Raw genomic sequence first — 72,089 nt, forward strand, 5'->3', positions numbered from 1 at the left:
GAATGCAAAGACTACTCCTCTGAGGAAAAAAAGCATTTTCTTAGAGAGTATTTCCAAAAGAAACCATATCCTAGCAGAAAAGAAGTTGAATTGTTGTCTTTACTCTTGAGGATTGAAAAAATTATTGTGGCTTTGTTTTTTTGGAACAAGAAGATATGTTTGCTTGAAGGCAAGAGAAGACCACAGACCCTCAATACTTCTAGGTTTTGATATGTCTGAACTTAAAAATGTTAAACACAGACTGAACTTTGAGAATGAACCACAAAAGTCCTAGGCAGTAGTTAGTGCTGATTTTGGTGCCACCTTTGCTCTCTTGTGTTGGTTTCTGCAGTTTTTCTGGATTTTGCAAGGGTTTAGGAATACTTAGTTTAAGAAGTAAATGCTACCCCAGATGCACTGATTGATGTAGTTGTGTCTTTTAGCAGTTATTTCTAAGCTTTCTGTTTTTTTTGTTTTGTTTTGTTTTGTTTTTTCCCAATCATGAGAATGAAGTTTGGTATTTCATATATCCCTTATTCTTAGTATTGTCCATGTTAAATGATAAGAAGAGGAGTCTATAAATATTTGTCTTTTCACTTTAGGAAATTTCTGCTTGTTTGTAAATGGTTAGATTTAAGTAATAGCATCTTTGGGAATGTTAGAGGCAGCAGCTAGGACACAGCAGTGCTGAGAGATCGGAGCACTGTCGTGTTTGTCTTTCTATTAACACATTTTTGATATTAACTTCTGTTAGTATTTAATTACCATATTAAGAATTTGATGTATGTTTTCAGGGTTGTTTTGAAAGCTGTGTATGAAAACACAACTCATTTGCCTATGGCCTCTCAGTACTAAATGTTTGTATTTTTATTATTATTAAAAGATTCCCATTTCAGGAACTGGTATATAACTCATAATAAGTTCTTTTACAAGTGAAGTATTTGTAAGGACTGGAATGCATTCCTTTGTGAACTTCATAGGACATGGAAGGCGCTGGACCTACACATAGCTTGTGCCTGTTTTGGAGAGGAATAGGCAGAGTAACAGCCCTGGGGTCCCACATATAAATGGGCTTCTCATTATAGGCAGATCTTTAATCTCCAGTAAAAGATAAGACAATTGTTAGAATAGACATTGAGAAGACACAGAACTCTATCTTTCTTGAACTACCAATAAGCACATTGGATGAAAGTACCATAGTCACATCTATGGCATTTCTGCCCTTGTGTGTGGAACCCATTGAAATGTAGTACAAGTTTCAATCTTAATGGTTGAATGGGTTAGACAGGGAAGTTTCTCTTCCTAGTTTTTAGTATCTTACTATATGTGTTAGAGTCAAGAACGTGGGATTACATCTGGCCCAGGTATCCATTTGAGGGACTGCTATGGAACCTGTTTACTACAGGTCTGTGGATGCCAAGCCATGTGTTTTCCACAGGCTATAATCAACAGCAGATTTCACAGTGATGCAGATCAGCCAGCTTAACTCTGGAATATGTATATATATATTTTTTTCCATCAGAACAAACTACATCTGATCATGAGGCTGTGCTCATGAAGAAGGAATACACAGAAGAAAGTATACTACTGGTTTTTATTCTGAATAAGGTGGTGATTGTGTCTTTTCCCTATTGGCTGATGTCTGACCTCCATCTTACACATTTGGCCAATTTGAATGGAATTGGGGCACAGGAATATGGAGGAAGGAGAAAGGAATCACTTTTATTAAGTTTATTAATATTAAGTTTCTAGAACAGGAATAGGACCTTTTGAATAAACGTAAGTTTGACTTGAGATAGGGGAGGGATTATAACATTTGCAAATCTTATAAGATGAGGAAGACAACGATATAATTCCTAAGTACCAGTTTTATCGTATTTGTTAGAAAAGACTCATGTTCTATATTTCTCTCGTTTCATTTAAAATACTCTTCAAACACATTATGTTTGGTTTTTCTTTTTCTATCTGGAATAAGAATTAGCAATTTTGCTATTAATGGTTGACTCAACTATCCTGTGTTAGGCTCCTAGTACAAAGAATTAATTGTTACATTTATTTCATTAGCATGGTTCAAAATGAGCCCCTTCTTACTAAGGGTATTCCTTTGACCAGCAGATTAATTTACCTCCATTAGGAATATTGCCCTTTGATGTGTAAAGGAGGAACTTGCTTCCTTCAGGTATAGGATCCACAGATGGGGCTCCAGAAAGCAGTACAGTGTTGCTAGATGGATTTTTCTTTCTTTCTTTCTTTCTTTATTTTTTTAAGACAGGGCTTCTCTGGCCTTGGTTAGTTCTGGAACACACTTTGTAGACCAGGCTGGCCTCCCACTCAGAGATCCACTTCTGACTCCAGAGTCCTGGCATTACAAGCCTGTGCCACCATAGCTCAGCTGCATGGATTTTTTTTTTTAAACTTTAACATTAGCATGTAGTTTCTGTAACATGCATTCAGGCAGTTTGGAATCTGTTTTGACTCTTGGTAAAAACTAGTCAATTTTGAGACCTTGTCTGGCTTTTTTGTTGTTACAATTGTTATCTCTCTTGAGAGTTTCTGCTGTGAATTAAAATTGGTTTTACCACTGCCATAAAATAAAGTTTGTTTTGGAACACAGTCTCAGAAATTTATTTTACATGGTGTCTGAGGTCAATTTTGTATTACAAAGGCAGAGTTGAATAGTGATAGAGATCAGCTGACCGGGAAATTTAATATTTGCTCTCTGGTTTCTGTACAGATTTTTTCCCAGCACCTAGATTAGAGGAAAGCAGAAACATTTCTGAGTTTTTGGAAACTTTCTCCCCTGGATCACTTTCTCATCTTTACTAGCATCATACTTATATTATTCTCCTATCTGTTAAATATTTTACTTACTGAACTTCACCCTTTATTTAGATGTTCCATATAATCTCTCCCAATATCTCTTACCTCACAACAGCTCCATTTGTTCCTGATACATCTGCAAGTAACCTTGTAGATGCTATGAAGAGAGTGGCTAAAGGAGACCTTTATCCCTTTCACCCCAGGCTGGGTATACTTCTTTACAATAGTCCTCTATTTTCTCCTCTTCCCTTCTCTTGATGCTCTGTAGTACCCTGCTGCTACTTCTAGTTCATTTTGTTACAACAAACCTGGCAATGGAACTAGTCATAGTCATCCTAAATAAACTCTATGACCACATTCTCTCACTGAGCCAGTTTTTTTTTTTTTTTTCTCCTTATATCTCAACCTTCCCAGAAAAACCACATGGCTTTATGCTGTTACCAAATTATCTCTTAATTCTCTATTTTCAAATCTCTTGAAGAATGCACACAGCAGTCAGGGGTGGTGTCACATACCTTATTCCCAGTACTCAGGAGACATGGCCAGCCTAGTTTACAAAGTGAGTTCCAGGACAGCCAAGGGCTGTTCCACAAAAATAAATAAATAAATAAATAAATAAATAAACTTTCGTGTGGAGGTTTGGAGGAGGGAGGAAGACAGACAGCAATTGCATGATTGGATGCCGCCCAGCAATTCAAGCCTCTCCCATTGCTCTATGTCCTTTTCATTGGTCCCAGAATTTCCCCCATGACAAAAACTCTCTTCAGCTACAAAAGAGCTACAGTGTCCCTACCGTGCATTTTTATATCCTCTCAGAGTTAGGAAACAAGTTTTCCTGCCTTTAGCTCATTTTCTTATTTAGATGAACAGGGATTTGGAAGCTTATGCCAAAAAAGGCCTTTCCTCCCCAAGTGGCTCCTTGATTATGCTGTTTCATCACAGCAAAAGAAAGTGTAGTTATGATACAACCTAAAAACTAGACCTACAGTTTGCTTAACAGTAAAACATTGGTGAAGGGTTGTGGGGTGGGAAACTTCAGATTCGATAGGCATCACAGATAGGAGAGCAGTGAGGAGATGGATAGTGGTCATGCCAAGTACATTCTAAACACAATTTCCAATGTGATTTCAAAGCAAGAAGGGAATCAAGCCAGCATTTATTGAAGGCCCTTTACTGGCAAGCCTTGAAGTAGAGGGTGTTATTTAATCTTCACCAAGAAAGATAAATGAAGCTTGGAGCAATTAGATGATTTCCACAAGATTATTCAGTTAGTGAAGAACTCAGACTCTATCATTTTAACATACTTTGTAGATATGGACTGTGTCGGAAGGACTCTGATGTGTTGGGACACAGTATTCCATGGTGATAAGCTCAGAGTAAGAGATGGGTTTGAGGTGCCATCTTACTAAGGAAGCCCTGTCTATCCAAAGTATGTAAGAAGGGAGAAGAGGTGAGTGTGTATATTTTGTGTTCACTGAGCCTGGAGTTCAGTATTTCATCTAGACTGGCTGGCTAAAGATCATTTTGTTTCTTCTCCTCTGTGCTGGGGTTATAGATCCAGGAAACTGTAACCAGCTTTTTATGTGGACACCAACAGTCTGAATTCAGCTCTGAATTCAGTCTGAATTCAGTGTGACAAGCAATTTACCTACTGAGCCATCTCCACAGTCCAATTTTATGTGCTTTTAATTATATTTTATAGGCATTTTAGTTCTCTGGAAAGCAAGAATAGAGAGAAAACTGTGGTAAGCAGTGTCACTTGGCAGCATATGGAATCATAATTTCCCATAAAAGTTAAATCTGTTGCTTAACACTGTTGTGAGAAAAGTGTCTGGATAATGCAGGAGGATTGGAAGGACTGTCAAAATCATGGAGAACTCCAAACATCCACTCTTTTGAACAGAAATTGTCCAGTTATGGTTTTTAAAAATGGAGGATATAAATGCCAAATGAGAACAATTTATTGAAAATACAAGGAAATAATTCTCTCTCTAGACTTACACCTCCTGAATGTTTCCTGTGTGCTTGAAATTTCTTCTAAAACGAAGATCTTAACATAGTAACTGCAACTCATGTGTTAGCTGACAACTCATTTTCCACGTTTTTCTTCTTTTTCATGCCTATGAGTACTTTTGAATTGGGATGTAGGTTGAAAAGTGAAAATCTTTTGGAAGTTTTCCTAGTTTTCTTTCCATTAGATTCTTCTATTCCTATTCTTTCATAGGATACCTTATCACAGGGAGGGGAGTGAATAATGATAATCAATGTGTTTCTCCCTTATTCTTGATTTTAGATTGTGCCTCTTAAGATGTTTCCATGTGCAAGAGAGAGAATATGCAGGAGGCAACATGAAACAGAGGCCCTGCTGCCAGAGAGGTGGGGTGAATTAGAGAGCAGTGTCTGATTGAATGGAGAGAGCAACATGAGATTCTAGCAAATATAGTGAAGCACAGTCAGACTCATTTGACAAACTGCACTATAAAGGACGACATCACAGAGGGGAAGAAACTCTGCCAGGTGGGAGGGGGCATCTTTACCTTGTTGATGATGTGTATCACTCCTTTTGTTGCTGCATTGTCATCGTCCACAATGGATTCCCCCCAATTGTAATATTTTGCAAGTGCAAATTCAGTGGTAAAGTGAGTACACTTGATTTTGTATTACCTCTGGGTTGTCTGCCTTTTGAGCATCCTTGTCCATGTAGTTTTGGGCCATTAAATACTCTAACTTGTGACCCATTGTACATCACAAACCAATAGACAATCATATTCTACATGAGAGGTATTCTCTGACTGTCAGTCTATTCCACTCTTGCAGAGGAATTTTCATTCAAAACATGGCTTCTCTGGCAAGAGATCACATCCAAACACCACCTACACTGGAATGCAAACAGCATCTTTAATCCAGGAGACAGAGGCCAGCAGATATGAATTGAAGGCCAAGAGGCAAATAAAGAAAAGCTTAGGTCAATGTGTGGTGATACAATCATTGTTTAATCACAAACAATGAAAGGAATGGTAGTTTATAGAAGAAAGCACCCACTTTTGAAAATGATGTCTAATTGAGTGACAGAAATGTTGATGATTAGAGAAAGATTTGACAGAAGAGGATACGCCCAACTCTCATGAGAAGAGAGGAAAGGGAATTTCCTTAGAGAAAAGAGAAAGAGAGACAGAGAGAAGAGAGAGGAGAGAGAGAGAGAGATGACAGGAGACAGTTTTACTGGGACAGTTATAGGTAGGTTTCAGAGAGAGAACAAGCTAGACTGAGGTGTAGAACAAATGAGGTAGAGAATGAGAAGATTAAGCAGATTGCTGGAGTTAGTCTGAGGTCAAGCAGAGCAATTCAGGGGCTGAGAGAGAAGCCAGATTGAATCAGTCAGCTGGGAGAGGAGTTTGAGCCAGAAGAGTTGAGTTGAACCATCCAGCCCAGACCTCAGAAAGAACAAGAAAGGGGGAGCTTATTAAGCAGTAAGGCTCAGAGGTTGACAGCGTTCCATGTCTAGGTTAGGAGAAGGAGGCAGTGAAACAATTGAATGAAGTTTCTGTTTACAAAGTCTCTTTGAGTTTATTTAAAAAAATGTAGAGGGAATTCACACAAAGCATTATTCAGGGGAGATTCCTATAGATCAGTAATATGCAAATCAATAAGCCAAGGAGACAGCCTGGGACATCTTGGTCCTTCACTACCCTCCTGGAGAATCAATTCTTGCCAATACCTATCTTGGCTTGCCAGATACCTTCAGAACTATGAGGATATCAACTCTTGCTAGAGCTCCCTCATTTGTGGTAGCTTTTACAGAGATCTCTGCAAACTAATAGAGACAGTGACTATCTACTGTTCAAGAGAAACTGAGCTCCATTTTTCTTTTTTTTTTTTTTCTGGTTTCCTTTTTTCCCTTACTGGGACCTTTGTTTGCAATTTCTTTGTGATCTTACAGAGGAGGGACATTTGCTTAAACCTGCACATGAGTTCCATGTACAAACGCTGTGGTATCACGTGTCATCTCTAACATCTTTTTAAAATGGGATATTTTTATTGTATTAGACACAGGAATGAACTTGAGAAACACTTGTGTTTGATGGTTATCTTCTGTAGGCCAGGATCTTAATGGATTTATTTTGGGACTTGCACAACTCATAGCATGCCAGGGTAGATGTTAATGTTTTGAAGAAAATTGAAGGTTTGAAATGCCAATGAATTTACAAAGCACATTATATGAGTACACAAAGTCATGCTGTAAATTAAGAAAATTAATAAGGATAATTACCTCTTGTGAGCAGTGTGGTGTTTCACTGCAATTTTATACACTATGCAGTGGTCTAATTAGGAAATTTATGCTCTCTGTCATCCTCATCCTTTATTTCTTCCTGGGATGACAATGTTCAAATCCTCTGTTCCAGCTATTTGTTAGATTTCCATAGGAACTCTGGAGATTACATGTGTGATTCCACACAAGTGCTCACAGAGATCCACATGCCTCTGTTTTTTCCGGGGCTGAGGTTAAAGTATTTTTTCACAGTGCCCTATTGTACTCCAAATTTGTATTTAAACAATTCAGAAAAGAACATGAGTGTCCCTGGAATTTCCAAAGATTTGTAAGATATCCATGAAAGCACATGTACGCTAGCACATGTCCTGCCGTGTAGGCTCAGCTCACTAGGTTCTTTTGCCAGTGCTCATAGGCAGACGGGGAAGCTGGGATGCTCTGAGCCATTGCTGTGTAAGGAGTCATTGTGACAGTAGTTGCTTGCTAGAACCCTCACATATTTGTACCTTATCAACTCATGGAAAGACTCTAACAACCAACCAATCATAGGCATGAAACCAGACTTACCCCTTGAAGTGACATGGGAGTCCTTGACAGACTATAGGAAACTGGAAAGAGAAAACAGGTTTTCTGGAGCTCTACACTTCTGTGGACATTGCCCTTGCTCTATCACCAAGATACCTGTGTCTGCAGAGTTGGCCCCCACTATAGGCTTGTAGTTTAGCTAACTTACATGACATCCTGTTACTGGTGATGGAACCACTGGGAGGTTTGTGTCACTACACACCAGAATGAAGTGTGTGGAATTGAATATGTTGACCCTTTCCTGGTCATATCAGGAGGAGCTTGCTGCTCTGCATTTGGGATTCCTGCTTCAGGGAGCTAATCCTTTTCTTTTTTTCTTTATTCCTTTTCATATAATATATATTTTAAAGATTCCCTTATTTTATGCATATGAGTGATTATCTTTCAGGCCCACCAGGAGAGGGAGTTAGATTGCACTACAGAGAGCTGGGGACCACCATGTGGTTGCTGGGAATTGAACTCTGGAAGAGCAGCCAGTGCTCTTAACTACTGAGCATTCTCTACAGCCACATACAATATATTTTGTTCATGTTTTCCTGTTTCCTTAACTCCTCCCAGATCCTCCCCCCTTTCTTCCCCACATAACATTTGTTCTTTCTCTCTTAAATACACAGACACACACAAATGAAAATAAAAACAAACAAAAAGGCAGTAAGACAAGAAAAATAAAGAGCAAAGAAAAAAAAATCTCACAAAACCTGAAATACAACCATGGGATTTGTTTTGTGGTGACCATAAACTCCCAGTCATGAGGCCAGCCCTGGAGTATGGTTAATATACACAGTGACACTCCATTGGATAAAAGTGATTTTTTCTTTTGTAATAGCAAGTCTCAATGAGCTCTGTACTCGCCATGGAACAATCCCCAAGGCACATGCACAAGGAAATAGGAAGAAGTACCTTAAATCTCAGGAATATCAGTTCCTGGGCTGGAGCCCTGAACTTCACAGAAGGTAGAAAGCTAGCCAAGCACCATCCCATTCAGCTCTCCTGCTGTGTGCAATGTGAGCATCTAATTTCTGCTCTTGCCATGGTAACTTCCCCTTGATACTAGACTGTTCACTCAAACTCTTTGCCAGAATAAACCCTTAAGTTGTTTTTGTCAGACACTTGGTTAATTTCCTGGGCAGAAAATTAATGAATATATTGGTGTAGCCTAGTTGTTTTTTTGTTGTTGTTGTCATTGTTTTCCTCTCTTTCTATTTCTTCTCTTAAATATGTGTATATATGTGATCATTGTTGTAACTGGGTGACGTTCACACAGGCATCTATTTTCTCTGTATACATACCTGGAAATTTCTATCACAGTAATTCAGAAAGGTACCCCTTCCCAAAGAGCTAGATGACAGTGCTCTTACCCCATCTGCCTTGGCCAGGTGAAGGAAGATTCCCAGCAATGATGTTGCTAACATGTGCAAGGACGACAGGGTCTGCAGATCCACCACTCTGTAAGTGCCTGGGACTCTGTGGTATGTAAATCACCTAGTCATAAGGGTCACAATAAAAAATAAATCCATGCACCAGGGATAAATGCAAGAGGAAAATCAGCTCTGAAGTCAAATTATGACATGCAAATTTCATGTTCTCCCATATACAAACTTCACACTCACTTTTGCAGTGGTGAGACTTAGCTGGAATTAGTCTTTAACCACCTATGCCTCACTTTTCACATCTGTCAAAAGTGTAACAACCATCTCAAAGGTGTTCGGAGCGTTAACTTAGCTGTATTTTTTATTTATTTTTTTTATTGTTCTTTCTTTGTTTATTTTTTTAATTTTTCATCAATTACACTTTATTCATTCTGCATCCCCCCATAAGCCCCTCCATCTTCCCTCCCCATCTCACTCTCCCTCCTCCCTCTGCATGCATGCCACTCCCCAAGTCCACTGATAGGGGTGGTTCTCCTCTCCTTTCTGATCTTAGTCTATCAGTTCACATCAAAAGTGGCTGCATTGTCCTCTACTATGGCCTGGTAAGGCTGCTCCCCCCAGGGGGAGGTGATCAAAGAGCAGGCCAATGAGATTATGTCAGAGGCAGTCCCTCTTCACATTACTATGTAACCCAATTGGACTCTGAACTGCCCTGATCTGTGCAGGATTTCTGGGTTATCTCTATGAATAGTCCTTGGTTGGAGTATGAGTCTCTTGGAAGTTCCCTGTGTTCAAATTTTCTTGTTCTGATGCTCTCCTTGTGGAGACCCTGTCCTCTCCAGCTCTTACTATTTCCCAGTTCTTACCTAAAATTCCATTCACTCTGCCCAACAGTTGCCCATCAGGCTCAGCATCTGCTTTGATAGTCTTTAGGGCAGAGGCTTTCAGAGGCCCTCTGTGGTAGGTTCCTAGGTTGTTTCCTGTTTTCTTCTTCTTCCGATGTCCATCCTCTTTGCCTTTCCGGATGGGGATTGGACATTTTTGTTAGGGTCCTCTCTCTTGCTTAGGTTCTTTAGATGCACAGGTTTTATTGGGTTTGTCCTATGTTGTATGTCTATATGAGTGAGTATATACCATGTGTGTGTCTTTTTGCTTCTGGGACAACTCACTCAGGATGATCCTTTCTAGATCCCACCATTTACCTGCAAATTTCATGATTTCCTTATTTTTCATTGCTGAGTAATATTCCATTGTGTAGATGTACGACAATTTCTGCATCCATTCTTCAGTTGAGGGGCATCTGGGTTGTTTCCAGCTTCTGGCTATTACAAATAAAGCTGCTACAAACATGGTTGAGTAAATGTCCTTTTTGTGTACTTGAGCCCTTTTGGATATATGCCCAGTAGTGGTATGGCTGGATCTTGAGAAAGTGCTATTCCTAGTTGTCTGAGAAAGCGCCAGATTGATTTCCAGAGTGGTTGTACAAGTTTACATTCCCACCAGCAGTGGAGAAGGGTTCCCCTTTCTCCACAACTTCTCCAGCATGTGTTGTCACTTGAGTTTTTTATCTTGGCCATTCTCATGGGTGTAAGGTGAAATCTCAGGGTTGTTTTGATTTGCATTTCCCTAATGGCTAGTGAGGTTGAGCATTTCTTTAAGTGCTTCTCTGCCATTCGGTATTCCTCTACAGAGAATTCTCTGTTTAGCTCTGTTCCCCATTTTTTAAGTGGGTTACTTGGTTTGCTGCTTTTCAGCTTCTTTAGTTCTTTATATATACTGGATATGAGTCCTCTGTCAGATAAAGGGTTGGTGAAGATTCTTTCCCAATCTGTAGGTGGTCGCTTTGTTTTGATGATGGTGTCCTTTGCTTTACAGAAGCTTTTCAGTTTCATGAGGTCCCATTTATTGGTTGTTGCTCTTAGCGCCTGTTCTGTTGGTGTTCTGTTCAGGAAGTTTTCCCCTGTACCAATGAGTTCTAGGGTATTTCCCACTTTTTTTTCAAGCCGATTTAATGTGTCTGGTTTTATGTTGAGGTCTTTGATCCACTTGGACTTCAGTTTTGTGCAGGGTGACAAGTATGGATCTATTTTCATTTTTCTACATGTAGACATCCAGTTAGACCAGCTCCATTTGTTGAAGATGCTATCTTTTTTCCATTGTATGGTTTTGGCATCTTTGTCAAAGATCAGGTGTCCATAAGTGTGTGGGTTTATTTCTGGGTCCTCTGTTTGGTTCCATTGATCCACCATTCTGTTTCAATGCCAGTACCATGCAGTTTTTAAAACTGTTGCTCTATAGTACAACTTAAGATCAGGGATGGAGATACCTCTGGAAGATCTTTTATTGTAGAGTATTGTTTTAGAAATTCTGGGTTTCTTGTTATTCCATATGAAGTTGAGAATTTTTCTTTCCAGGTCTGTAAAGAATTGTGTTGGTAATTTGATGGGCATTGCATTGAATCTGTAGATTGCTTTTGGTAAGATGGCCATTTTTACTATGTTAATCCTACCAAGCCATGAGCATGGGAGATCTTTCCATCTTCTCATATCTTCTTCTAAATTTCTCTTCAGAGATTTGAATTTTTTTTCATACAAGTCTTTGACTTCCTTGTTTAGGGTTACTCCAAGGTACCTTATGTCATTTGTGGCTATTGTGAAGGGTGTTGTTTCCTTAACTTCTTTCTCAGCCCTTTTGTCTTTTGTATACAGGAGGGCTACTGATTTTTTTGAGTTAATTTTGTATCCTGCCACTTTGCTGAAGGTGTTTATCAGCTGTAGGAGTTCCCTGGTAGAGTTTTTGGGGTCACCCACGTATACTATCATATCATCTGCAAATAGTGATAATTTTACTTCTTCCTTTCCAATTTCTATCCCATTGATCTCCTTCAACTGTCTTATTGCTCTAGCAAGGACTTCCAGAACTATGTTTAAGAGATATGGAGAGAGTGTGCAGCCTTGTCTTTTCCCTGATTTCAGTGGGATTGCTTTAAGTTTCTCTCCGTTCAGTTTGATGTTGGCTATAGGCTTGCTGTATATCGCCTTTACTATGTTTAGATATGTGCCTTGTATCCCTGATCTCTCCAATACTTTGAACATGAATGGATGTTGGATTTTGTCGAAGGCTTTTTCAGCATCTAGGGAGATTATCATGTGGTTTTTTTCTTTCAGTTTGTTAATATGGTGGATCACATTGATGGATTTCCATATATTGAACCACCCGTGCATACCTGGGATGAAGCCTACTTGGTCATAGTGGATAATATCTTTGATGTGTTCTTGGATTCGGTTTGCAAGTATTTTATTAAGTATTTTTGCATCAATGTTCATAAGGGAGATTGGCTGGAAATTCTCTTTCTTGGTTGAGTCTTTGTGAGGTTTAGGTACCAAGGTGACTGTGGCTTCATAGAATGAATTTGGTAATATTCCTTCTGTTTCTATTTTGTGGAATAGTTTGAAGAGAATTGGTGTTAGCTCTTCTTTGAAGGTCTGGTAGAATTCTGCGCTGAAGCCATCTGGTCCTGGGCTTTTTTTGGATGGGAGACTTTTGATGACCGCTTCTATTTCTTTGGGGGATATAGGTCTATTTAGTTGATTTACCTGGTCCTGGTTCAGCTTTGGTAAGTCAAATCGATCAAGAAAATTGTCCATTTCATTTAGATTTTCAAATTTTGTGGCATATAGACTTTTGAAGTAAGTCCTAATGAGTGTTTGGATTTCCTCAGTGTCTGTAGTTATATCCCCATTTTCATTTCTGATTTTGTTGATTTGGGTGGTGTCTCTCTGCCTTTTAGTTAGCCTGGCTAAGGGTTTGTCGATCTTGTTGATTTTCTCAAAGAACCAGCTCTTGGTTTCATTGATTCTTTGAATTGTTTTATTTGTTTTCAATTGATTGATTTCAGCCCTGAGTTTGATTATTTCCAGCCATCTACTCCTTCTTGGTGTGTCTGCTTCTTCTTTTTCTAGGGTTTTTAAGTGAGCCATTAGGGTGCTTGAATGAGCTGTCTCGAATTTCTTCTTGCAGGCACTTAGTGCTATGAACTTTCCTCTTAGCACTGCTTTGATTGTGTCCCACAAGTTCGGGTATGTTGTGTCTTCATTTTCCTTGATTTCTAGAAAGACTTTAATTTCTTTCTTTATTTCTTCCCTGACCCAGCTGTCATTTAGTAACAAGTTGTTCAGTTTCCATGTGTGTGTAGGCTTTTTGTTATTTCTGGTATTGTTGAGGTCCAGCTTTATTCCATGGTGATCAGACAAGATACATGGGATTATTTCAATCTTCTTGTATCTGTTGAGGCTTGCTTTGTGACCCACTATGTGGTTTATTTTGGAGAAGGTTCCATGAGGTGCTGAGAAGAAGTTAAATTCTTTTTTGTTTGGGTGTAAAGTTCTGTAAATGTCTGTTAGGTCCATTTGATTCATGACCTCTGTCAGAGACATTGATTCTTTGTTTAATTTCTGTTCGGTTGACCTGTCCTTTGTTGAGAGTGGGGTGTTGATGTCTCCCACTATTAATGTGTGTAAGTCTCCCACTATATGCGCTTTAAATTTTATCAATGTTTCTTTCACAAATGTGGGTGCCCTTGCATTTGAGGCATAGATGTTCAGGATTGTGATGTCTTCCTGGTGGAATTTTCCCTTGATGAGTATGAAGTGTCCTTCCCCATCTCTTTTGATTAATTTTGGTTGAAAGTCTATTTTATCAGATATTAGAATGGCTACTCCTGCTTGCTTCTTGGGTCCATTTGCTTGGAAAGTCATCTTCCAACCCTTTACCCTCAGGTAATGTCTATCTTTGTGTCTTAGGTGTGTTTCTTGTATGCAACAGATTGCTGGGTTTTGTTTACGTATCCATTCTGTTAATCTCTGTCTTTTTATTGGAGCGTTGAGTCCATTGATGTTGAGAGAGATTAATGACCAGTGGCTGTTAGATCTCTTGATCTTGATGTTGGCTGTGGTCATCAGGTTGTGTGCTTGGTTGCTTTTTGTTTTACTGAAGTGAGGTTATTTATTTCCTGTGTTTTCTTGAATGTAGCTAGCTTTCTTGGGTTGTATTTTCCCTTCTAGTGTCTTCTGTAATGGTGGATTTGTTTGTAGGTATTGTTGAAATTTGTTTTTGTCATTGAATATCTTGTTTTCTCCATCTATGAGGACTGAGAGTTTTGCTGGGTATAGTAGGCTGGGCTGACATCTGTGTTCTCTTAGGGTCTGCATGATATCCGTCCAGGCCCTTCTGGCTTTCATAGTCTCTGTTGAAAAGTCAGGTGTGATCCTAATGGGTTTGCCATTATATGTTACTTGGCCTTTTTCCCTTGCAGCTTTTAGTATTTTTTCTTTGTTCTGTATACTTACTGTTTTGATTATTATGTGGCGGGAGGATTTTCTTTTCTGGTCAAATTTGTTGGGTGTTCTGTAGGCCTCATGTATTCTAATTGGCCTCTCCTTTAGCTTGGGGAAATTTTCTTCAATGATTTTGTTGAAAATATTTTCTGGACCTTGGAGAAGGGAGTCTTCTGTTTCCTCTATACCTATTATTCTTAGGTTTTGTCTTTTCATATTGTCTTGCATTTCTTGGATGGTCTGTGTCAGGAATTTTTTGGATTTAACATTTTCTTTGACAGATACATCGATTTCTTCCATTGTATCTTCTACACCTGAGATTCTTTCTTCCATCTCTTGTAGTCTGTTGGTTATGCTTACCTCTGTAGTTCCTGTTTTCTTTCCTAGATTCTTCCTTTCCATTATTTCTTCCATTTGTGTTTTCTTTAATTTTTCCAATTCTATCTTCAGGTCTTGAGTTGTTTTGTTTACTTCCTTCACCTGTCTGATTGTACTTTCCTGTTTTTCTTTTAGTTCCTTCAACTCTGTTTCTATCATTTCATTCAGTGTTTTAAGCATTTCCTTTCTAAAGGCCATGAACTGTTTGGCTGTGGCTTCCTCTATTTCTTTACAGATGGCAATATTCTATTTGAGTTTATCTTCCTCTATGTCTTTACGAATCTTATTTGTTTCCTCTGTTATCATCTTCATGAGCATACTTGTTAGGTTATCTTCTTGGATTTCAGTTATGGTGGGGTGTCCAGGGCTACTTGCCCCTGGGTAACTGGGTTCTGGAGATGCCATATTGCCCTGTCTTTTGTTGCTTGAGCTTTTCCGCTGGCCTCTACCCATTGTGTTATCTTAGGTGTTTGGGGTTATTTTCTGGTGGTTCCTGGGGATCCTGTGGTGGAGAGAATCCCCTTTTCAGAAAGCTGGTTTTTCCTGAAGGATGTCTTCTCAGCTTTTTGTGTATAGTCCCTGGATGGCTGGTGTTTTTTCAGGAGTTGCTCACCTCAGGGATATAGACCTGAGTGGTAACTGTGTTCTTTGTTAGTCGAGACTGTTCTCCTCTCACCCAGGGAAGTCCTGAGGGCAGCTGCCCTGTTTTTGGGTTTCTTGTTGCAAATTTAATCATCAGCTTCTGTGACCCAGTTGGACATCAGGCATACCTCAACTGTTTGTGCTTGTGTCTGGAGCACAGCTGAGTGCTGGCGCCTCGGCCCCACTAGACTGCTAGACTTTTTCTAGGGAAGGATTGGGTGATTTAGATCAGTACAGTTTCCTTCCTTCCCTGTGGATTCTCTGGAGACATGGACTCCTTGTGTCTTTTTTTTAATGGTGCACACTGTTCAGTGTCCGCCAGCTGGCTGGCCACAGAAATTGCCTGTGCCTGGAGCACAGCTGTGTGATGGCGCCTCAGTCTCTGCCAGCTGTCTGGTGCGCAGAAACTGCCTGTGTCTTCCTTTGTGTCTTTTGGGAGCCTGAGTGGCTCCCTAACCTGGGTAATTTTCTGGGGACCTTTTCAGGTTGGGGGTGAGCTGAGTGCTCTGAGATCAGACCCGCCATTTCTATCTCCAGTGGCGAATCAGGAGCGCAGGCAGGCAGGGCTCTGTCCCGGAACCTGGGTCCCCGGCTCTGGCTCAGGGCTGGCTCCTGGGGTGCCCGTGGAACCCGCCCGAGTCTTTTCCAGGGGATGTCTGGGTGACCTAAGGCCGGTCCCAATCGTTTCCTGTACCCTGGGGTTATCTCTCGACTGAAAATTCCAGTCTCTGATAGTGTGGTGCCCATGACTCAGTCTGGGACCGTGACCAGAGACACTGGCTTGTGGCTCTGGGCTGGGGCTGGGGCTGGCGGCCGGCAGCCAAGTGTCTGGCGGAACCGGGATCTCTTCCGCGGTTTAGCCGGGTGAGTTAAAAGCTGATTGAATCCCCCACTGTGGGGTATCCTCTCACCTGGGAAACACAATGACTGTGTTTTATGGCCGAGAGTTCTGATTGCTGGTCACTGTGCTGATTCTGCTGTGCTGCTGCTCAGAATGAGAGTCCTCCCGCCTCCGCCATCTTGCCCCTTCTCCAAGATTTTCGGATTTTTCTTTCTTTCTTTCTTTTTTTTTTTTTTTTTTTTTTCAGAGACAGGGCTTCTCTGTATAGTCTTGGCTAGTTCTGGAATACACTTCAAGACCAGGCTGGCCTTCCACTCAGAGATCCACTTCTGACTCCAGAGTCCTGGCATTACAAGCCTGTGCCACCATAGCTCAACTGCTATATGGATTTTTTTTAAACTGTAACATCAGCATGTAGTTTCTGTACCATGCATTCGGGCAGTTTGGAATCTGTTTTGACTCTTGGTAAACTGGTCAGTTCTGAGAACTTTGTCTCTCTTTTTTGTTGTTACTGTTGTTATCTTTCTTCAGAGTGTCTGCTGTGAATTAAAATTGGCTTTACCACTGCCAAAAAATAAAAATAAAGTTTGTTGTGGAACACTGTCTCAGAAATTTATTTTACATGGTGTCTGAGGTCAATTTTGTATTACAAAGGCAGAGTCGAATAGTGATAGAGATCAGTGGACCTGGAAATTTAATATTTGCTTTCTGGTTTCTGTACATATTTTTTTTCCCAGCACCTAGATTAGAGGAAGGCAAAAACATTTCTGAGCTTATGGAAACTTTCTCCCCTCGATCACTTTCTCATCCTTACTAGCCTCATACTTATATTATTATTCTATCTTTTAAATATTTTACTTATTGAACTTCACCCTGTACTCAGATGTTCCATATAATCTCTCCCAATATCTCTTACCTCATAACAGCTCCATTTGTTCCTGATACTTCTGTAAGTGACCTTGTTGATGCTGTGAAGAAAGTGGCTAAAGGAGACCATTATCCCTTTCAATCAAGGCTGGATATACTTTTTTACAATAGTCCTCTATTTTTTCTTGATCCCTTCTCTTGATGATCTGTAGTCCCCTGCTGCTACTTCTAGTTCATTTTGTTGCAACAACCCTGGCAATGGGACTAGTTATGGTCATCCTAAATGAACTCTATGCCCACTTTCTCTAACTGACCCAGTTTTTTTTTTCTATATATATCTCAACCTTCCCAGAAAAACAACATGGATTTATGCTATTACCAAATGATCTTGTAACTCTCTATTTTCCAAGTCCCTTCAAGAATGCAGACAGCAGTCATGGGTGGCAGCACATACCTTATTCCCAGTACTCAGGAGGTATGGCCAGCCTAGTTTACAAAGTGAGTTCCAGGACATCCCATGTCTGTTACACAGAAAAACACTTTCTTGTGAAGGCTTAGAGGAGGGAAGAAGACAGACATCAATTGCATGATTGAATGCAGCCCATCAATTCAAGACTCTTCCATTGCCCTATGACCTTTTAATTGGACCCAGAATTTCTCCCATTACAAAGACTCTCATCAGCTAAAAAACAGCTACAGTGTCCCTACCCTACATTCTTATATCCTCTCAGAGTGAGGAAAGATGTTTTCCTGCTAAACGATTACACTTCCCTCTTTCCTTGTGGCCAGACCAAGTAGCTGGAGAAGCAAGGGACTATGATAGTTTCCATCCACATAAAGGTCCTCATTTGCTCATATGTACCATTTGGGCATCTGTAGAAGTGGCTGATAAGGTGGCCCTGTGTCATGAATAAATCTTGTCCTAACTGTGGTAGCTATTTTATCTCAACTTGACAAGCTAAAGTCATGTGAGGAGATGCCTCCTCTCAATTAAGGAAATGCCTCCATAAGATCAGGGTGTAGTACTGCCTTTGGGGCATTTTCTAATTTAGTGATGGATGGGGCAGAGCTCAGTCCATGTGTGTTTGTGCCATCTCTGGGCTGGTGGCTCTTGGTTATATATGGTATCAGACTGAGCAAGCCATATGAAGCAAGACAGAAAGCAGCAACCCTCCATGGCCTCTTCATCAGCTCCTGTGTTTGTTCAGGTTCTCACTCTCTTTCATAGTTCCTGTTATGGCTTCCTTTGATTAGATGAACAGGGATATTGAAGCTTATGCCAAATAAGCCTTTTCCTCCCTAAGTGGCTCTTTGATTATGGTGTTTCATCATAGTAATAGAAATTGTAGTTATGATACAACCTAAAAGCTAGACCTACAAGTTCCTTAACAGTAAAACATAGGTGAAAGTGGGTGGGTTGGGAAACTTCAGGTTTCATAGGCATCACAGATAGGAGAGCTGTGAGGAGATGGTCTGCTAGAACTTGAAGGCTTAATATTCATGTCACAACAAAATACACATTTATGTAGGCCTGTAGTTTGAAAAAGCTACCTCTACTTTTCAAGTTTTTAACTCCTGATGGGTACAAAGCAAGCCAAGTACTGTGGGCTGGACTTTACTTCCACTCACCCTTTGACCAAGTGCCTTTATGCAGCACACAGCCCACATACCTCTACATAATGATCCTAACCATGGAGGCATGATGCCAGTTGACATAAGATTTCATGAGGGAACAGTACAGTCCAGGGGCTAAGAAAACAACAATCATGAACTTAGTCCACTGACTTATTTTTGAGTGTTGCCTCATGTGTGACAGGAGGATGATATAGCCCTCACTCACATTTTAGCATTATAAGAAACACAGGTACACCAGGTGAGGGTGTGATATGTGGAATCTAATGGATGTTCAGAAGTTAAAATTATCATACCTAGGGCAAGGAGTTTGTTCTGAAACCTCCAGGACAGAGTCACTAAACGATAACAGGAAATAGGCATCATGTATAACATGGATAGTGGCCAATGCCAAGTACATTCTAAACAGAATATTCCATGGGATTTCAAAGCAAGAAGGGAATCAAGCCAGCATTTATTGAAGGCCCTTTACTGGCAAGCCTTGAAGTAGAGGGTGTCATTTAATCTACACAAAGAAAGATAAATGAAGCTTGGAGGGTTTAGATGACTTCCACGAGATTATTCAGCTAGTGAAGAACTCAGACTCTATCATTTTAAAAAACTTTGTAGACATGGACTGTGTGGGAAGGACACTGAAGTGGTGGGACTTACTATTCCATGGTGATAAGCTTAGAGTAAGGGGTGGGTTGAGGTGCCATCTTACTAAGGAAGCCCTGTCTATCCAAAGTATGTAAGAAGGGAGAAGATGTGAGTGTGTATATTTTGTGTTCACTGAGCCTGGAGTTCAGTATTTCATCTAGACTGGGTGGCTAAAGATCATTTTGTTTCTTCTCCCCTGTGCTGGGGTTACAGATCCAGGAAACTGTAACCAGCTTTTTATGTGGACACCAACAGTCTGAATTCAGCTCTGAATTCAGTCTGAATTCAGTGTGACAAGAAATTTATCTACTGAGCCATATCCACAGTCCAATTTTATGTGCTTTTAATCATATTTTATAGGCAGTTTAGTACTCTGGAAAGCAAGACTAGAGAGAAAACTGTGGTAAGCAGTGTCAATTGGCAGCATATGGAATCATAATTTCCCATAAAAGCTAAATCTGTTGCTTAACACTGCTGTGAGAAAAGTGTCTGGATAATGCAGGTGTTTTGGAAGGACTTTCAAGATCATGGAGATCTCCAAACATCCACTCTTTTGAACAGAAATTGTCCAGTTACAGTTTTTAAAAATTGAGGATATAAATGCCAAATGAAAACAATTTATTGAAAATACAAGGTAATAATTCTCTCTCTAGAATTACACCTCCTGAATGTTTCCTGTGTGGTGGAAATTTCTTCTAAAGCAAAGATCCTAACATAGTAACTGGAACTCACGAGTTAGCTGACAACCCATTTTCCACGTTTTTCTTCTTTTTCATGCCTATGAGTATTTTTGAATTGGGATGTAGGTTGAAAAGTGAAAATCTTCAGGATGTTTTCCTAGTTTTCTTTCCATTAGATTCTTCTATTCCTATTTTTTCATAGGACACCTTATCACAGGGAGGGGAGTGAATAATGATAACCAATGTCTTTCTCCCTTATTCTTGATTTTAGACTTGCGCCTCTTAAGATGTTTCCTTGTACAAGAGAGAGAATATGCAGGAGGCAACATGAAACAGAGGCCCTGCTGCCAGAGAGGTGGGGTGAATTAGAGATCAGTGTCTGATTGAACAGAGAGGGCATCATGAGATTCTAGGAAAGATAGTGAAGCACAGTGAGCCTCATTTGATATTAAGGATAAGCATTATGTGTTTGACCAAAATGCACTCTAAAGGAAGACATCACAGAGGGGAAGCAACTCGGCCAGATGGGAGGGGGCATCTTTACCTTGCTGATGATGTGTATCACTCCATTTGTTGCTGCATTGTCTCAGTCCACAATGGATGCCCCCCAACTGTGATATTTTGCAAGTGCAAAAACTCAATGGGAATGTGAGTGCACTTGATTTTGTATTACCTCTGGATTTTCTGCCTTTTGAGCATCAGTATCCATGTAGTTTTGGCCCATTGAATACTTTTAATTGTGACCCACTAGACATCACAAATCGATAGATAATCATATTCTCCATGAGTGGTATTCTCTGAATGTCAGGCTTTTCCACACTTGCAGAGAAATTTTCATTCAAAACATGACTTCTCTGGCAAGAGATCACATCCAAACACCACCTAGGCTGAAATACAAACAGCATCTTTAATCCAGGAGACACAGGCAAGCAGATCTTAGTTGAAGGCCAAGTAGCAAATAAAGAAAAGCTTAGGTCCAGGTGTGGTGATACATTCATTGTTTAATCCCAAACAATGAAAGGAAAGGTAGTTTGTAGAAAAAAGCACCCCCTTTTGAAAATGATGTCTAATTGAGTGACAGAAACATTGATGATTTGAGAAAGATTTGACAGAGCATGATATACCCAACTCTCATGAGAAGAGAGGAAATGTAAGATCCTTAGAGAAAAGAGAGAGAGAGAGACAGAGAGAGAGAGAGAAATAGAAGAGAGAGGAGAGAGAGAGAGATGAAGGGAGACAGTTTTCCTGGGACAGTGATAGTTAGGTTTCAGAGAGAGAACAAGCTAGACTGAAGTGAAGATGGAATGAGCCAGATAATGAGAAGATTAAGTAGATTGCTATAGTTAGTTTGAGGTCAAGCAGAGCAATTCAGGGGCTGAGAGAGAAGGCAGATTGAATCAGTCTTCTGGGAGAGGAGTTTGGGCCAGAACAGTTGAGTTGAACCACCAAGCCCAGAGATCAGAAAGAACAAGAAAGGGGGAGCTTATTAATCAGTAAGTCTCAGAGGTAGAGAGCCTTTCATGTCTAGGTTAGCAGAAGGAGGCAATGAGCCTTCTCGTCAACAACTGAAACAATTGAATAAATTTTCTGTTTACACAGTCTCTTTGTGTTTATTAAAAAGAAATGTTGAGGGAAATCACACAAAGCACTATTCAGAGGAGATTCCTTTAGATCAGTAAAAGGGAAATCATATAATAAGCCAAGGAGGCAGCCTGGAATATCTCTGTCTTTCACTACCCTCCCAGGGAATCAATTCTTGCCAATACCTATCTTGGCCTGCCAGAGGCCTTCAGCACTATGAGAATATCAACTCTTTTTAGAGCCCTTTCATTTGTGGTACCTTTTACAGAGATCTTGGAAACTAATAGAGACGGTGACTATCTACTGTTCAAGAGAAACAGAGCACCATTTTTCTTTTTTTTTTTTTTTTTTTTGGTTTCCTTTTTTCTCTTACTGGGACCTCTGTTTGCAATTTCTGAAAGGTGCATGAGTTCCATGTACAAAGGCTGTGGTATCACATGTCATCTGTCACATCTTCTTTTGTTAAAATGGGATATTTTTATTGTATTAGACACAGGAATGAACTTGAGAAACACTTCTGTTTGATGGTTATCTTCCGTAGGCCAGGATGTTGATAGATTTATTTTGGGACTTGTACAACTTGTAGCATGCCAGGGTAGATCTTAATGTTTTGAAGAAAATTGAAGGTTTGAAATGCCAATGAATTTACAAAGCACATTATATGAGTACACAAAGTCATGCTGTAAATTAAGAAAATTAATAAGGATAATTACCTCTTGTGAGCAGTGTGGTGTTTCACTGCAATTTTATACACTATGCAGTGGTCTAATTAGGAAACTTAGGCTCTCTGTCAAGCTCATCCTTTATTTCTTCATGGGATGACAATGTTCAAATCCTCTGTTCCAGCTATTTGTTTGATTTACATGGGAGCTCTAGAGATTACATGTGGGACTCCACACAAATGCTCTCAGAGATCCACTTGCCTGGTTTTCTCTGGGGCTGAGGTTAAAATCTTTTTTCACAGTGCCATAATGTACTCCAAATTTGTATTTAAACAATTCAGAAAATAACATGAGCGTCCCTGGAATTTCAAAAGATTTGTAAGATATCCATGAAAGCACATGTAGGCTATCACATGTCCCTGCTGTGTAGGCTCAGCTCACTAGATTCTTTTCCCAGTGCTCATAGACTGACAGGGAAGTTGGGATGCTCTGAGCCATTGCTGCCTAAGGTGTCATTGTGACAGTAGTTGCTTGCTAGAACCCTCACATATTTGTACCTTGTCGACTCATGGAAAGACTTTAACACCCAACCAATCATAGGCATGAAGCCAGACTTAACACTTGAAGTGGCATGGGAGTCCTTGACAGACTGTAGGAAACTGGAAAGTGACAACCAGGTTCTCTGGAGCTCTATACTTCTGTGGACATTGCCCTTGCTCTATCACCAAGATACCTGTGTCTGCAGAGTTGGCTTGTAGTTTAGCTAACTTACATGTCATCCTTTTAGTGATGATGGAACCAGTGGGAAGTTTGTGTCAGTAGACACCAGAATGAAGTGTGTGGAATTGAATATGTTCACCCTTTCCAGGTCATGTCAGGAGGAGCTTGCTGGTCTGCATTTTGTATTACTTCTTCAGAGAGCTAATCCTTTTCTTTTTCCTTTTTTCTTATTCTTTTTCATATAATATATATTTTAAAGATTCCTTTATTTTATGCATACGAGTGATTTGCTTTCAGGCCCACCAGAGAGGGAGTTAGATAGCACTACAGGCAGCTGGGAGCCACCAGGTGGTTGATGGTAATTGAACTCTGGAAGAGCAGCCAGTTCTCTTAACTACTGAGCCTTCTCTACAGCCACATACAATATATTTTGTTCATGTTTTCCTGTTCCCTTAACTACACCCAGATCCTCCCTCCTTTCTTCCCCATATAACAATATGTTCTTTCTCTCTTAATTACACAGAAATCCACAAATGTAAATCCAAACAAAAAAAAACGCAGTAAGACAAAATTAATAAAATAAAATAAAAAGCAAAAAAAAAAAAAAAAAAAAAAAAAAAACAACCACAAAACCTGAAATACAAGAAATACAACCATGGGATTCGTTTTGTCCTGACCATAAACTCCCAGTCATGAGTCCAGCCCTGGAGTATGGTTAATATACACAGTGACACTCCATTGGATAAAAGTGATTTTCCCTTTGTAAAAGCAAGTCACAATGAGTTTTATACTCGCCATGGATCAAGCCCCAAGGCACATGCACAAGGGAATAGGAAGAAGTACCTTAAATCTCAGGAATATCAGTTCCTGGGCTGGAGCCCTGAACTTCACAGAAGGTAGAAAGCTAGCTGAGCACCCTCCCTTTTAAGCCCTCTAACTGTGGGCAATGTGAGCATCTACTTTCTGCTTTTGCCATGGTAACTTTCCCTTGATTTGAGACTGTTTCCTCAAACTCTGAGCCAGAGTAAACCCTTAAGTTGCTTTTGTCAGACACTTGCCTAATTTCCTGGGCAGAAAATTAATGAATATATTGCTGTAGCCTAGTTGTTTTTTGTTGTTGTTGTCATTGTTTTCCTCTCTATTTCTCCTCTTTAAAATGTGTATATGTGTGATCATTGTTGTAACTGGGTGATGTTCACACAGGCATCTATTCTCTCTGTGTAAATAAATGGAAATTTGCATCACAACACTTCAGAAAGCTACCACTCCCCAAAGAGCCAGTTGACAGTGCTCTTAGCCCATCTGCCTTGTCCAGTTGAAGGAAGTTTCCCAGCAATGATGTTGCTAGCATATGCAAGGATGACAAGGTCTGCAGATCCACCACTGTGTAAGTGCCTGGGACTGTGTGGTATCTAAAGCGCCTAGTTATAGGGCTCACAATAAAAAATAAATCCATGCACCAGGGATAAATGCAACAGAAGCTGAAAAGCAGCAATCCAAGTAATCCAATTAAAAAATGGGGAACAGAGCTAAACAGAAAATTCTTGACAGAGGAATATCGAATGGCAGAAAAACACTTAAAGAAATGCTCATCCTCATTAGCCATCAGAGAAATGCAAATCAAAACGACCCTGAGATATCACCTTACACCCATCAGAATGGCCAAGATGAAAAACTCAAGCGATAACACATGCTGGAGAGGTTGTGGAGAAAGGGGAACCCTCCTCCACTGCTGGTGGGAATGTAAACTGGTACAACCACTCTGGAAAGCTATGTGACCCTTTCTAAGACAACTAGGAATAGTGCTTCCTCCAGACCCAGATATACCACTGCTAGGTATATACCCAAACTTTGTTCAAGTACACAAAAAGGACACTTGCTCAACCATGTTTATAGCAGCTCTATTTGTAATAGCCAGAACCTGGAAACAACCCAGATGTCCATCAGCGGTGGAATGGGTACAGAAATTGTGGTATTTTTATACAATGGAATACTACTCAGCAATCAAAAAGGAGGAAATCATGAAATTTGCAGGCAAATGGTGGGATCTAGAAAAGATCATTCTGAGTGAAATATCCCAGAAGGAGAAAGACAAACATGGGATATACTCACTTATATAGACCTATAAGATATGATAAACATAATGAAATCTATACACCTAAAAAAGATAATCAATTGAGCGGACATGGGGCAAGATGATCAATCCTCATTTAGAAGGACAGATGGGATGTGCATTGAATGTATGACAGGAGTCTACTGAGCGCATCTGAAAGACTCTAACTAGTAGTGTTTTCAAAGCAAAGACTCATGACCAAACCTTTGGCAGAGAACAGGGAATCATAAGAAAGAAGGGGAGTTAGTCTGATGGGGAAAGGATAGGAGCTCCACAAGGACCAAATATATCTGGGCACAGGGTCTTTTCTGAGATTGACATTCAACCAAGGACCATGTATGGATATAACCTAGAACCTCCACTCAGATGTAGCCTGTGGTAGCTCAGTAACCAATTGGTTTCCCAAAGTGAGGGGAACAGGGACTATTTCTAACAGGAACTCAATGACTGGCTCTTTGGTCTTCCCACCCCAGAAGGGACAAGCAGTCCTGTTAGGCCACAGAGGAGGGCTTTGCAGCCAGTCATGAAGATACCTGATAAAACAGGATCAGATGAATGGGGAGGAGGTCCCCCCTATCAGTGGAATTGGAAAGGGGCATGGTGGAGATGAAGGAGGGAGGGAGGGGCAGGGAGGGAATGAGGGATCGGGACATGGCTGGTATACAGAGTTAATAAAATGTAACTGATAAAAAAAATAAAAAAATGAAAAAAAATAAATCCATGCACCAGGGATAAATGCAACAGAAAAATCAACTCTGAAGTAAAATTATGACATTCAAATTTCATGTTCTCCTGTATGCAAACTTCACACTCACTTTTGCAGTGATGAGCCTTAGCTCGAATTATTCTTTAACCACTTGTGCCTCACTTTTCACATCTGTCAAAAGTGTAACAACCTATGCTCAGGATGCGAGGCTAAGCACTGCACTCAGGGACAGATGCTTTTGACCCAGAGAAGAGCATGTCTGATTGAATACGGGTTGATGCCCCAGGTCCCGGGTCTAAGAAAAAGTTATCAGACGGGGCTGATGCTCTTTGTGTGGATGACACCTAAATGAACATTGGTACAAAGTCCCAATTTATTTCTTATATCAGAGATCACACCTCTATTCTTGCCTGATGCATCTAAAACAAAAGGGGGGAAGTGTAGAGAGCAGCATAATGCCCAGCCTTAAAGATGGAGCTGGTTTCTGACTTCAACCTTCCTGAGGGTGAGTGCTCTTTGTCACAAACAACTCCATATTTGGCTAAGGCTGAGGATCTGGCTTGCTTCCATGTATTTGGACCTATCTGCATTGCCCAAGAGGCATGCTGGGGTTGGCTACCCAGAGGCTATTTTAAGCTATGGGCTGGCTTTTCTCAGGGTCAGAATATTTTTCAGGGTTCCTGAATAAACTGCATCAAGAAGAACAAAAAAAAAAAAAAGAAGAAGAAAAAGAAAAGTGTAACAACCATCTCAAAGGTGTTCGTTGGGTTAACTTAGCTTTATAGAAAGCCCATTGCTTGGTTTACTAGTGGTTCTTCAAATGTGGGTTGTGAACCCTTTGGGGGTCCCATCTCAGATACTCTGCCTATCAGATTTACATGACAATTCATAAAACTTGGAAATTTACAGTTATAACATGGCTATGAAAATAATTTTATGGTTCAGGTCACCACAACATGAAAAACTATATTAAAGGGATGCTACATTTGGAAGGTTGAGAACCACTGGTTGAGAGTCAGCTGTTAACAGATAAATAGTCCTGACTCAAGGAAGGGTTGCTTGTGCCATCCTGGTGAAAAATCTTGTCCCTTTTCTGCATCAGATTAAGGAATGTTCACCATGACAATAGTCATATAGCATGGAAGATAAGATAAATGACACCCACCTCATCAGGGCTGGATTATTGTTCTGTGACAAACAGAAGGTTTTCTCTTTCTGGTCCATGTCCTCAATGGCTTGCTGGGTTGGCACAAGGACAGGGAGATTTGAGGTGGTAGTCAGCATGGACTTCAGGGAAATATTCTGAGTCACAGGAGGAGAGAAAGTGGCCTGATTACTGTTAGCTACTTGCTGGACAGACATATATGATATCATAGATGATGGCATCCCATGTGATGTAACTCCAGGCACACTGGGAAGATCCTAGGCTTTCCTTCCCCACTCCACCCAGACCTTGGCTTGATGACTCACTTTCTCTTTTGAGACTCAATCTTTATTTCCTTTTTGTGTGGATCTTTATAACAGTGGAGATTATCCTGATTGGGTCATACTTGTAAATTATCTGTAAAAAGGCAGATAAATTGTCTTGTGTGTGAACATATGTTTGTGAGTGCAAATGTGTACAAAGGACTATGTGACTTCTACAATGTCTTTAGAGAAGGTTGAATAGAATGAAGCCTGTCTCAAACTCACCAATGTCTCATTCATGCCCAGAAAGGTTATTGTTATGTTCAAAAATTGGATAGAAAAATATTCAACCCAAAATAAATAAAAAACAACCCAAATACAACTTACTGAAGCCAGATATGTTGGCCTGTACCTGTCTTCCCATCACTCAGGGAGTCAGAGGCAGGTGTTTCTCTTTTAATTACGAACCAGACTGATCTACAAATTGAGTTCAGGACAGCCTAGGCCACACAAAAATTCTCTGCCTCAAAATAAAACAAAAGAACAACGACAAAACCCAACAAAGAACTTACAGAATTCCGGTCAATATTCTCCTTGGAATGATTTTCAGCTTTGAACACAAAACCATTTAAAGCAGAATTGTGGGGAAATGTGCCCTATCAAACCTGCTATTGGGCTGGCATTGCAAGGGGTGAGAATTGGGCATAGCCACAGGGAAGCCAGCATGCCCAGAGAGGAAGGAGTTCCCTGCCTTGCTTTATGGAGAGGGTTGTACTGACTGTAGAAACAAGTGGTTCTTCAGCATACAGGAAGCTGTTCTCTGAGTGACTGCTGCCTGAGGAAGACCTATTTTGGCCCATACTTACATAGAAGGACAATCTGTTATGATGTCTGGCTAGGACAGACATACCAATCCATTCAGCCCAAGAGATCTAGACAATTGGGCAGGGTGAGACTGGATTCTTTTAACTTTGCTTTTGATACAGTGTTTCTGAGTTTAACAGCCCTGGCTATCCTGGATTCTCTCTTTAGAACAGGCTGGCCTTGAACTCATAGAGAACCACCTGCCTCAGACTCCAGAGGGCTAGGATCACAGGCATGTGACCAAAAACTGCTTGAGATGATTTTTTTTTATGTGATCCTCCGAGTTGTTGGAAAGTAAGCTCTACAAATATTTTAGGCAGAGAGCTAAACATATATGCAGTTCCCACGTGACAACTGTAAGTCCAAATTGTAGTGAATTAGAGGTAAGTAACATTAAACTTTCTGAGAAAGCTATGTGATTTATTTAAAATCCATGTGGTGGATAGTGCTATTCTTTTTTTATGTATTTTTTTTATTTTTCATCAATTACACTTTATTTATTCTGCATCCCACCATAAGCCCCTCCCTCCTCCCCTCCCAATACCACCTTCCCTCCTCCCTCTGCATGCATGCCACTCCCCAAGTCCACTGATATAGGAGGTTCTCCTCTCCTTTCTGATCTTAGTCTATCAGTTCACATCAAAAGTGACTGCATTGTCCTCTACTATGGCCTGGTAAGGCTGCTCCCCACCAGGAGGAGGTGATCAAAGAGCAGGCCAATCAGATTATGTAGAAGGCAGTCCCTCTTCACATTACTATGTAACCCAATTGAACTCTGAACTGCCCTGGGCTACATCTGTACAGCATTATGGGTTATCTCTATGAATAGTCCTTGCTTGGAGTATGAGTCTCTGGGAAATTCCCTGTGTTCAAATGCTATTCTTATTTATTTGAATTTCTTGGAAATCAACTACCTGGCCTTTACCTGCAGTTTCCAGCTTGGTTATTCATGTTAACACTGGTGACCAGACCAAGCCCCACTGACTTTTAAATCAGGGTCTCCAGGAGTGAGATAGATTGTAAAGAGCAGAAAAAGAGGAGAAGCATCTCCGCAGATTCCTCCCAACTCCACCCCCAAGATACATTGCCAGTTTTCTATTGAACAAACTCCTTCTCTATAAAATAATTTATGTTGTCAGGGCTAGCATGCTAAGGCTGGGACTCACATTTATCCACTGGTAAAATACAGGTGCTTCTGAGAGAAATGACAATTGTTTATTAATTCATTCCAAGGAGGGTGGGAGAGCAGAAAGAGAATATAGAAACATTATCTCAGTCTCTCTCTGGATAGCCAACACCTGCCCACTTGGCCTGTGCTGTCTACACAGCAGGCCTCCCCAGGCTGATGTGAACCAGTGCCCCACCTATGTGAGCCTATAATCAAAAACTGCAGGTGGCCTCCACAGTCAGGGGCGTGACTCTCCTCTGGAGCAGAGGTCCTCAACGTTCCTAGTGCCATGACACTTTAATACAGATCCTCAAGTTGTGGTGTACACCCCACAACAAAAATTATTTTCTTTGCTACTCCCTAAGTGTAATTTTCCAATGGCAAATACCTGTGCTTTTTGATGGTCTTAGGAGAGTCCCATGAAAGGGTCATTCTACGTCAAAGGGGTTGAGACCCACAGGTTGAGAACTGCTCCTTTACAGGTAGGCATGTGCAACCTATTGCCACTACAAATCCATGTTGTTGTCTACAAAGTTGACACTTAGGAACCATAGAACAAAGAACGATTACAAAGAAAAATGCAAGAGCAGGCTTGATAATGTTTTAAATAAAACAATTTTGGACCATAGTAATCTTGGGGTGTACAGACCTATGGGCTACAGTTAAGATATGCTTTTCCCATTGAGGTGAGGTCTAGCTTACTAGACACCTAGGCCTTAAGGAGGGTCCTAAAGAAAACAGCCCCCAGTCAGGGCCCATGTAGAAGAAGCCCCACACTGGGGCTTTTGGCTAACATGCCTGGACTTATACTGTGGTTTTGCCACAGCCTACAAAAAACATCTTTGGATAGAAATGAGTAAGCATAAGGTGAATTTTCATCAGGGATGGGTAGAGGCTTTGAAAGTTAGTTTGTTTACATGGGAAGACAGGAACATGGGAGTTTGAGGTGCTGGACGTTTTGGGGTCAAAAACTACTGTTGGAAGAGTCCAAGCTCCAGGGTACGGTCAGGTACAATTGAGTGCCAATGAGAAGTAAACTATGGGACCTCTAGGCACACAGCAGGGGTGTGTGTTGGGTCTTCTGGTGTTGGCTTCACAGCATCCTGGGGATAAGCACTGGAGTGGCTTTTGTTTGCCAGGCTTAGGGTCCTAGGCAATTTCTAGAGTTAAAGTTATGTAGGAGAAGAGGCACAAGAATTGGACTGTGTTAAAAAAAAAAAAAAAAAAAGCAAAAGGTGAGGAAAGAAATCATCACAGTGTCAGGTCTCAAACCCTGGACAAACTGCTAAGTGTTGTACTTGTTAATACATCAAAACTGAGGCTGGCTAGCCAAGTGCTGCAAGCATCTCTCCATTTAAGGATGTTGCAGGGTCCTCCTGGCTTGCATATCCTGCCCCTACCCTGAAACCTAAAGCCCAGGAACTAGCCTGCTATTCTGCCAGCTGCTCATCCCTATATAATCCAGTTATTTTGGCTAGGCTGGTTGTTCTGGCCCTTTTATCTCTTGTCAGTCTCCTGGCCCAGGCAGCTGCTCTTGGTTTATGACTGTCTCCTCTCTTGCTCTCTCTTTTCCTCCCCCCTCAAATGACCCTGCTCAGCTTGGCCCTGTTCACTGTGGATTCTCCCAGATTTCTCATCCTCTGGCTCTATTTAACCTTTTATCTACTATAAAACTTCTTCTCTACTATACTTAGAAGCAGTCATGTCCTTCTTGTTTCTTTTTTCTTTCCTCTCAGTCATCTGGTGTTGAAACCCAGAATTTCTGTAGTCTTACATGTGACAAAGGAGTAAGGTGAAGATGCTCCCTCTTGAGATTAGAGAACTATTCTGTGAGAGAAAGAGATGGAGAGGTAGTGACAGTTGGGCATGACCCATACTACACAGATAAGATACTCTATGTTTGTGATTAAGTGTTGTGCCTGGCACATGGACAGACACCAACTCTGAGACAAGTAAGTGTTCATAGCCTCTAGTTACTGACCTGTGGAGTGGGGATCATAATAGCACTAAACCCAGAAAACTGTGGTGAGTTTTAAATGAGATGCTACTTCATAAAGGACCTAGAAAGAACCTGCTATACAGAAGGCATTTGCATGTGCATATGAGCACACATGTACACATGCCTGTGAACACACCTCAATCAGGATGAGCACATACACACACACACACACACACACACACACACACACACACATACACAAACACACACACAAACACCTCATTCAACATGAGTAAATCCAGGATGTTCTGGGTACCCCATAGGAGTCCATGGAATGCGAAGGGAACTCTGACAGCTATCCCATAGAGCCCAGCATAGGGAGATCAGTTGCTCACTTGGGAAGTCTGAGACAACTTGGCAAACAAAAGACTGCTCTGTGTGTAAAAATTGCCCAATAAGTTCTGCTGCACCTTGGGACAGGAGGAACCCACCAAACATGTAAGGACCTGCAAACGCCAGCTGTGTTCATATAAAATATGACAAATGGGCTACTGTTCCAAAGGGGTAGAGTGGGCTTAGAATGTTCTGAGAATGTTTTTTTTAAGAAATGGGACACTGTGGGCCTTGACGGAGGGCAAGAGAGCTGGGGAATGCATTCAAACTGAGGAAAAATATCACAAGAGAAAAACAGAGGTGAAGAAGCATTTCTAGTTGGAGAAAAGATGTTTAGGATGGATTCTGAAAGTCTAACATTCAACAGTTGGGGCTGATATTACACTATTCACATGTGGGAAGAAGTCAGTATGACAATCCATTGTGTGAATTTCCATGGTAACAGTTCCACCTGCTATGTAAGCTTTATAAGACAAGTTTGTATATTTTATATAATATTGTACAATATTTTATAACCATGTGAAACCCAAGCACACCCTGTGCATAGCAGAATACAAGCTTATAGGCTAGAGGTAATATCTTCTGGTTATTGGCACAGCAGCTCTCTGGCCCCACTCTTAACACTTCTATGATTTGATCCAAACATGGCTTGTCTCTATATTCACAGAATTTAAAGTCAGTATTCATTTGACTTGCCAACAATCTTCCAAACCAACTGTAGCTGATTGAAGGCAATCTTAGATGGGGCTTATTTGATTTCTTAAATATGTCATAGAGACCCTGTCTTCTGTATCCCTTCAGGTCATTTAACATTTGTTTGCAGGAGAAAATGTAGACTCTGGCTGTACATATTGAACGTTTTTTTTTGTTAAATATTTTAGTTTCTGTCTTTCTTTGTTTTCACAGTAGCTGTGACATGAGAAGGTTTGTGACATGCTTGGGTCTTTTGATTCAAGGCAGCGCTGAATTGAACAGGTTTTGATAAAATAAAATTAAATGGCATATGAAAGATGAATGGAAATGTAGATGACTCTTGACAGCTGGCTCAGTGGTTAAAGATTGATATTAGAGTGAAGGAGGACCCTAGTTCAGTTCCTAATATGAATATTGGAAATCCTGGGAGTCATAACACTTTTGTATTTTATACCTCTGGCTTCTGTGTACTCATTTATGCACACAAACTCGTGCAGGCATGCACACACACATGCACACCCAAGCAGCACTAAAAATAAAAATAAAAGGTTATATGCCTAGGAGTGGTATAGCTGGATCTTGAGGAAATATTAGTCCTAATTGCCTGAGAAAGCACCAGATTGATTTCCCAAGTAGTTGTACAAGTTTACATTCCCACCAGCAATGGAGGAGGGTTCCTCTTTCTCCATGTCTTCTCCAGCAGGTGTTGTCACATGAGATTTTCTTTTTTTTTTTTTTTTTTTTTTTTTTTTTTTTTTTTATTGTTTATTTATTTATTTTTTTTTATCAGTTACATTTTATTAACTCTGTATCCCAGCCGTGTCCCGATCCCTCATTCCCTCCCAGTCCCTCCCTCCCTCCCTCCCTCATCTCCACCGTGCCCCTTTCCAAGTCCACTGATGGGGGGGACCTCCTCCCCATTCATCTGATCCTGTTTTATCAGGTATCTTCAGGACTGGCTGCAAAGCCCTCCTCTGTGGCCTAACAGGACTGCTCCTCCCTTCGGGGGTGGGGAGATTTTCATTTTTTAGCCATTCTGATGGGGTAAGTTAAAATCTCAGGGTTTTTTAATTTGCATCTCCCTCATTAGTAAGGATGTTGAAGATTTCTCTAAGTGTTTCTGTGCCATTTCATATTCCTGTTTTGAGAATTATTTGCTTAGCTCAGAACCCCACTTTTTTTTTCCAATTTTTTTTTCAATGCAGTTTATTCAGGAACCTTGAACAATCATCTGACCCTGGGTAAAGCCAGCCCACTTTAAATAGCCTCTGGTTAGCCAACCTCAGCATGCCACGTGGGTAATGTAGATAGGTCCACATACATGGAAGCAAGCTAAATCCTCGGCTTTAGCCAAATGTGGAGTTGTTCATGACAGAGAGCACTCACCATGGGGAAGGTGGAGGGCAGAAACAAGCTCCATCTTTCAGGTGCGGCATTACGGCATTACAGTTCTCTCTTTTTGTTTTAGACACATCAGGCAAGAGTAGAGGTCTGATCTCTGATATTAGAAATAAATTGGGACTTTGTACTGATGTTCATTTAGGTGTCACCCACCCAAAGAGCATCAGACCTGTCAGATACCTTTTTCTCAGAGGTGGGACCTGGGGCATCAACCCACATGCAATCAGACATGCTCTTCTCTGCATCGAAAGCAGCTGTCCCTGAGTGCAGTGCTTAGCCTGGAATCCTGAGCATACCATTTGGCTTTTTATGGTAGCCAACCATGCTTGGGGAGACTGTCCTGCTTCAGTGGCTGTAAACGCCTGAATGCTCATGGCTGCATTCCTCTGTTGTGAGACTCTAATCTTGCATATATACCACAGGCAAACCAAGGTGACCAAAACCAGAAGGCCTGCTAAAGCTCCCATGCCCGCCCATTCCTTCAGATGATTCATGGTTGCAGCAATCCATGATGATAATCCTGTGGCTAGTCCTGTGTCCACTCTGGTAGAATTTACCATGACAATGACCACTCTCAGCTGCTCCATAATAGAATCGAATTCTCCAGTCCAATTACCTAAAATATAGCTAGACAATTGTTTAGACAGATTTGCAGCACAGAGAAAATTCTCATGTTGTATGTTAGTGACTCAAAGTCCAGCATACTTTCATTGACAGCCAAGTTGTACATCTAAGCCATTGAGATGGCAGTAACAATGGCAGCTGTAGTTCCAAGATCCCTTTTCTGTCTGAAGAGAGACAAAGCGTGAGGGGCATCAACAAGCACAGGCACCCAGTAAGGCATGTGAGTAACCAGGTAGTAAATTTACTAGCATTCCAGCATTGGGCAAAAAAGCAAGTATCATTACCACAATTACTTGGCTCTATCTGACTAATAATGAATAAAAATGGGGGATTTAAACAAACAGGTGTGGGCTTATAGGAAATATTATAAGAAGCCTTAACCCCCTCCTTGGAACATCCTGCATCAGTTCTAGAACTAGCAGTGGTGGTGTCTGAGGCCTCAGTAGGTTCAGGAGACCATTGCCCCCAGGGGCAAGAAGTGCTCCATGTAAATTGACTAACTCCATGTTTTCCTCCACTTTTGAAAGTCATTTAAGGTTCTTAAATTATTTTTTCCCTGTTTTTTTTTTAATTTTTCATCAATTACAGTTTATTCATTCTGCATCCCCCCATAAGCCCCTCCCTCCCCTCCCAATCCCCCCTCCCTTCTCCCTCAATACATGCCACGACCCAAGTCCACTGATAGGGGAGGTTCTCCTCTCCTTTCTGATCTTAGTCCATCAGTTCACATCAAAAGTGGCTGCATTGTCCTCTTCTATGGCCTGGTAAGGTTGCTCCCCATCAGGAGTAGGTGACTAAAGAGCAGGCCATTCAGTTCATGTCAGAGGCAATCCCTTTTCACATTACTATGTAACCCAATTGGACTCTGAACTGCCATGGGCTACATCTGTGCAGGGGTTCTGGGTTATCTCTATGAATAGTCCTTGGTTGGAGTATGAGTCTCTGGGAAGTTCCCTGTGTTCAAATTTTCTTGTTCTAAAGCTCTCCTTGTGGAGACCCTGTCCTCTCCAGCTCTTATTATTTCCCAGTTCTTACATAAAATTCCATTCACTCTGCCCAACAGTTGCCCATCAGGCTCAGCATCTGCTTTGATACTCTTTAGGGCAGAGGCTTTCAGAGGCCCTCTGTGGTAGGTTCCTAGGTTGTTTCCTGTTTTCTTCTTCTTCCGATGTCCATCCTCTTTGCCTTTCCGGATGGGGATTGGACATTTTAGTTAGGGTCCTCTCTCTTGCTTAGTTTCTTTAGATACACAGGTTTTAGTGGGTTTGTCCTATGTTGTATGTCTATATGAGTGAGTATATACCATTTGTGTCTTTTTGCTTCTGGGACAACTCACTCAGGATGATCCTTTCCAGATCCCACCATGTACCTGCAAATTTCATGCTTTCCTTGTTTTTCATTGCTGAGTAATATTATATTGTGTAGATGTACCACATTTTCTGCATCCATTCTTCAGTTGAGGGGCATCTGGGTTGTTTCCAGCTTCTGGCTATTACAAATAAAGCTGCTACAAACATGGTTGAGCAAATTTCCTTTTTGTGTGCTTGAGCCTCTTTTGGATATATGCCTAGGAGTGGTATGGATGGATCTTGGGGAAGCACTATTCCTACTTGTCTCAGAAAATGCCAGATTGATTTCCAGAGTGGTCTCACCAGTTTACATTCCCACCAGCAGTGGAGAAGGGTTCCTCTTTCTCCACAACCTCTCCAGCATGTGTTGTCACTTGACTTTTTGATCTTGGCCATTCTCATGGGTGTAAGGTGAAATCTCAGGGTTGTTTTGATTTGCATTTCCCTAATGGCTAGTGAGGTTGAGCATTTCTTTAAGTGCTTCTCTGCCATTCGGTATTCCTCTACAGAGAATTCTCTGTTTAGCTCTGTTCCCCATTTTTTAAGTGGGTTACTTGGTTTGCTGCTTTTCAGCTTCTTTAGTTCTTTATATATACTGGATATGAGTTCTCTGTTAGATAAAGGGTTGGTGAAGATTCTTTCCCAATTTGTAGGAGGTCGCTTTGTTTTGATGACGGTGTCCTTTGCTTTACAGAAGATTTTCAGTTTCATGAGGTCCCATTTATTGATTGTTGACTCTAGAGCGTGTGCTGTTGGAGTTCTGTTCAGGAAGTTTTCCCCTGTACCAATGAGTTCTAGGGTATTTCCCACTTTTATTTCAAGCCGATTTAATGTGTCTGGTTTTATGTTGAGGTGTTTGATCCACTTTGACTTCAGTTTTGTGCAGGGTGACATGTATGGATCTATTTTCATTTTTCTACATGTAGACATCCAGTTGGACCAGCACCATTTGTTGAAGATGCTATCTTTTTTTCCATTGTATGGTTTTGTCATCTTTGTCAAAGATCAGGTGTCTGTAAGTGTGTGGGTTTATTTCTTGGTCCTCTGTTCGGTTCCATTGATCCACCATTCTGTTTCCGTGCCAGTAACATGCAGTTTTTAAAACTGTTTTCTATAGTCCAACTTAAGATCAGGGATGAAGATACCTACAGAAGATCTTTTATGGTAGAGGATTGATTTAGCAATTCTGGGTTTCTTGTTATTCCATATGAAGTTGAGAAATTTTCTTTCCAGGTCTGTAAAGAATTCTGTTGGTAATTTGATGGGAATTGCATTGAATCTGTAGATTGCTTTTGGTAAGATGGCCATTTTTACTATGTTAATTCTACCAAGCCATGAGCATGAGAGATCTTTCCAACTTCTCATATCTTCTTCTAGTTCTTTCTTCAGAGTTTTGACATTTTTTTCATACAAGTCTTTGACTTCCTTAGTTAGGGTTACTCCAAGGTACCTTATGTCATTTGTGGCTATTGTGAAGGGTGTTGTTTCCCTAATTTCTTTCTCAGCCCTTTTGTCTTTTGTATACGGGAGGGCTACTGATTTCCTTGAGTTAATTTTGTATCCTGCCACTTTGCTGAAGGTGTTTATCAGCTGTAGGAGTTCCCTGGTAGAGTTTTTGCGGTCACTCACGTATACTATCATATCATCTGCAAATAGTGATAATTTGACTTCTTCCTTTCCAATTTGTATCCCAATGATCTCCTTCAACTGTCTTATTGCTCTAGCAATGACTTCCAAAACTATGTTTAAGAGATATGGAGAGAGTGGGCAGCCTTGTCTTGTCCCTGATTTCAGTGGGATTGCTTTAAGTTTCTCTCCATTCAGTTTGATGTTGGTATAGGTTTGCTGTATATCGCTTTACTATGTTTAGATATGTGCCTTGTATCCCTGATCTCTCCAATACTTTAAACATGAATGGATGTTGGATTTTGTCAAAGGCTTTTTCAGCATCTAGGGAGATTATCATGTGTTTTTTTCTTTCAATTTGTTAATATGGTGGATCACATTGATGGATTTCCGTATATTGAACCACCCCTGCATACCTGGGATGAAGCCTACTTGGTCATGGTGGATGATATCTTTGATGTGTTCTTGTATTCGGTTTGTGAGTATTTTGTTGAGTATTTTTGCATCAATGTTCATAAGGGAGATTGTCCTGAAATTCTCTTTTGTAGTATGACCTAATGATTGTTTGGATTTCTTCAGTGTCTGTAGTTATGTCCCCTTTTCATTTTTGATTTTGCTGATTTTTATAGATTCTCTCTGCTTTTTAGTTAGCTTGGCTAAGGGTTTGTCTATCTTGTTGATTTTCTCAAAGAACCAGCTTTTTTCATTGATTCTTTGAATAGTTTTATTTGTTTCTAATTGATTGATTTCAGCCCTGAGTTTGATTATTTCCAGCCGTCTGCTCCTTTGGGGTGTGTCTGCTTCTTCTTTTTCTAGGGTTTTTTTTTTTTTTTCAATGCAGTTTATTCAGGAACATTGAACAATCCTCGGACCCCGGAGAAAGCCAGCCCACAGATTAAATAGCCTCTGGGTAGCCAACCCAGGCGTGCCACGGGGGCAATGCAGATAGGTCCACTTACATGGAAGCAAGCCAGATCCTTGGTCTTAGCCAAATGTGGAGTTGTTCCTGACAGAGAGCACTCACCATCGGGAAGGTGGAGGGCGGAAACCAGCTCCATCTTTAAGGCATAGCATTCTGCAGCTCTCTACAGTTCCCCCTTTTTGTTTTAGACGCATCAGGCAAGAGTAGAGGTCTGATCTCTGATATTAGAAATAAATTGGGACTTTGTACAGATGTTCATTTAGGTGTCATCCACCCAAAGAGCATCGGACCCGTCCGATACCTTTTTCTCAGAGGCGGGACCTGGGGCATCAACCCGCATGCAATCAGACATGCTCTTCTCTGGGTCCAAAGCGGCTGACCCTGAGTGCAGTGCTTAGCCTCGCATCCTGAGCGTATCATTTTAGCTTTTTATGGTATCCAACCATGCTTGGGGAGAATGCCTTGCTTCAATGGCTGTAAAGGCCTGAATGATCATGGCTGCATCACACTGTTGTGAGACTCTAATCTTGCATATATACCACAGGCAAACCAAGGAGACCAACACCAGAAGGCCTGCTAACACTCCCATGCCCGCCCATTCCTTCAGATGATTCATGGCTGCAGCAATCCATGTTGATAATCCTGTGGCTAGTCCTGCGTCCACTCCGGTAGAATTTACTGTGACAATGGCCACTCTCAGCTGCTCCATCGTAGTATCGAATTCTCCAGTCCAATTACCTAAAATATAGCTCGACAATTGTTTAGACAGATTTGCAGCGCAGGAAAAATTCTCATGTTGTATGCTAGTGACACAAAGTCCAGCATACTTTCATTGACAGCCAGGTTGAGCGATTTGCCATAGGGTATCAATTTGCTCCTGCAAGAGGTCAATCCTCTGATTGAACACCATCAAGCTTCCTTTTAGTTGAGCATTAATTCCTTTATGTACAACTAAGGCATGATCTACATTGGCTAAATGATTATTCAGGGTCTGAGCAGTCTGCCCAGTATGACTCATGGCTAATGCCCTGGTGGTAGCTCCAACAGCCGTCAATGAGATGGTAGTAACAATGGTGGCTGTAGTTCCAAGATCCCTTTTCTGTCTGAAGAGAGTCATAGCGTGAGGGGCATCAATGGGCATAGGCACCCAGTGAGGCATGCGACTAACCAGGGCATACCTAACTTTACTAGCATTGGGGTTTAAAAGAAAGCGAGTATCATTACCACAATTACTTGGCTCTATCTGGCTAATAATGCATAAAAATAGGGGATATAGACAAACAGGTGTGGGCTTATAGGAAATATTATGAGAAGCCTTAACCCCTCGTTGGAACATCCTGTGTCAGTTCTAGAACTAGTAGTGGTGGTGTCCGAGGTCTGAGTAGGTTCAGGAGACCTACTCCTGGGTTTTTAAGTGAGCCATTAAGTTGCTTGAATGGGCTGTCTCAAATTTCTTCTTGAAGGCACTTAGTGCTATGAACTTTCCTCTTAGCACTGCTTTCATTATGGCCCACAAGTTTGGGTATGTTGTGTCTTCATTTTCATTGAGTTCTAGGAAGATTTTAATTTCTTTCTTTATTTCTTCCCTGACCCAGCTGTCTTTTAGTAGCAAGTTGTTCAGTTTCCATGTATTTGTAGGCTTTTTGCTATTTCTGTTGTTACTGAGGTCCAGGTTTATTCCATGGTGATCCGACAGGATACAAGGGATTATTTCAATCTTCCTGTATTTGTTGAGGCTTGCTTTGTGACCAACTATGTGGTCTATTTTGGAGAAAGTTCCATGAGGTGCTGAGAAGAAGGTAAATTCTTTTGTGTTTGGGTGTAAGATCCTGGAAATGTCTGTTAGGTCCATTTGATTCATGACCTCTGTCAGAGACATGGTTTCTTCGTTTAATTTCTGTTTTGTTGATCTGTCCTTTTTTGAGAGTGGGGTGTTGAAGTCTCCCACTATTAGTGTGTGAGGATCTATAGGTGGTTTAAGTTTTATCAATGTTTCTTTCACAAATGTGGGTGCCCTTGTATTTGGGGCATAGATGTTCAGGATTGTGATGTCTTCTTGGTGGAATTTTCCCTTGATGAGTATGAAGTGTCCTTCCCCATCTTTTTTGATTAATTTTGGTTGAAAGACTATTTTATCAGATATTAGAATGGCTACTCCTGCTTGCTTCTTGTGTCCATTTGCTTGAAAAGCCGTCTTCCATCCCTTTACCCTCAGGTTATGTCTATCTTTGTGACTTAGGTGTGTTTCTTGTTTACAACAGATTGCTGGGTTTTGTTTACGCATCCATTCCGTTAGTCTGTGTCTTTTTATTGGAGAATTAAGTCCATTGATATTGAGAGAGAGAAATGACCAGTGGCTGTTAGATCCTTTGAATTTGATGTTGGCTGTGGTCATATGGTTGTGTGCTTGGTTGCTTTTTGTTTTACTGTAGTGGCGTTATTTATTTCCTGTGTTTTCTTGAATGTAGCTAGCTTTCTTGGGTTGTATTTTCCCTTCCAGTGTCTTCTGTAATGCTGGATTTGTTTGTAGGTATTGTTGAAGTTTGTTGTTGTCATTGAATATCTTGTTTTCTCCGTCTATGAGGACTGAGAGTTTTGCAGGGTATAGTAGCCTGGGCTGACCTCTGTGTTCTCCTAGGGCCTGCATGATATCCGTCCAGGCCCTTCTGGCTTTCATAGTCTCTGTTGAAAAGTAAGGTGTGATTCTAATGGGTTTGCCATTATATGTTACTTGGCTTTTTTCTCTTGCAGCTTTTAGTATTTTTTCTTTGTTCTGTATACTTACAGTTTTGATTATTATGTGGCAGGAGGATTTTCTTTTCTGGTCTAATTTATTGGGTGTTCTATATGCCTCATGTATTCTTATTGGCCTCTCCTTTAAGTTGGGGAAATTTTCTTCAATGATTTTGTTGAAAATATTTTCTGGGCCTTGGTGCAGGGAATCTTCTTTTTCCTCTATTCCTATTATTCTTAGGTTTTGTCTTTTTATGTTGTCTTGAAATTTTTGGATGGTCTGTGTCAGGAATTTTTTAGATTTATCATTTTCTTTGACAGATACATCTATTTCTTCCATTGTATCTTCCACACCTGAGATTCTTTCTTCCATTTCTTGTAGCCTATTGGTTATGCTAACCTCTGTAGTTCCTGCTCTCTTCCCTAAGTTCTTTCTCTCCACAATTTCTTCCATTTGTGTTTTTTTTTTTTTTTTTTTTTTAATTTTTCCAATTCTATCTTCAGGTCTTGAGCTATTTTGTTGGTTTCCTTCCCCTGTCTGACTGTATTTTCATGTTTTCCATCAATTCCTCCAACTGTTTGTTTGAACAATCCACTGTTTCTTTTATTTCATTCAGTGATTTAAGCATTTCCTTTCTAAAGGCCACATACTTTTTGGCTTCAGCTTCTTCTATTTCTTTTCGTATTTTATTTGTTTCCTCTGTTATCATCTTCTTGAGCATAGATATTAGGTCGTCTCCTTGAATTTCATTTATGCTGGGGTGTCTAGGGCTATTTGCCCCTGGATAACTGGGTTCTGGAGATGCCATGATGCTCTGGCTTTTGTTGGTTGAACTTTTACGCTGTCCTCTACCCATTGGGTTATCTTAGTTGTTTGAATTTAGTTTCTGGTTGTTCCTGGACTGTTGTAGTGGAGAGAATCCCTTTGGCAGGAAGATGGTTTTTCCTCAAGGAAGCCTTCCCAGCTTTTTGGGTATAGTCGCTGGATGTCTGGTGTTTTTCAGGAGTTGCTACAGCTCACCTCAGGCATAGAGACCTGGGTGGTAACGGTGGTCCTGATTAGTCAAGAGGGCTCTCCTCTCACCTGGAGAAGTCCTGGGGGCAGCTGCCCTCCTTCTGGGTTTCTTGCTGTAAATTTAGTGATCAGCTGTGGTAATCTGTGGCGGGTGAGTACTACTCTGTTGTCTTGGGGCACTCAGTTCTGTCTGTTTGCAATCTGCAGTCTGCTAGACTTTCCCTAGGTGACCCCAGCAGCACGGTTTCTTCCTACTCTGTGGGGTCCTCTCCAGACAGGGGTTCCCAGTCCCTGTTGTACTGGGGCTCACAGCTTGTCTGTACCGCTGAGCTGAGCGCAAAGCTCTCTGCACGCAGCAGGAGCTCAGCTGTGATGGCAGCAGAGACCTTCCGGGGAGAGACTGGGTGACCTGCAATCAGTCCCACAACTCTGCTTCCCTGTGGGGTCCCCCCGAGACTGGGACTCCCAGTCTCAGGCACCCTTGTGCCCACGGATCAGCCTGGGAAAGTGGCTGGGACACGCCTGCTTGTGGCTCCAGCCCGGAGACCCAAAGCCTGAATTACCGGGGATTTCTTCTGGGTTCTGGCTGGGTAGCCATGAGTGGACCCGACCAATTTCCCCGATCGATGTAGTTTCGGGGTCTGGAGTTCAGTCTCCTGGTCTCTGCATGGAAAGTGGTGTCCTGCTTCTCAAACACACTGTTTTACTGGTGCTGCCATCTTGGCTCCCCCAGAACCCCGCTTTTAAATTGGGTGACTTGGTTTGTTGCTGATTAACTTCTTAAATTCTTCATATATTCTGGATAAAAGCCCTCCCTCTGTCAGATACAGGTTCGGTGAAGATCCTTTCTCTACCTATGGGCTCTGACGGCCCATGCATGGAGAGGACCTAAACCCCCTGCTCAGATGTAGCCCATAGACTCAGTCTCCAAGTGTGTTCACTAGTATGCAATACAGGGACTCTCTATGATGTGAACTCATGGGCAGGCCCTCTGATCACTGACCATGATGGGGGTAGGGGTGAGTGTAGCCTTGCCAGGCCACAGAGGAAGACAATGCATCCACTCCTAATGAGAACTGCTAGGCTAGGATCAGATAGAAGAGGAGGATCTCCCCTAACAGTAGACTAGGAGAGGGGCATGAGGAGAGAAGAGGAAGAGAGAGAGAGAGAGAGAGATTGGAAGGAGATGATGGAGGGGCCCACAGCTGGGATACGAAGTTAAAAAATGTAACAAATAATTAATAAAAAATTTAAAAGCACACAAAAAATAAAAATCTTTTTTTATTTGTCTTTTGATAGAGAGTGTCTCTGGTTGTCCTGGACTCACTTTGTAGACCAGGCTGTCCTGGAAAACACAGAGATCCTCATGCCATGTCCTTCATAAGTGCTGGCATTACAGGTGTGCACCATTGCATCTGGCTCTAAAAAGAAATCTTAAAACAAAATGTTGACTACTGCTGTTGACACTTACTACAGTTGTGGCTTTCTTCTCCCTGACATACTTCTTGATGGCCTCATCGTTTGGAGCAAACAGTGGGTAAGCACCTGCAGCCTTGTTTGCATTTGCCTAATTGTATTCCTGCAATGACAGGCTAGACAATGAGGGGAACCTCATTCCTAGACAGCTTGACAAATGGTTTTGCAGAGTACATGTAACTTACAATGATGTCTCCTTGGAAGATGGAATAGGCAAGCATCTGGTCCAGCCATATAAGTAGGTTTGGTGAGGAGCCACATAGACCTCTTTGAGGATCAGCACCTGGGAAAAGAAGCCCCAGATTTCTAGTTAGCCAATTTTGATACCATATGTGGTTCACTGATGACTATGGAAGTCCTACTGGCTTCTTTGGCCTGTTAAAAGAATTGACTGAAAACATTTATTTACCAAGGAAGTTATTCCAGGATCCAAACTCACTAGGCTGGAAGGAACTTTGAAATGTTAGTTCAATCTTAATTTAGTTTTCCATTTAGAGAAAATTTCATCCTATACAAAAGACTTTATGGATCCAGCTAGGAAATCCCTTCTAAATTCCATTAACATTTGTTACTTCTTTGCTTATCCTGAGAACCTTAAATCTACTATATTCCAGTGACCTGAATTTGGCTGCAAATGCTTTGCTTGATAAAACTACAACTACAGGCAATTTTACATAAATAGTTAGATTTCTCTCTCTCTTTCTCTCTCTCTCTCTCTCTGTGTGTGTGTGTGTGAGGGGGTATAGAAGGAGAAGGAGAAAGAAAGGAAAGTAGAAAGAAGAGGGGCTGTTGGAGTTCAGAGCCCTGTGCAGATGGGGCAAGTAGCTATTGCTGAGACATTTCCCTGGATAGTCGACAATCTGCCCCCCTTAATTTTTTCCCATTTTTGAAACAGAATCCTGCCATGAAGTCCAGGCTCTTCTCAAGCTTTCTGTGATCCTCCTGTTGTAGCTTCCTGAGGGTGGAAACTACAGCCATGCCTGGATACAAAGCTATTTACTGAAGTGAAAGCCAACTAGTGAGCCAAAGGCATTTAGTGCAGCCAATGCCAATTACTGGAAAAGTTTCCAAAAACCACACTAGGACCTTAGGTCATGGATGATAGATTTAGGTGAGAACATCTGCTTGTCATTCTTGGAGCATCCTTGAGATATCTTAAGGAAACATTCTTGAGATATCTTGCAGGAGATATCTCAAACCATAAAACAGTTTTGCAATCTTCTGAAGCAGTAAATTAGTAAGAGGTAAGTCAGAATGATTATTTATGGGAGTAAGCATGTCTTATTTTTACAGGGTCTCAATGAGTTCATCAGGATGGGAGTAGTAAGGTGAAGGAGTCTGGTAACTGGAATTCTGCCTCCTCGCCTTGGCAGATGTGGGTCTTATAAATAGTTCCATTTTTTCAGCGATTGTCCTTGGTGGTCAGTCTCTGCATGTGGGTTTCTCTGAGACTGAGATGTAGATAGCAAGCTCCTTGCACCCTTGGGAACCAGACAGCAAACTTTGTATAACCTTGCGTTAATTCCTGCAAGCCTTGCCAGGTGGCTCAGATGTGTTGCTACTGTGAAAAAAATTTGCTTGTACCCTTTGCTTTATTAGTGTTGTGTGCACATTCAGTAAATTGAGACTTGATCAGGAATCTGTCTTGCCTCCATTATTCACATCTCTGTCTCCCAATTTCCTTCTTTCAGGTGGATCCTGTTCATCTAGCCTGTGGGATGGGTCAGTTGGTGCCCAAAATGGGACCTTGAAAAAGTGGGGCAAAAGTGAGAAACACTGGTTTTTGGAGCTCCAGATGCTTAAGTAAAACCAGTGCTTCATGATACTGCCCATTGCACAGAGGAAGACAAGGTAGGCAGGCAGCTCAATCATTGGGCAGAGCAGTAGCAGGGAGTTATTTACGGGACTTTAACGTCAATGTTAAAATAAACAGGACTAATAGGGAGAAATGCCCTCATACCCTTTAGTTAGTAAATGAGTTATGTCCCTCCTTACCAGTTGAAGGTATGTAAATATGGAAAAGTGGGAGAGTGTAGGGAAAATATTGCAAGAATATTACAATATTAATGGTCCTGAAAAGGTACCTGTTATATCTGTTCCTCTGTGGAATCTAATTACAGATGTGCTGGATCCTAGGCATGAGACTGATAAAATGAAAAATTTTGATCTCACAAGCTAAAGAATTGCTTGAAGAAAATGGAGCATCCAAGCAGGAAAAAAAAAAAGTACTTCTAAGATTATTTCAAATATTTATAAAGGAGCCCAAACAGATTTGTGTAATTTGAGAGCCAAAAATAATTTAAAAGCTAGATAGTGAGGATGAAAGGGAGTCAGAGGAATAAACTACCAAGTCTCATAATTCAGATTGGCTGCCTTGCCCTCTGTCCACCCCCTCTCCCCCATGGATTTCCCTGCCACATGTGCAGGAGATACAAGACCACTGCAGGAAGATATTACTGTTCTTTAAGAGAAAGTCCAATTAGAAAGTAAACAAATTCAGTTATTAAGAGAATTACAAAAATTAAATAAAATCAACAGTAACAATGATAATAATAATAATAACAGTAATACTAAATAATAATAACAAAAATTAGATTTTTTCACTGGTACATTTTAAAGTCTGGTTTACTTTTAAAATTATAAATGTGCTGTATGATTTCACTCCTAAAGAGCATGCTTTGTTTTAATATTACAAAAACAGGTTTTAAAAAATATGTAAATGTTTAAAAAGCAGGTACTGCCATTGTTCTTTCTCTTTGTCTCTGTTTTTTTTTTGTGTGTGTGTGTGTGGGTGTGTCTGTGTGTATGCGTGTGTGTTGGCTTTCTGCTTTGGTTTCTAGTTTTGAATTGCTCTTGATGTCTGGGTAAACTAGTAGAGTTTTCAATCTGGTCAAGGGACTATGAATTCCCTGGGAGGGGGCTTATAAAGCCCTACTTTTTTTTTGGCACCAGGAAAATGGGTCAGGGAGACCATATTTTGTGTGATAAAAGGACTCCTGGATTCTGCTCTCCATTTGGAAGCTGTGGAGAAGGCCATGGGTGCTCTGCTCCTTCTGGTATCTATGTGTGTGGAAGGGACCCATGAGAGGGTCCACTCCTTCTGGAATTTGTGGTACTTGTGCCCGGTATAGGCTGGTCAAGCCCTTGTATTTGAGTATTCTGTTTACTCTAAGGTGACAATGGAGGATTTCTATGTTCCTTAGCTATGTCTGTATGTGTGTACATGTTTATTTGTGGACAAACAGATGATATTTTCAAATCTGGCTGATGATATTAATATTTTAGACATATATTAATTTTTTTAGACATGAGGCAGTTTGACTCAACACCTCTGAGTTTGCTCCTGGAATATCAAAGTTAAATTTTATAATACATTTTAATTTTTTTCAGGTATATGAAAAAAAATAACCTTTGGTCAGTCTAACAAGAAACTTAAATCAGTTTCAGAACCTTTGGGCGAGGTCAAAAGACCTTGGTATTTATTTCATTAATTTTGAGAAGTAAAAATCAAGCCATACTGTTTGAGCCAACTAAACAAAAACCGCAGTTATTACAATACATCATTTAAAACAAAACTATGAATATATCATGTATAAAATACATTCTTCATTTAAAGAGGCTGGATGTCACCTACCAGCAGGGACGGCTAAATACTACCTGAGATACAGCTGGACAGAGAGAGAGACAGAGTAACACAGAGAATGATACCTAGTCTACATGCTGATTTAATGGGTGTCAGGTTAACATTTACATAGGCAAAAGTGTGCAAGCAGTTTCTCACACAGACAATTTTACTTAGCCAAAACATGAGAGGTCTCACTCGAGGTTGCACAAAGTTTGCAGTCTGTTTCCCAAGGTTGCAGGGAGCTTGTTATTTACTTTTCAGGGTCAGAGCACCCAACCTGCATAGACTGACTGCCAAGGACAGTCTCTGAGAAATGGAAATATGTATAAGACCCACATCTGCCAAGGCCAAGAGGCAGAATTCCAATTACTAGACTCCTTCAGTAAGGATTAAGGAAAAGGATTTAGATAACTTCTTTGTTTCAATTAATAATATTTGCCCCTGGTTTCCACAAGAAGTCACTATTGATGTAAGACTGTGGCAGAAAGATGGAAATTGTCTTAAAAAAATTTATGAATCTTCTGGTCCACAAAAGGTGCCTGTCCAGACATTTTATTACTGGAATTTGATTAATGATATTCTTCAGGTCAGACATTCCCAACATGACTTGGCTGAGGTAGTTTCTCAAACTGAAAAGTTCCTCAAAAAGGATTCTAGAGGCCGTCCCAAATCCCTTGAAGTAGGTAGGGACAAGGCTGTACTACCCCAACATTCCCAAGTTCCCTCACTATCTCCATACCTATGCCAGAACTAGAGGCTCCAGTCCTAGTTCAGCCTGCAGGCTATTTCCTATACCCCTCCCTTACAACTGTTCACTTGCAGACACAGGACCGACCAATGACCTAACTTTCCTTGAAAAGGCCACTTCTCTTTAGGAAAAAGCTGCCAGATACCTTAATCTAGACTGGTAACCCCTCCTGTCTTTCCTGGCTCTGGCAGCTGCCCCATTTTTATGGACTCCATATATTAAAGTTCCTCCTTTCTGTGCACCAGCCTTACCTTTTGATTCTGACATAGAGGATGCAGCTCAGTACACTAAAACTAAACTCACTCAGGAGGTTAAATCCCGCAGGGAAAGTACTTCAAAAGAAAAGAGACCATTTACACATATTAAAAAAACTGAAAGTAGTTGTCTCCTGTACCAATGAGTTCTATGGCCTCCCCCACTCTTTTTTCTAATTGATTTAATGTGTCTGGTTTTATGTTGAGGTCTTTGATGCACTGGAAGTTTAGTTTTGTGCAGTCTGATAAGTATGGATCTATTTGCATTTTTCTACATGTAGATATCCAGTTTGACCAGCACCATTTCTTGAAGATGCTATATTTTTCCATTGTATGGTTTTGGCATCTTTGTCAAAGATCAGGTGTCCATAACCCACAGGTGTGTGGGTTTATTTCTGCTTCTTTTCTTCAGTTCATTTGATCCAACATTCTATTTCTATGCCAGTATCATGCAGTTGTTATTACTGTTGTTCTATAGTACAGCTTAAGATCAGGGATGGAGATACCTCCAGAAGAGCTGTTATTGTAGAGGATTGTTTTAGCAATTCTGCGTTTTATGTTATTCCATAGGACATTGAGAATTCATCTTTCCGGGTCTGTAAAGAAACGTGATGGTAATTGGATGGGAATTGCATTGAATCTGTACATTGCTTTTGCTAAGATGGCCATTTTTACTATGTTAATCCTGCCAAGCCATGAGCATGAGAGATCTTTCCATCTTCTGATCACTTCTTCTAATTCTTTCTTCAGAGACTTGAATTTTTTTTTTTTTTTTCAAATAAGTCTTTGACTTGCTTGGTTATGTCATTTGTGGCTATTGTGAAGGGTGTTGTTTTCCTAATATTTTTTCAGCCATTTTATTTTTTTTATACAGGATGTCTACTGAATTTTTTGATATATTTGTTATCCACCCACTTTGGTAAAGGTGTTTATCAGCTGTAGGAGTTGCCTGGGAGGATTTTTGGGGTCCCTCATGTAAACTATCATATTATCTGCACATAGTGATAATTTGAGTTCTTCCTTTCTAATTTGCATCCCCTTGAACTCCTTCAACTCTATTATTGCTCTAGCAACGAATTCCATAACTATGTTGAAGAGATATGGAGAGAGTGGGCACCCTTGCTTTGTCTCTGATTTTAGTGGGATTGAGTTAAGTTTCTCTCTGTTCAGTTTGATGTATATTTCCTTTACTATGTTTAGATATGTGCCTTTTATCCCTGATCTCTCCAAGACTTTAAACATGAATGGATGTTTGATTTTGTCAAATGCTTTTCAAGCATGTAAGGAGATTATCATGTGTTTTTTTTTTTTTCATTCAGTTTATTATTATGGTGGATCACATTGATGTATTTCCTTATGTTGAACCACCCCTGCATATCTAGGATGAAGCCTACTTGGTTATAGTGGATGATATCTTTGGTGTGACCTTCTTTTCAGTTTGCAAGTAATTTGTTGTGTATTTTCACATCAATGTTCATAAGGGAGATTGGCCCTTTCTTTGTTGAGTCTTTGAGAGGTTTAAGTACTGAAATGACTGTGGCTACATAGAATGAGTCTTGTAGTGCTCCTTCTGTTTCTGTTTTGTAGAATATTTTGTATAGAATTGGAGTTAGGTCTTCTTTGAAATTCTGGTAGAATACTGCACTGAAAATATTTGGCCCTTACCTTCTTTTGGATGGGAGACTTTTGATGAGAACTTCTATTTCCTTGGTGCTTATGACATAATTTAATTCATTTACCTGGTCTTCATTGAGTTTTCGTTAACTGGATTTGATCAAGATAATTGTCCATTTCATTTAGATTTTCAAATTTTGTGGCATATAGAGATTTGAACTTCCTGAACAGAACACCAACAGTATAGGCTCTAAGATCAACAATCAATAAAGTGGACGTCATGAAACTACAAAGCTTTTGAAAATCAAAGGACACTGTCATCAAAACAAAATGACTGCCTACAAATTCAAAAAGAATCTTCACCAACCATTTTTTTTTTCTGACAGAGCTCTAATATACAGTATATATAAAGAAATAAAGAAGCTGACAAGAAGCAAACCATGTAATCCAATTGAAAACTAGGGAACAGAGATCAACAGAGAATTTTCTGCAGAGGAATATAGAATGGCAGAGAAACACTTCAAGAAATGCTCAATGCAAATCAAAAAGTCCATGAGATTTCACCTTACACTTTCCAGAATGCCAAGATGAAAAGTTGAAACAATAGACAACACATGCTGGAGAGGTTGTGGAGAAAGGGGAACCATCCTCCACTGCTAATTGGAATGTAAACTTGCAAAACCACTCTGGTATTGAATCTATCTTTTTCTCAGACAAAGAGGAATAGCGCTTCCTTAAGATGCAGCCATACCACACCTAGGCATATATCCAAAGGAGGCTTAATTACACAGAAGGGCATTTGCTCACCCATGATTTTAGCAGCTTTCTTTGTAATAGCCAGAAGCTGGAAACAGGACAGTTGCCCCTCAACTGAAGAATGGATGCAGAATTTTTGGAACAACTACACAATGGCATATGATATTAAGGAATGATATTAAGCAATGATATTAAGGAAATTATGAAATTTGCAGGTAAATGGTGGGATCTGCAATCATACTGGTTGTACTGTCCCAGAAGCAGAAAGACACACACCGTCTATGCATTCAGTCATGTCATATAGGAAGAACCTTTTAAAATCTGTACATCTAAAGAAACTACACAAGAGAGAGGACCCTGACTAAAATGGTAACACTTCATCCCGAAAAGCAAAGAGGAAGGACATCAGAAGAAGAAGAAAACAGGAAACAAACTAGAAAGCAGCCAAAGAGGGCCTCTGAAAGGCTCTTCTCTACAGACTATCAGAGCAGATGCTGAGACTTATGGCCAAACGTTGGGGAGTGTTCATGGAATCTTATGTAAGAAGTGGGAAATAGTAAGATCTGGAGAGGACAATAACTCCACAAGGAGAGCAAAAGAACCAGTAGTTTGAACACAGGGGTCTTCCCAGAGACTCATACTCCAATCAAGTACCTGTATGGAGATAACCTACAACAACTGCACAGATGTAGCCCAGATTGCACAGATTGGCAGTTTCTTGTCCAATTGGGTTACATAGTAATGGAAAGAGGGACTGCTTTTACATAATCTGATTGGCCTGTTCTTCGATCACTACCCCCTGAGGGGAGATGAGTCTAAAGGGCCTCAAAAGATGACAATCCATTCACTCATGATGAGCTCTGATAGACTAAGATCAGAAGGATAGAGAGGAGGAACTTCCCTCTCAGTGGACTTGGGGAAGGGCATGTGTGAAGAAGGGGGTGAGAGGGTAGGATAGAGAGGGGAGGAGAGAGGGGCTTATGAGGGAATACAAAGTGAATAAATTGTAATTAATTAAAAAATATGAAAATAAAAGAAGAACTGAGGAAATGGGATCTTGAATTGACCCAACTCCTAACTGAAGCTGCCTCCCACCCTCCCAAGACAAAGAACAAGGTTCCTAATACCCTGCAGGTTTTTCCTGTGACTCCTAGCAGAGCACAGGCTCCTGCCCTACCCCCTGCCAAAGTGGTCCAGTCCACCTCAGGCCCTGTAGTTGAAGGAGAGGATGAGGAGGAGAATATTACCTCCAGTGAAGGGGCCCCTGCAGATGAAAATGAAATTTCTGCCACCTCAGCTGGGTAGAGGGACTGAACATATGAACAACAGTATTGCTGCATTGGGCTTAGATATATAAAAGAACTAAAAAACGAACTTTCACAATATGGACCATTTGTTCCCTTCACACTGTCCATAAATGAAAAGTGGCTGACACCCATTGATGGGTAATTTTTGATTCCTGCTGTATTATCAGGGGGCGATTTTGTCCTCTACAAGTCAGCTTTTAAAGAATTTTGCAAGGAAACCACATGGTGTAATGCAGTGGCTTGGCAACGATTCCAAACACTGGACCTTGCAAAAATTATGAGCTAATAGCCCCTATGACACCAAAAAGCAACAAGTCAAGTATCTTCCTGGTCTTCTTTATCAAATATGAACTGCAGGACTCAAGGCTTGGAAACAGATTCCCCCTAAGGAACCCCTAACAAACTCCCTAGCTAAAATCCACCAAGGACCACTGGAGCCCTATTGTAATTTCATCAGCGATCTTACTGACATTTCAAAATGGATTCTGGGCTCACATGAAAATGAGAGTGAATTCATAAAACCTCTGGCTTTCCAAAATACTAACCCTCCCTGCCAAGCTGCCTTATGGCCATACCCTGAAAGCAAAGACATTTCTGTTTATATCAAGTACTATGCAGGCATCATCTCAGCTCATTCTATTGGCATAGCTGTTTGAGCTGCATTCTAGGTCCTAACTCAGGGCACCCTCCCTAAAGTTTGCTTTATTTGCAAACAACCATGACATTTTGCCAAGGAAGCAAGGGCAATAAAACGGAGCAACATCTGGCTTCTACTTGAGGTCCCCGCAACACTGGGCCTCAGATTGTCACTCTAAAAAGGATACTCTAGGCAATCCCCTACCAAATTGGGGTAACTTCTTAAGGGCCCTGTCTCTGGCCCCGAACATGAAAGAAACCTCTGGGGCTATTGCGTTTGTCCCCCTAACATCAACCCCTCAAGTTCGGCCATCTCAAACATTTCCCCCATTCCCAAACAATCAGGCCATCCCTCCCTACACATAGCAACAGGCAGGATGAACAGGGTTGGACTTGTGTGCCTCCATCAGCACAATCCTAACACCAGGGAATTCAGGTGTTGCATAGGGGAGATTTTTGGCCCCTTGCCTCCTGGCACCTTTGTACTACTTCTTGGTCTCTCTAGTTCAATTCTCCAGGGAATACATATCTCTGCCAGAGTTATTGACAATGATTATACAGGAGAGATAAAGATTCTAGCTACTTCCACTTCTGGTCTCTTAACTGGTAACTAGGGACAAAGAATGGCTCAGCTTATACTTCTTCCCCTCACCCATTTTAACCAGAATATCTTTTGAAAATCTAGAGGCAGCAATAATTTTGGTTCCTTCCATGCTTACTGGATTCAGACTATTACTCAGGATCTACCCTTCCTCAATTTAAAATTGTATGGAAAAATCTTTGATGCCACCTTAATTACATACACACACACACACACACACACACACACACACACACACAAATGGCCTTCCTCCAGGCCCCTTTCAGCTTCCTTAACCAACATCAGGATCATGGGATGAAAGTCCAATCCCCATCAAAGTTCTAAACTCCTCACATGGACAGATGAGGAAGGAAATACTGTGTGGGTTTGGCCTACCATCTAATCTCTGGGGTTGGGATATTCTTTCCGAGTTCAATCTCACTATGTGTAGTCCAAATGAAATTTTTACACAACAAATGCTAAAAATAAGACAGACCTTCCTTCCCAGACAAGGCTTATGAAAACATTCACCGGGAATAAAAGAACCTATCCAGGTAATTGAAAACATGACCATTCAGGATTAGGCATGACAAAATTAGCCTAATGTTGCTTGGCATCCCTCAACTCCATACAGACAAAATCAATTGGAAATCTGATGAAGCTGTTTGGGTTGACCAATGGCCTTTAGCCTCAGAACAGTTAGCCACTGGTCACATTGAACCTACTCCTCCTCCTTGCAGAAAAAACAAAAAACAAAAAAACAAAACTATTTTTGTTGTTAAGAAAAAGTCTGGCAAATGGAGGTTAGTGCAAGACCTAAGAGAAGTTAATGAAACTATGCTTACCATGGGTGCTTTACAACCAGGACTGCCTACCCCTGTAGACATCCCTGCTGACTTTTATAAGACAGGTATGGATCTTAAAGACTGCTTTTTTACCATCCCCCTGCATCCACAGGGTAAAAGTGCTTTTTTTTAAGCCTGCCAGTAACAAACGTCAAAGGGCCTATCCCTTGCTTGCAATGGAAAGTTTTGCCCCAAGGCATGGGTAATAGTCCCACTCTGTGTCACAAGTGTGTATCCCAGATTATTCATCCTTTTAGAACATTTTGGCCTTCTATTTATATAGTATGTTATATGGATGATATCCTTTTAGTTATACCTGATGGCTCACTGCTGCTTCATTCTTATCAAACCTTTCACAAAAATTAAAAGATTATGGTTTACAACTTACACTAGATAAAATTCAATTAAAAGACCCATATTTTTATTTAGGAGTTGAGCTCCATCGTCAAAAAATTACAACACAAGATATCCAGTTAAAACCTAGCCATTTAAGACTTTCAATGATTTTCAAAACCTCCTAGGAAATATCAATCAGATAAGACCTTTTCTTAAACTCAATACAGGGAGCCTAAACTTCTCTTTTATATCCTCAAGAAAGACTCTAACCTTTCTTATCTTCATATTTTACCCCAGCAGGGACAGAGGCCCTTCAGGTTTTGGAAACAACTCTCCAAAATCTGGGAGGTACATTTTATTTCCTCTAAGGAACCCCTTCACTTTCCCGTGTGTATCTCATCCCAAAAGCACTCTGGGTGTTTTGGCAATATAATCGCCTGTTGTGGACTCATCTCTCCACCTCTCGCACTGAGGTTCGTGCCCCTAATACTCCTTTGGTTGCAGAAATCATCTTTGTGCGAAACAGACAAAGCTGTCAATTGTTTGGCAAAGTTTGTGATAAAATAATACTGCCCTATTCTAAAGGTCAGTGAGAATGGATGATGCAAACTACTGATATTTGGCCCATTGTCTGTTCTTCCTTTTCTGGGATAATTGATGACCATTATCCTGCTAATGAGTTACTTCAATTATTAAAACCCACACTCTCATCTTCTCCAAAATAACTTCCCCTCAAAAATTATCAGAGTCACATTTAGTGTTTACAGATGGCTGCTATAATGGGGTCCCTGCCTATATTATTAATGGAAAAACTAATTCTATCCAATCTCCTTTTAAATCAGCACCACTTATAGAGCATTTTGCCGTAGTTAATTTTTTTCATATTTCAGTAAATTTCCCTTTTCATCTATATACTGACAGTGCCTGCCTACATTGGCCATTCTGTTCCACTTCATGAAAGCGTTCCCTATATTAGAACTTTTACAAAAGTTGCTCCTCTTTTTTTCCAGTTCCATTAGTTAATGAACTCTAGAAGTCAACCCTTTTATCTTGGTCACCTCCTAGAGCCCTCAGACCTTCCAGTGAAATTCATGTGCATATGCTGTCACATGTTTGGCATTCCCCATTTCAGTAATCCCTGTTGAGCAGGCCATAAAAAAAAAAAAAATGTGCCCTGCATCATTTAAATTCCCATATGTTTTGACTGCTTTTTAAAATCACCAGGGAGCAAGCAGGCCAAAATGTCAAACACACCCCTCCTACCACCTGTACTCCAAACATATGAAAATCCTAAACTGTTTCAATATAGTTGAGACCTTGACAAGAGTCATTACTGCCTGGTCTCTGTTTCTTCTCCCGCCCATTCTCATTTTACGGGTAGGTGTCCTCCTCGATCACTCCACCTCAGAGTCCCATCTGGTCAGGGGCAACCATCTGCAAAAGACCTTATGAGGTCAAAGCCTACCTACTAGACTCTTAAACTGTTTAAAAGGGAGGAGATGCTGGGATCCAAAGCTATTTACTAAAGCCAAAGGCAATTAGTGAGCCAAAGCCATTTAGTGGAGCCAATGCCCATTATCGGAAAGTTACCGACAGCTGCACTAGGACCCCAGGTCATGGGTGATAGATTTATGTGAGAACATCTGCTCGTCAGTCTTGGAACATCCTTGAGATATCTTAAGGAAACATTCTTGAGGTAACTTGCAGGAGGTTCCTCAAACCATAAAACACCTTTGCTATCTTCTGCAGCAGTAATTAGCCTTCCCCCTTTTCCTGCCTTCTCTTACATAGTTGTGTAAAAATTTCCAATGAACAAGGCTTCGATCAGACAAACAGACTTAGGCTCCCTCCTTGTGTCTCTGTGTCCTACCCATTCTTTCTCCACACACATACCCGGACCCCATTTTAGAAGCCCGGTGAATCACAGCGGGTCCAGACACAGGAATCTATTACCACACTCAGTCTGAGTTCTTTGAATCTCGTTTGTCCTAAAGGTCATTCTTCTGTAAGGAGTAGGAGCAACAGTTATATGTTGCTGCTCCTCCCCCATCTCAACCAGGCCCTATTGGGTCCTCAGGGACACTACCATTTCCTTCCCTAGCACAGAAAATCCTTGGGCAAAGTATCTAGTGCAATCTTCTACTTCTAGAACCTTGTCAAACAGAAACCCTCAACGCTGTAGCCTTTTGTTTCCTTCTTCATTCAGTCTTGAACTGACATTTAGTGGATGCCTAGTATGGCTCAGGATGTGGAGCCACGAATGTGGATGAGGTCTGTATCCCACCCTTGAAGAGATATGACAGGAGACCAGACAACACTGACAGGCAGCATGACATCAGTGCCTGGAGGAAGGGTGGGCAGAACGGGAAAAGGCGAGGCCAGGGAGGACCCTCAAGAACGCTTGATGTCATTGGCTGCCTGGTGCGAATATGCAAATGAGGAAACGTCACTTCCTATATATGCTGTTCTGAAGGCATCTTCATGCTCTGTCTTCTAGAGCCCCTGCAGGAAGGTTCGTGTGTGGTGAGCCACGCCAAATAGCAGGCAGAGGAGAGGCCTGAGGGCCTCCCAGAGTAAGTGATTTCTTGGGGTCTCGGGCACTAGAAGGTTGGTGTGAGACTGGAGGACGCGGGGAGGGACGAGGCCCTAGTGTGACTGGAGGCCACAGGGGAAGGCTGAGATGTCAGGCCACTGTGTGACCAGAGGACAGGAGAGGACTGTAGAGGGCTGTGGAGGGTTGTGGAGGGCTGCGGAGGGCTGTGGAGGGCTGTGTGTGACCGGAGGCCGGGGGAGGACTATGGAGGGCTGTGGAGGGCTGTGGAGGGCTGTGTGTGACCGGAGGCCGGGGGAGGACTATGGAGGGCTCTGGAGGGCTGTGTGTGACCGGAGGCCGGGGGTGGACTGTGGAGAGCTGTGTGTGATGTGAAGCCAGGGAGGACTGTGGAGGGCTGTGGAATGCTGTGTGTGACCACAGGCAGGGGAAGGACTGTGGAGGGCTGTAGAGGGCTGTGAAGGGATGTGTGTGAATGGAGGCTGGGGGAGGACTGTCGACGGCTGTGTGTGACCGGAGGCCGGGGAGGACTATGGAGGACTGTTGAGGGCTGTGGAGGGCTGTGTGTGACTGGAGGCCCGGGAAGGACTGTGGAGGCCTGTGGGTCACCTGAGGCCAAGGGAGGACTGTGGTGGTCTGTGACGGCAGGCCTGTGTGTGATGGAGGACAGAGGACTGTGGAGGGCTGTTTGTGACTGGAGGCTGGGGGAGGACTGTGCAGGGCTGTGTGCGAACTCAGTCCTGGGGAGGACTGTGGAGGGCTGTGGCTTCCAGTGTGTGACTGAAGGACAGGGGAGGAATGAGGAGGTCTGTTTGGATTCCGGGGCCGGGGGAGGACTACAGAGTGCTGCAGTGGCTCTAGGGTGACTGTAGGACAGGGAAGGACTGTGGAGAGCTGTGATGGCAGGCCCCTGAGTGATGGAGGCTGACAGGGGAGGACTGTGTGTCTAGGCCCAGGTGTGACCTGTGGACTGGGAAGGACTGTGGCTGGAGGCTCTGGTGTGAAGTGAAGCCACAGGGTAAGAAGGTGATGCAAGGCCTGTGTGTGACTAAAATCCCAGGAAGGACTGCAGCAGGGGTGGCAGTGTGTGACTGAGCTGGGGTTGGGGAGAAGATTGGAGGGCTGAAGATGAAGGAGACAGATAAGGGCTGGGTTCTCATGCCCAAGAGGTGTGTCTCAAGCAAATGTTCTCTTATTACAGGGCAGAACATTTTAAGAATGTTTCAAGTGCCTGTGGAAAATCTGGACAAGGTCAGAAGTATGTGGCCCATTTCCATGTGGCTTTTAGCCCTCTATCTGTGGGTCAGACCAAACTCACACTGAGGCCTTCATCTCCCTCAACTGACCTTTTCTCAGGCAAGGCTTCACCTAATAAGCTTGTAGACCCTCCTGCACTATCTGTGAGCCAGCCACTTGGGCCTGTGAATAAGTTTGTTGGAGTGAGCAATCACTCAGTGAGTAAAGCCATCCAGCCTGGGATTTTACTACCCACACAGCCCATGGGGTCTACAAGTCAAAAATCAGGACCTGCAGTCAGATCAGTGGAGCTTACAAATAGGCCAGTGGAGCCCACAAGTGGACTGGTCAGGCCTGGTACTCTGACTTCTGGCTATTCAAACAACCTTGGGGTTCTCCAGAACATACCACCAGGAACAATATCTGTGGGTGAGCTGGTCTCATTGGCAGGCCTTCCTGAGGGTCAGATGACCTCTGCTTCTGTGATTCCTGCACATAGTACAGCTTCTGGGGTTCTCCCCACTGGTCAAGCAGTCCAGGCCACAGTTCCCCATATAGGTCAGACAGTCTCCTCACAGGTTCTTACTTCTTCTCAGACAATGTCTGATAGGGTTTTCCGTACAGGTCAAGTGGTATCATCTGGGTTGTTATCTCCCCAGATTGTGGTGGTCTCAGATGTCCTTGTGAACCAGGGTGTGAGCACTGGTATTCCTCTGCTTGGTCAGCCTGTTAACTCAGGTCCATCTGTTGGGCCCAGTATGCTTCAGCTCAGTCAGTCTGTTGGCACCAGAATCCTGCCGGACAGCCAGTTAGTAAGATCTGACAGTGCACATAACACCCTGCTCCTCCAGTCAGGCTCTGTTTTCAGGAAGCTGCTTCCAACAGGCTCACAGTTCAAGGGGAAGCCCCTTTACATTCTGGACCCCATGCCTGTCACTCTGCCTATTCCTCAGGGAGCTATTGTCTTGACTGTTTCATCCCAGGTGTCCACCCAATTCCTACCCCCCAGTGTGGGTATGCCGATTTCCAGTGCTCCAGCCAGCTTGTCTTCCTCCCCGGGGCTGGAAAGCAATGCAGACCAGAACATATTTGTTCAGGTCTCCTCACCTGAGGTGGATATGAATCTGGTTGCCACCCAGGTCAAGCAGTGGAAAATCTGCCCAGTTTGCAATGTGTACTTCCCATCCAGTGTCTACCAGGCTCACACAGAAGGGGCTCACAGACAAAGTGAGTTCAACTCCAGTGAGAAACTTGAACCAGTAAAGCTGGCTGTGCGTGCACCGTTTCTGAAGTGGACAAGAGAGAGGCCCATGCATTGCCTCTCCTGCCAATGCCTAGTCTCAGAGAAGGAGCTAATGTACCACTTACTCACACATGGCTTGGGGTGCCTGTTTTGCCCATGTACTTTCCACAGCATTCAGGGTCTCTTGGAGCACAGCAAAATTAAACACCTGGGGAGGAAGAAGCTGTTGTTGGATTATCTTAACAGGGGCTTGCAGTTGAGCCTAGATGCTGATGGCAACCTGTTGTTCCCCCATCTTGATTTCATCATCACTCTGCCAAGAGAGGAGATTGGAGAACAGGAGGTCCACCTGGCTATCCTCTCAGGCACATATTCCACATCGCTGGTGCCCTTGTATGTTAAGATGTGGTCTCACGTTAATGTTGTAACTCAGCTCAGAAAAGGAGAGCTGACATGCCCCCTCTGTTTGACAACATTTATGTTAGCCAATGCCTACATGTTACACTTGAAGGAAGGACACCATATTATTCCTATGGAAAGTACAGTCCTCAGTTCGCCCACCTTTAGGTGTGTCCACTGTGGTGGGACCTACCCTGGAAGCTTGACTGTGGAGGCTATCACTCTTCATTTGTTGCATTGTGCACATGCACCCAAAGACAGCTCAGACCTGCAAGTTCGGTCCAGTTTTGTGGAGAACAGTGAACTGCAGTTTTCCAGTGAGGAAAACGTTACTGATTCTACCTGTCCCTTCAAAAGAAAATGGCCAGATGGCCATCAGGGTCCAGAAGACCAGAAGAGGGATGGGAATGGTCCCTTGTGTGTACTGGGTAATGAAGCATCAGATCCAGAAGAAGGGACTATTGCTGTGACTTTGAAGAGACAAAGGAATGAAAGAGCAACTAAGGAACTTGAGGCCAGTAATGATTTACTCCAGGTCCTAGCATTAGATCCTACCAAATGCAAAGACTACTCCTCTGAGGAAAAAAAGCAGTTTCTTAGAGATTATTTCCAAAAGAAACCATATCCTAGCAGAAAAGAAGTTGAATTGTTATCTTTATTCTTGAAGATGGAAAAAGTTATTGTGGCTTTGTTTTTTGTAACAAGAAGATATATTTGCTTGAAGGCAATGGAAGACCATAGACCCTCAATACTTCTAGGTTTTGATATGTCTGAAGTTAAAAATGTTAAACACAGACTGAACTTTGAATATGAACCACAAAAGTCCTAAGCAGTAGGTTGTGCTTATTTTGGTGCCACCTTTGTTCTCTTGTGTTGGTTTCTGCAGCTTTTTCTGGATTTTGCAAGGGCTTAGGAATACTTAGGTAAAGAAGTAAATGCTACTCCAATTCACTGATTGATTTAGTTGTGTCTTTTAGCAGTTACTTCTAAGGTTTCTTTTTTTTTTTTTTTTCCAAATCATGAGAATGAAGTTTGGTATTTCATATATCCCTTATTCTTAGTATTATCCATGTTACATCATAAGAAGAGAAGTCTATAAATACTTGTCTTTTCACTTTAGGAAATTTCTCTTGTTTGTAAATGTTTAGGTGAAAGTAACAGCATCTTCTGGAGTGTTAAAAGCAGCAGCCAGGACACAGCAGTGCTGAGAGATGGGAGCACTGACATGTGTATGGCTTTCTAATAACACATTTTTGAAGTTAACTTCTGTTAGTATTTGATTACCATATTATGAATTTGATTTATGTTTTCCGGGTTGTTTTGAAAGCTGTGTCTGAAAACACAACTCATATGCCTATGGCCTATACAGTAAAACGTTTTTTTTTTTTTTATTATTATTAAAAGATTCCCATCTCATTAACTGTTACATAACTCATAATAATTTCTTTTATAAGTAAAGTATTTGTAAGGACTGGGATGCATTCCTTTGTGAACTTAGGACATCCAAGGCGCTGGACTCTAGTATGAGTTACTTACACATGGCTTGTGCCTGTTTTGCAGAGGAATAAGCAGAGTAACAGCCATGGGGTCCCACATATAAATGGGTTTCCCACTACATGTAGATCTTTAATCTCCAGGAAAAGATAAGACAATTTTTAAAATAGACATTGAGAAGACACAGAACTCTATCTTTCTTGAACTACGTTCTTGATAAGCAGTTTGGAGGAAAGCACCATGGTCACATCTCTGGCATTTCTGCCCTTGTGTGTGTAACCTATTGAAATGGAGTACACGTTTAAATCTTAATGGTGACATGGGTTAGACAGGGAAGTCTTTCTTCCTAGTTTGAGTATCTTACTATATGTGTTAGAATCGAGAATGTGGGATTTCCTCTGGCCCAGGTATCCATTTGAGGGACTGCTAAGGAGTCTGTTTATTACTGGTCTCTGGATGCCAAGCCCTGTGTTTTCCACAGGCTATAAGCACCAGCAGATTGCACAGTAATGCAGATCAGCCAGCTCAGGTCAGAATAATTTTTTTTCCAGCAGAACAAACTACATGTGATCATGAGGCTGTGCTCATGAAGAAGGAATACACAGAGGAAAGTATACTACTGTTTTTTATTCTGAATAAGGTGGTGATTGTGTCTTTTCCCTGTTTCCTGGGGTCTGACCTCCATCTTACACATTTGTCTAATTTGAATGGAATTGGTTCACAGGAAAATGGAGAAGGAGAAAGGAAACACTGTCTCAGAATATTAAGTTTCTACAACAGGAATAGGACCTTTTGAATGAACGAAAGGTTGACTTGAGATGGGGGAGGAATTATAACATTTGCAAATCTTATAAGATGACAAAGACAACAATATAATTCCTAAGTACAAGTTTTATCTTATTTGATAGAAAAGACTCATGTTCTATATTTCTCTCCTTTCATTTAAAATATTCTTCAAACACATTATGTTTGGTTCTTCTTTTTCTATCTTGGAATACTAATTAGCAATTGGGGCTATTAATGGTTGACTCAACTGTCCTGTGTTAGGCTGTAAGTACAAAGAATTAATTGTTACATTGATTTCATTAGCATGGTTCAAAATGAGCCCCTTCTTCCTAAGGGTATTCCTTTGACCAGGAGATTAAATTACCTCCATTGGGAGTATTGCCCTTTGATGTGTAAAGGAGGAACTTGTTTCCTTCAGGTAAAGCACCCACAGAATGGGGCTCCAGAAAGCAGTACAGTTTTGCTAGATGGATTTTTCGTTGTTGTTGTTGTTGTTGTTGTTGTTTTACAGTGACAGGGCTTCTCTATATAGCCTTGGCTATTTCTGGAACACACTTCGTAGACCAGGTTGGCCTTCCACCAGAGATCCACCTCTGACTTCAAAGTGCTGGGATTATAAGCCTGTGCCAACATAGCTCGAATGTTACATTATTTTTTTTTAACTGTAACATTAGCATGTAATTTCTGTAACATGCATTCAGGCAGTTTTGAATCTGTTTTGACTCTTGGTAAACTCTTGTCAATTCTGAGACCTTGTCTGGCTTTTTTGTTGTTACTGTTGTTATCCCTCTTGAGAGTGTCTGCTGTGAATTAAAATTGGTTTTACCACTGCCAAAAAATAAAAATAAATTTTGTTGTGGAACACAGTCTTAGAAATTTATCTTATATGGTGTCTGAGGTCAATTTTGTATTACAAAGGCAGAGTCGAATAGTGATAGAGATAAGTGTACCTGGAAATTTAATATTTGCTTTCTGGTTTCTGTACAGATTTTTTCCCAGCACCTAGATTAGAGGAAGGCAGAAACATTTCTGAGTTTTTGGAAACTTTCTACCCTGGATCACTTTCTCATCCTTACTAGCCTCATACTTATATTATTCTCCTATCTGTTAAATATTTTATTTACTGAACTTCACCCTGTACTCAGATGTTCCATATAATCTCTCCTAATATCTCTTAACTCACAACAGCTCCATTTGTCCCTGATACTTCTGCAAGTGACCTTGAAGATGCTGTGAAGAAAGTGGCTAAAGGAGACCATTATCCTTTCTACCGCAGGCTGGATATACTTCTTTATGATAGTCCTCTATTTTCTCCTCTTCCCTTCTCTTGATGCTCTGTAGCCCCCTGCTGCTACTTCTAGTTCATTTTGTTGTAACAACCCTGGCAATGGGACTAGTCATGGTCATCCTAAATGAACTCTATGAACACTTTCTCTCACTGACCCAGTTTTTTTTTTTTTTTTTCTCTATATCTCAACCTTCCCAGAAACACCACATGGATTTATGCTATTACCAAATGATCTTGTAACTCTCTATTTTCCAAGTCCCTTCAAGAATGCAGACAGCAGTCATGGGTGGTGGCACATACCTTATTCCCAGTACTCAGGAGACATGGCCAGCCTCATTTACAAAGTGAGTTCCAGGACAGCAAAGGGCTGTTCCACAAAAAAAAAAAAAAAAAAAAAAAAAAAAAAAACACTTTTGTGGGGAGGTTTGGAGGAGCAAGAAGACAGACAGCAATTGCATGATTGAATGCAGCCCATCAATTCAAGACTCTCCCATTGCCCTATGACCTTTTCATTGAGCCCAAAATTTCCCCCATGCAAAGACTCTCTTCAGCAAACAGCTACAGTGTCCCTACCATATATTTTTATATCCTCGCAGAGTTAGGAAAAATGGTTTCCTGCTAAAAGATTACACTTCCTTCTTTCCCTTGTGGCCAGACCAAGCAGCTGCCAAAGCAAGGGACTATGATGTGCTAACAGTTTCCATACACATAAAGGTCTGCATTTGCTCATATGAACCATTTGGGCATCCATACAAGTGGCTGATTAGATGGCCCTGTGCCATGATCAACTCTTGTCCTATCTGTGGTAGCTATTTTATCTCAACTTGACAAGCTAAAGTCATATGAGGAGGTGCCTCCTCTCAATGAAGGAAATGCCTCCATAAGATCAGGTTGCAGTACTGCCTTTAGGGCATTTTCTTATTTAGTGATGGATGGGGCAGGCCTCAGTCCATCTGTGATTGTGCCATGCCTGGACTGGTGGTTCTTGGTTCTATAAGGTAGCAGACTGAGCAAGCCATATGAAGCAAGGCAGAAAGCAGCAACCCTCCATGGCCTCTATATCAGCTCTTGTGTTTGTTCAGGTTCTCACTCTGATTCAGAGTTCCTGTTATGACTTCCTTTGATAAGATGAACAGGTATTTGGAAGCTTATGCCAAACAAGCCATTTCCTCCCCATGTGGCTCTTTGATTATGGTGTTTCATCACAGCAATAGAAAGTGTAGTTATGATACAACGTAAATGCTAGATCTACAGTTTCCTTAACAGTAAAACATAGGTGAAGTGGGGTGGGGTGTGAAACTTCAGGTACCATACGCATCACAGATAGTGCTGTGAGGAAATGTTCTGCTAGACCTTGAAGGCTTAATATTCATGTCACAACAAAATACACATTTATGTAAGCCTGAACTTTGAAAAAAGCAACCTCTTCTTTTCAAGTTTTTAACTCCTGATGGGTACAAAGCAAGCCAAATAATGTGGGCTGGACTTCACCTCCACTTACCCTTTGACCAAGTGCCTTTATGCAGCATACAGCCCACATACCTCTACATAATGATCCTAACCATGGAGGCATGATGCCAGTTGACATACGATTTCATGAGGGAGCAGTAAAGTCCAGTGGCTAAGAAAATTACAATCATGAACTTAGTCCACTGACTTATTTTTGAGTGTTGCCTCATGTGTGACAGGAGGATGATATAGCACTGACTCACATTTTTGCATTATAAGAAACGCAAGGAACACCAGGTGGGGGTGTGATATGTGGAATCTAATGGAACTTCAGAAGTTCCAATTATCATACATAGGGCAAGGAATTTGTTCTGAAGCCTCCAGGACAGAGGCACTAAAAATTAGCAGGAAACAGGCATCATGTATAGAATGGATATTGGTCATGCCTAGTACATTCTAAACAGAATTACCCATGGGATTTCAAAGCAAGAAGGGAATCAAGCCAGCATTTATTGAAGGTCCTTTACTGGCAAGCCTTGAAGTAGAGGGTGTTATTTAATCTTCACCAAGAAAGATAAATGAAGCTTGGAGGGATTAGATGACTTCCACGAGATTATTCAGCTAGTGACGAACTCAGACTCTATCATTTTAACATACTTTGTAGATATGGACTGTGTGGGAAGGACACAGAAGTATTGGGACTCTTGATTCCATGGTGATAACCTCAGAGTAAGAGGTAGGTTGATGTGCCATCTTACTAAGGAAGCCCTGTCTATTAAAATTATGTAAGAAGGGAGAAGATGTGAGTGTGTGTATTTTGTGTTCACTGAGCCTGGTGTTCAGTACTTCATCTAGACTGGGTGGCTAAAGATCATTTTGTTTCTTCTCCCCTGTGCTGGGGTTACAGATCCAGGAAACTGTAACCAGATTTTTATGGGGACACTAACAGTCTGAATTCAGCTGTAAATTCAGTCTGAATTCAGTGTGACAAGCAATTTACCTACTGAGCCATCTCCACAGTCCAATTTTATGTTCTTTTAATCAAATTTTATAGGCATTTTATTACTCTTGAAAGCAAGACTAGAGAGAAACCTGTGGTAAGCAGTGTCACTTGGCATTATATGGAGTCATAATTTCCCATAAAAGCTAAATCTCTTGCTTAACACTGCTGTGAGAAAAGTGTCTGGATAATGCAGGAGGATTGGAAGGACTGTCCATATCATGGAGACCTCGAAACATCCACAATTTTGAACAATAATTGTCCCGTTATGGTTTTTAAAAATTGAGGATGTAAATGCCAAATGAGAACAATTCATTGGAAATACAAGAAATAATTCTCTGCCTAGACTTACACCTCCTGAATGTTTCTTGTGTGCTTGAAATTTCTTCTAAAATGAAGATCCTAACATACTAACTGGAACTCATGAGTTAGCTGACAACCCATTTTTCATGTTTTTCTTCTTTTTCATGCCTATGAGTACTTTTGAATTGGGACTTAGGTTGAAAAGTGAAAATCTTTTGGATGTTTTCCTAGTATTCTTTCCATTAGATTCTCCTATTACTCTTCTTCCTTAGGATAACTTGTCACAGGGAGGGGAGTGAATAATGATAACCAATGTCTTTCTCCCTTATTCTTGATTTTAGACTTGTGCCTCTTAAGATGTTTCCATGTACAAGAGAGAGAATATGCAGGAGGCAACATGAAACAGAGGCCCTGCTGCCAGAGAGTTGGGGTGAATTAGAGAGCAGTGTCTGATTGAAGGGAGAGAGCATCATGAGATTCTAGCAAAGATAGTGAAGCACAGTCAGACTCATTTGACAAACTGCACTCTAAAGGAAGACATCACAGAGGGGAAGAAACTCTTCCAGGTGGGAGGGGACATCTTTACCTTGTTGATGATGTGTATCACTCCATTTGTTGCTGCATTGTCTCAGTCCACACTGGATGCCCCCCAATTGTGATATTTTGCAAGTGCAAACTCAATGGGAAAGTGAGTGCACTTGATTTTGTATTACCTCTGGGTTTTCTGCCTTTTGAGCATCCGTATCCATGTAGTTTTGAGCCATTAAATACTTTAAATTGTGAGCAATTTCACATCACAATTTGATACACAATCATATTCTACATGAGGGATATTCTCTGACTGTTAGTCTTTTCCACACTGCAGAGGAATTTTCATTTAAAACATGGCTTCTCTTGCAAGAGATCACATCCAAACACCACCTAGGCCGGAATACAAACAGCATCTTTAATCCAGGAGACAGAGGCAAGCAGATCTGAGTTGAAGGCCAAGCAGCAAATAAAGAAAAGCTTAGGTCCAGGTGTGGTGATACATTCATTGTTTAATCCCAAACAATGAAAGGAACTGTAGTTTATAGACAAAAAGCACCCACTTTTGAAAATGATGTCTAATTGAGTGACAGAAACTTTGATAATTAGAGAAAGATTTGAAAGAAGAGGATACACCCACCTGTCATGAGAAGATAGAAAAGTTCCTTAGAGAAAAGAGAGAGAGAGAGAAATAGGAGAGGAAAGAGAGAGATGACAGGAGACAGTTTTCCTGAGACAGTGACAGTTTGGTTTCAGAGAGAGAACAAGTTAGACTGAGGTGAAGAAGGAATGAGGCAGATAATGAGAAGAAAAAGCAGAATGCTGGAGTTAGACTGAGGTCAAGCAGAGCAATTCATGGGCTGAGAGAGAAGGCAGATTGAATCAGTCAGCTGGGAGAGGAGTTTGAGCCAGAACAGTTGAGTTGAACCACCCAGCCCAGATCTCAGAAAGAACAAGAAAGGGGGAGCTCAGTAAGCAGTAAGTCTCAGTGGTTGACAGCCTTCCATGTCTAGGTTAGCAGAAGGAGGCGGTGAGACTTCTAGTCAATAATTGAAACAATAGAATAAATTTTCTGTTTACACAGTCTCTTTGATTTTATTAAAAAGAAATGTAGAGGGAATTCACACAAAGCATAAGATTCCTTTAGATCAGTAACATGGAAATCAATAAGCCAAGGTGGCATTCTGGAACATCTCTGTCCTTCACTACGCACCCAGGGAATCATTTCTTGCCAATACCTATCTTGGCCTGCCAGAGGCCTTCAGCACTATGAGGATATCAACTCTTGTTAGAGCCTCCTCATTTGTGGTACCTTTTACAGAGATCTCTGCAAATTAATAGAGACAGGGACTATCTACCATTCAAGAGAAACTGAGCTCCATTTTTCTTATTTTGGTTTCCTTTTTTCCCTTACTGGGACCTCTGTTTGCAATTTTTTTGTGATCTAACGAGGAAGGACATTTGCTTAAACCTGCTCAATGTACAAAGGCCGTGGTATCACATGTCATCTGTCACATCTTCTTTTGTTAAAACGGGATATTTTTATTGTATTAGACACAGGAATGACCTTGAGGAACACTTGTGTTTGATGGTTATTTTCTGTAGGCCAGGATGTTAATGGATTCATTTTGGGACTTGTAGGACTTGTAGCATGCCAGGGTAGATGTTAATGTTTCAAGGAAAATTGAAGGTTTGAAATGCCAATGAATTTACAAAGCACATTATATGAGTACACAAAGTCATGCTCTAAATTAAGAAAATTAATAAGGATAATTACCTCTTGTGAGCACTGTGGTGTTTCACTGCAATTTTATACATTATGCAGTGGAATAATTAGGAAACTTAAGCTCTCTGTCATCCTCATCCTTTATTTCTTCCTGGGATGAACATGTTCTTATCCTCTGTTCCAGCTATTTGATTGCTTTACATGGGAGCTCTGGAGATTACCTGTGGGACTCCACACATGTGCTCACAGAGATCTACTTGCCTCTGTTTTCTCTTGGGCTGAGGTTAAAGTCTTTTTTCACAGTGTCATATTGTACTCCAAATTTGTATTTAAACAATTCAGAAAATAACATGAGTGTCCCTGGAATTTCCAAAGAATTGTAAGATATCCATGAAAGCACATGTAGGCTATCACATATCCCTGCTCTGTAGGCTCAGCTCACTAGATTCCTTGCCCAATGGTCATAGGCTGACGGGGAAGCTGGGATGCTCTGAGCCATTGCTGCCTAAGGAGTCATTGTGACAGTAGTTGCTTGCTAGAACCCTCACATATTTGTACCTTGTCAACTCATGGAAAGACTTTAACACCCAACCAATCATAGGCATCAAGCCAGACTTACCCCTTGAAGTGGCATGGGAGTCCTTGACAGACTATAGGAAACTGGAAAGAGACAACCAGGTTCTCTGGAGCTCTATACTTCTGTGGACATTGCCCTTGCTCTGTCACCAAGATACCTGTGTCTGCAGAGTTGGCACTCACTATAGACTTGTAGTTTAGCTAACATACATGACATCCTGTTACTGGTGATGGAACCACTTGGAGGTTTGTGTCACTACACACCAGAATGAAGTGTGTGGAATTGAATATGTTCACCCTTTCCAGGTCATTTCAGAAGGAGCTTGCTGGTCTGCATTTTGGATTACTGCTTCAGAGAGCTAATCCTTTTCTTTTTCCTTTATTCTTTTTGATATAATATATATTTTAAAGATTCCTTTATTTTATGCATATGAGTGATTTGCTTTCAGGCCCACAAGGAAAGAGAGTTAGACTGCACTACAAATAGCTGGGAGCCACCATGTGGTTTCTGGGAATTGAACTCTGGAAGAGTAGCCAGTGCTCTTAACTACTGAGCCTTCTCTACAGCCACATGCAATATATTGTGTTCATGTTTTCCTGTTCCCTTAACTCCTCCCTGATCCTCCCCCCTTTCTTCCCCACATAACATTTGTTCTTTCTTTCATAAATACACAGACACACACAAATGAAAATCAAAACAAACAGAAAGGCAGTAAGACAAAAAAATAAACAGCAAAAAAAAAAAAATCCCACAAAACCTGAAATACAACCATGGGATTTGTTTTGTGCTGACCATCAACTTCCAGTCATGAGGCCAGCCCTAGAGTATAGTCAATATACACAGTGACACTCCATTGGATAAAAGTGATTTTCCCTTTTGTAATAGCAAGTCTCAATGAGCTCCATACTCGCCATGGAACAAGCCCCAAGGCACATGCACAAGGAAATAGGAAGAAGTACCTTAAATCTCAGGAATATTAGTTCCTGGGCGGGAGCACTGAACTTCACAGAAGGTAGAAAGCTAACCAAGCATCCTCCCTTTTAAGCCCTCTAACTGTGAGCATCTACTTTCTGCTCTTGCCATGGTAACTTCCCCTTGATTTGAAACTGTTTCCTCAAACTCTGAGCCAGAATCAACCCTTCAGTTGCTTTTGTCAGACACTTGGTTAATTTCCTGGGCAAAAAATGAATGAATATATTGGTGTAGGCTAGTTGTTTTTTGTTTTTGTTGTCATTGTTTTCCTCTCTTTCTATTTCTTCTCTTAAATATGTGTATATGTGTGATCATTGTTGTAACTGGATGATGCTCACACAGACATCTATTCTCTCTGTGAACGTATCTGGAAATTTCCATTACAATAATTCAGAAAGGTACCACTTCCCAAAGAGCCAAATGACAGTGCCCTTACCCCATCTGCCTTGTCCAGGTGAAGGAAGATTCCCAGCAATGATGTTGCTAGCATGTGCAAGGATGACAGGGTCTGCAGATCCACCAGTCTGTAAGTGCCTGGGACTGTGTGGTATCTAAAGCACCTAGCCATAAGGGTCACAATAAAAAAAAATAAATTCATGTCCAGGGATAAATGCAACAGGAAAATCAGCTCTGAAGTCAAATTATGACGTTCAAATTTCATGTTCTCCCTTATGCAATCTTCACACTCACAGTGTGAAGTGATGACCCTTAGCTGGAAGTAATCTTTAACCACCTGTGCCTCACTTTTCACATCTGTCAAAAGTGTAACAACCATCTCAAAGGTATTCAGAGGGTCAACTGAGCATTATAGAAAGCACATTGCTTGGTTTACCAGTGGTTCTTCAACTGTGGGTTGCCAACCCTTTGGAGTCCCCTGTCAGATACCCTGCCTATCAGACTTACATGACAATACATAACACTGGGAAATTTACAGTTATGACATGGCTATGATAATACTTTTATGATTCAGGTCACCGCAACATGTGGAACTATATTAAAGTGGTGCTACATTTGGAAGGTTGAGAACCATTGGTTGAGAGTCAGCTGTTAACAAATTGTCCTGACTCAGGAAAGGGTTGCTTGGGACATCCTGGTGAAGGAACTTGTCCCTTTTCTGCATCGGATTAAGGAATGTTCACCCAGACTACAGTCATATAGCATGGAAGATAAGATAAAGGACACCACCTTATCAGGGCTGGATTATTGTTCTGTGACAACCAGAAGGGTTTCTCTTTCTGGTCCATGTCCTCAATGGATTGCTGGGTTGGCAAAACAACAGTGAGATTTGAGGTGGTAGTCAGCATGGACTGCAGGGAAACATTCTGAGTCACAGGAGGAGAAAAAGTGGCCTGAGTAATTATAGCTACTACCTGGGCAGACTGATATGATATCAGAGATGATGGCATCCCATGTGATGTAACTCCAGACACACTGGGAAGATCCTAGGCTTTCCTTACCCACTCCACCCAGAATTTGGCTTGGTGACTCACATTCTCTTTGGAGACTCAATCTTTTTTTCCTCTTTAATGTGTGGATCTTTATAACAGTGAAGATTTTCCTGATTGGGTCATACATGTAAATTTGAATTAAAAGGCATATAGAGTCTTGTGTGTGCATATCTGTTTGTGTGTGCAAATGTGTACAAAGGACTATGTGACTTCTACTATGTCTTTAGAGTCAGAAGGTTGCAGAGAATGAAGCCTGTCTCAAACTCAACAATGTCTCATTCATGCCCAGAAAGTTTATTGTTATGTTCAACAATTGGATAGAAAAATATTCAACCAAAAATAAATAAAAAGCAACCCATGTCTCCAAAATCTTGGTTTATAGAACTTACTTAAGCCAGATATGTTGGACTGTACCTGTATTCCCATCACTCAGGGAGTCAGAGGCATGTTCTTCTCTGTGAATTAGGGATGATCTACAAATTGGATTCAGGACAGCCAAGGCCACACAGAAAATCCCTGCCTCAAAACAAAACAAAACAAAACAACAACAAAACCCAACAAAACACTTACTGAATATTCTCCTGTGAATGATGTTCTAGTTTGAAGACAAAAGCATTTAAAGAAGGTGGTGGGGAAATATGCCCTATCTAACCTGCTACTGGGCTCGCATTGCCAGGGGTGAGACTGGGCATAGCCACAGGGAAGCCAGCATGCCAAGGGAGGAAGAAGTTCCTTGCCTTACTTTGTGGAGAGGGTTGTACTGAGCCTCCACTGTAGAAACAAGTGGTTCCTCAGGATACAGGGAGTTGTGCTCTGAGTGAGTGCTGCTGAGGAAGACCTATTTTGGCCCATACTTACACAGAAGGACAATCTGTTATGATGTCTGGCTAGGTCAGACATCCTAATCCATTCAACCCAAAAGGACAGAGATCTAGACAATTGGTCAGGGTGAGACTG

Source organism: Meriones unguiculatus (assembly GCF_030254825.1).
Source record: "Meriones unguiculatus strain TT.TT164.6M chromosome Y unlocalized genomic scaffold, Bangor_MerUng_6.1 ChrY_unordered_Scaffold_35, whole genome shotgun sequence".
Classification (NCBI taxonomy): domain Eukaryota; kingdom Metazoa; phylum Chordata; class Mammalia; order Rodentia; family Muridae; genus Meriones; species Meriones unguiculatus.